This window comes from Cryptotermes secundus, unplaced genomic scaffold, assembly GCF_002891405.2.
Source record: "Cryptotermes secundus unplaced genomic scaffold, Csec_1.0 scaffold169, whole genome shotgun sequence".
NCBI classification, from domain to species: domain Eukaryota; kingdom Metazoa; phylum Arthropoda; class Insecta; order Blattodea; family Kalotermitidae; genus Cryptotermes; species Cryptotermes secundus.
This window is the reverse complement of record NW_019734311.1, coordinates 540603-600172: the sequence shown is the minus strand read 5'-3', so window position 1 is coordinate 600172 and position 59570 is coordinate 540603. Positions and strand designations below refer to the sequence as shown.

The following is a 59570-nucleotide window of genomic DNA, read 5'->3' as shown; positions in this document are numbered from 1 at the left end:
TAGGGAGGGTGGAGGTAGTGGCTTCACTATCTCAAGGTTGCACAGCTGCTGCGCAATGCGGCTTGTTTACAAAAAAATCAGTCCCGGTATATGACGGGCGTTCTGTGTCACTGAATCAAGGTATGTCGTCCTACCCGATATACCAATGCTGTAGACTATGTAGGCAATGTAGTTGCACCTCTCCGCCACGGCTCCAGACACGATCGTGGCAGCCGTAGCGGCGAATCCAAACTGGAAAAACCAGTGGGCCAGCTTCTCAGACGGCAGTTCTCTTCCAGCAAAGTAGGTGTACCCCAGCAGTGTATCGCCTCGTCCATAAGCCAGCGCGTAGCCGACAAGCCAGTAGCTGACACAACTGAAGCCTGGAACAAGTGGAATCGCATGTTATTCTGAGTCTATAACATTTTATATGTTGCATAACACCTGAATAAGCCCCATGTGTTGAACAAGAGTGCCGATATGGTGAATCTGGCCTTCATTTTACGTTGAACTGGAACCAAGTAACTTTCTAATCTTGACATGATCTGCGTATATGTATATGATGACTTATTCTCATAACTGTTTTAGGCACAGAATATACGCTGGTCCCAAAGGAGATAACTTGAGAACTCTCTGATGATAAAAAGCGATTGGATGAATTTTCTTAAAATTTAGTTATAATTTCGATCATTTATGAACTTGCGTGTTTATTTACTTGTGTATTGCTTCAGGGAATCTTCTGACTCTCATAGCAATTGTAATTAAGTAGCACGCCATGACAACGTATGGAGAAGTGGTGGTACAGATTCTCATATTCTTAATCTCAGCACTAGTTGAAATGAATGGGTAGAGCCACGTTCTGACAGATTTACTTCCACTGCCTACTGGATAGGAAGCTGTGTGGTTTCCGTACCAATGTTGGTTTAGTGTAGAGGAGAGAAATCTCAATCATTGCACATGCCACTTATTGAACCCCTGTCATCATCTACTAGCAACTCATAATGATTAAGGTATCCTACTTCCGCACCCCCCCCAAATAAATAGCTTCAAAACTTTAGTAATTAAAGTATTTCAACAAAGTTGGTTCTTTATTTACCCTCCGTTTCCTTGAAAACCCGTAATACAACATGCGAGGTCTTGTTTTATGATTGATTTTCGAGAAACTGTGGGTCACATGGTCTGGTGACTCAGCCATACTGTCGTTATATACGTGCATTGAGCTCAGTAGTGGCATTGTATATTGTGATTATCTCTTAACAGTAAATTTGTGTCTGCAATAAATTAACGCAGGGGGAAGTAAAACACAAGTTCGTAAATAATGCACTCAGAACGCGCCAATACTCATATGAAACGCCTCTAAACTTTGTTTTCGTATTCTCAGAAGAAGGAAACATGAGTGTGGTCTATATAAATTTATTAAATTAACTTAAACAACTCTGTGACTTATTTTCTCTTCTATTACAAGACGTGAAAATATGCCTCGAAGGAGTCGTGGCCCTTTTTCAAATGCAATGCCAATTTTCTCTCAAGTTGCTGAGAACCCTACTCTGAGACGAACGTCATGTTTGATGTGCAAACTTTCAGCATACGTACACCATTTGCTTAGTACTCACAGATGTCCATGAGGTTCTTCATCATAATGTTGGTAGTGTTCTTGGACCGCACTGCCCCAGCCTCCAGGCACGCGAATCCAATCTGCATCACTGTGTTGTAAACATATATCGTCCTTTGTAAAATTAAATAAATAATTTGTTTTAAAACATACACACCTGAAAAGTAGCATAGTTTAATTGAAAGTGAGCATAGACGTTCATAATAGTCTACAGATTGTTAGTGAGGTTAGAGGTTCCCAAGACAATGACTGCAAAAATTACTGTCTTCTTGGATATGTAGTTTGGTATATATTTCGGAAGAAGTTAGCGCTTGGATCTTCAGGCTAGAAGGGTCCTGTTAAAAGGGAAGCAGTACATTCTTTCTAAACATCTGTCAGACTACCCGGAACCAAATTCTAGAAGACACGTAACCTTCATATCGTCGCGGAAGCTGACTGCTGTGAGATCACGTCACCTGGCCTGCGCCCGCCTCTTGTACTGCCTGGAATGTTCTAGAAACCGATCGAATAACGAGGAAGACCGAGGTTGCCTAAAACACTCAGAAGTTTTCGCTAAGGATGTTTTTTATTGTTCTTCTTAGTGGGGTGAGACTGAATCCGTTTGGTACTACGGCCACTGCTGGTCTCTTGTACCAGCCCCAAATGATAGATAATGGTGACTGGGGAGCAATTGGTTTAGTGAAGATTGACAGGGGAAACCGAAGTACTCGGAGAAAACCTGCCCCAGCGCCACTTTGTCTACCACAAATCGCACATGAAGTGACCAGGGCTAGAGCCGGACCGCCGCGGCGGGAAGCCAGCGACTAACCGCCTGAGCTATGGCACGGCCACCGCTACGGACAACTTGCCTATAAAGGAATTCAGCGACTAGCTGTTTGGTTAGTGCAAGAGTCAGTTGGTCAATTGTCAGTTTTTCAGCTCTTAGTTCTCCGCAGTGCAGTGCACTTCAGCGGAGCGAGGTGAGCGCGCTCAGATTTGTGAACAGTGGTGTTTGCTGTAGAGTAACGGCTTAAAAACAAAATGATCTCAAGATCATAAGTGGTTACGGGTTATGGGACAGTAATTGCAACAGCATTGTCGCGCGTTTGCTAGGCAACGCGACAAGAAATTATGTGGGTTCTCAGATTTGAACAAATACCTTCATTGGACTGTCACTTTTACACTCACTATTCTCCACTTATAACGTCCTTTAGACGTTTCTTCTCCGATGTTACAATACTTCTGTTCTAGTCGGATAAGGAATCTTCTGCTAAAGTCGAATACAAACTCTGCTGGTCTCAAGTCAAAGTCACATTGCGACTGACAGTCAGTCATTAAGTCGTGGTGTCGAGCCACATCTGGTGCTCATGACAAGATATTAATTATTACGGTTTGACGGTTACGGTCTTGTTTCTGTGGGTCTCCCTCTCTGAGGAGAGGGCGGGTCTGTCTTTTGTATATGCTGCTGGCCCTTGCCAGCGCAGTCTTGCTCGGGTCCGATTCCCTTGGGACTCTCGACCATATTTTACTGTCTCAGGTTTTTGACTCCCCTTTTCGTCGCCTCCTACGACTCGCAGGGTCACGGTGGAGGTGTTCGACCCCGCCTCCACACGGAGTAATGTCAGTCAAAGTCACTGGCTCCTTAGTTATTCGAGTTTCTCTTATAAACCCTCAATCGAACCGGCCTCTGTTGTTGGTCTCTGGCCGACGTTTGACTCTTATAACTTGCACTCGGAGTGGATAGGGAAAACCTTGTTGAAGGGTTAATTCCGCTTGCTGTTATGCAACGAACGCGGGAATACGTGTGTAACGGTGGAAACTCCACTGTTAGATTGCTAGCCGTTGTATAGCAATGGATGCGTTATGATTCCTAGCCGTTGTAGCGGGAACGTCGCTCGTTGCCTAGTAAATTAACACTGATTTCCTTAACCATTCCGGCTTTCTGGCGGCACGCCACAGTATCGATAATCGTTACAGTATACGTATATTGCTTGAATTCGAAATGAAACCGGATAGGACGAAAGAAATTGTTTACTGCAACACGCATTTCTTCGCGATATGTTATTGCATATATTTGACCTGCACTTTTTTCTGTTGTGGCATATTTACTTACTAATACGAGTGTACACTTAAGAACAAATATTTGGCCGATATACACAAGCCTGCAATAGAACGCCGATCATACGAATTATATAGTGGCATATGTGGTTGAAATAATCGAAAATTCGGATAATTGAATTATGTTCTTATCCACAAAAACACTATTATAACACTACTATAATGTACTATACTATTATAATAATAAACACTGAAAAATCTTTTAAGGCAGGTGAAACATGGAAAGTTATAAATGTAGTTATGAATTAACATTTTCGAATACTTTATTTGAAGAAGTCCAACAATGATATTTGTTTAGCAGCAGCGAGTGGAGACCATATTCATTGGTTAAGGTGATTCGACTGATTTACAATTCAGAAAATCGGCATTCTACTGTACTGAACATATATAAATTAATGTATATATGTGCACGTGCAAAATGAGAATGATAGGCCTACTTACGGATGAGAATAATTCCATTCGTCAACTGAAAAAGGTCGTTTATGTCGTTATTCAGTGCCTCCATGTCCGTCACATTGGATGCCATGTTCGTACGTGCTATTTCTTCACCGGAAGTGCTCCTGAAAGGGAGGACATTATGCTCCAGACCAAGTTACATACTCGTCAGTTACTCATGTATCCTGTTACGAATTTGTAGTCATGACCAACAATAACGGGTTGTGGATTGGATAACTGGATTTATTAACACCTTCTTTTACAGTCTCTCTTAATGACATTCAATCATAGCGCTATCGCTAATCTATCCACTTCACAAATCACTATGGCACGCTAAGTCTTCCCATTTTCCACTAGTCGTATCCTGGCAACGGATTTATAACAGTCTCACTGTAACTATAGCACACATCAAGATTTCTTTTCGCAGGCTAACTCCGTTGTACGCCTTTCTACTCATTCTCGTTCTTCCACGACTTCCAGTTTCGGAACTCGACTCGACTCAAATTTGCACGGACCCCACGGATAATATCGTCTCTCAAAAATCCGTAGGCGTGTTTACCGCTCCCTTGCCCAGAAATGGACGTCCCATTGTTCCACGGTACGTTTTGCGGGAACATGTTTAGCGACCCGTTGCATAGCAATAGGCATTGTGTGGACCACATAGAAACAATTCTTGCAATACCTTTTCTATTGTTGCGTGAGCGTATTTAGGGCGTTGCCTGGAAACTGGTCTACATGTCGCAATACAAAGTGTGACAGTTTAATTCCCGGAATGGCCGCAGCGTGTAGCTGGGGTGTTGAGTCAGGCAAACTCAATTATCCAAGCTTGTTTGGACATGCTGCAATTTGGGTTTACATGAGCCACAGACCAAATGAGTGGTTCGTTCCCAAGCAGAAGAGGAACTAGTACGTGTCCGTGGTATGCTGTTGTAGAAAAGTGAGTGACAAGAATCTGGAACAGCGGATGAACTTCAAGTTTTGTGTGAAGGTTGATAAAAGTGCTAGTGAAACGCTAGCCCTATTAACAGTGGCTTATGGTGTATATGTTATGAAGAAATCGAGCGTCTTTGAATGACATAGGCAGTCCAAGGAAGAGCGAGAAGATGTGCAAGACGACCCAAGAAGTGGGCAGCCAAAAACGCAAAGGACAATTGCAAATGTGGACAGAGTACGAATCTTGGTGCGCTCAGATCGAAGATTAGGCGTGAGAATAATAGCAGAAGAATCGAATATGAATGACATCTTTAGTAGAATAACAGATGGAAACTCTTTCTTTTCATTCCTCTTGTTTTGTTTTCTTATTCTTTTGTACTTTGAAGTCTAAGCATGAGTTATAATTCAAAATATCACGCAAATGCTTTGTTGCCGAAACCACAGTGACAGGACACTTCCATTGTCAACTCCCAAGTTTAGCATCAATTTTTGCATGCCAGATGCGTGGTATTTGAGTTATGATAAAGAGATTAACACCTTTTAAGACATTAGAGTTTCATTAGGCGTTGTTATACAATTCAAGGCCATAATCATAGCTCAGGCCATTAGTCATCGGCTTCCAACCCCGAAAGTCCGGGTTTAGTTTCAGGGCAGTCCGTGTGTGATTTTTGGCGGACAGAATGCCACTGGGACAGCTTTCTTTCCAAGTACTTTCGCTTTCTTCTTTCTCGTATCATTCCACCAATGCTGTATTCTCTCGTCCAACATCTAGGCCAGCTGGTGTTTCTCAAACTTATATCACCTGCGTACCATTACATGGGCGGTCGGCTCACGCGATGACCAGTCGGTTGTCGTAACACTCCCCGTAGTCGCAAAGAGCATGGAATTGCGTTTTTTCTGTTAATAGGAGGAAACATATACTCGAAGTCGCCATAACAACTTTCTTCTATCCACCAATTTAATTTTTTTTCTTTAAACAAAGACTCGTTACAAATTCTTTTATTTAAATTATTTTATGTGTTACATGTCATCTATGATTTTGCCTGTGGTTCTGTATGGGTGTGAAACTTGGTCTCTGACATTAATTGAGGAACATAGACTGAGGGTGTTTGAGGAGAATATTTGGACCGAAGAGAGTTGAAGTGACAGGAGGTTGGGGAAACTGCATAATGGGGAGCTTCATAACTTGTACTCTTCTCCAAGTATAATTAATTAGAATGATCAAGTCAAGGAGGATTAGGTGGGCAGGTCATGTAGCACGAATGGGGGAGACGATGAATGCGTATAGGATATTGGTGAGAAAGCCAGAAGGAAAGAGGCCACAGGGAAGACCAAGGCGTAGGTGGGTGAACAATATTAGAATGGTTCTTAGAGAGATAGGATGGGATGGTATGGATTGGATAGATCTGGCTTAGGACAGGGAACAGTGGAGGGCTCTTGTGAACACGTTAATGAACCTTCGGGTTCCATAAAATGCTGGGAAATTCTTGAGTAGCTGCAGAATTGGCGGCTCCTCCAGAAGGGCTCAGCTCCATGAGTAAGTAAGTAAGTACTTGTCACATAACACTGTATGGAATATATAATATTACAAACCACCTGGCGAACCTCCACGGACCATCAGCGGTCCATAGATCACTGTTTGAAAAGCACTTATTTCGTCTGTGTGCAATGTGCCTGCCGGTGGCTCAAGTGCCAAGGTACTCAGTCTCACTCCACCTCAAGAATATATAAAAAATAAATATTTCATGAGGTAAATATAGACGATTCTGGTGACTACAGGTATATACCAGTAGTTACCAAAGCCGTCCATTCTTTTCTTTACACAAGTAGTTGGCAACCAATCTAAGTCTGTTTTGAATAAAAATTATAGCATAGGTAACATATTGGTCTGTACTCTTTCGTAGATTCGATCTGTCATAGTTAAAATCATGAATACAGTTATTGATATGACACAAATTGTATTCAAACGTTATTTAGGAATGATGTTGTATAGACGTCATTTAGTGTAAGTATTATGCGTTGCCCTTCTAGGTTGTTTAACAACGCTCTACTAACAGACCAACTTCAGGCATGCGTTCATTACCTTCGCAGTTTTATCACAGAGCGGCTTAATGTCCTTCGGAACACTCTTTACGAATATATACAGGGTGTAAATAAATATGTTACAACGATCTGTGGTAGTTAGATGGGATTTATTTACACCTGTATATATATTTATATACAGGATGTTTCACGACTTCAGGGCATAACTGCAGGAGGTGATTTCCTAGGTCTTTGTGATCAAGAAAGTTCATATAAACATGTGTTCGATTTAGGACGGTTACGGAGTTATGACCGTTTTCTCATTCCCGTACACGCCCTCGTGTGAACCTCGTCCGTCAGCTGGCGGGCCGCTATTTTTAGCCAGCTACAGACAGAGTATTCTCGTTATCTCAGCACTTGAGAGGTATCTAAGGTGTGATGGGTTGATATGTCCGGCGCGGTTCACAACCGAGCGGCAGCCTGTTTTGCGGCCGGCGGTAGCATTTTCGAAAATCAGCTTTAAACACCAATCAATTCAAATTAAAGGTAATCTCACGAAGTTAACTTTACATTCATACTTTAAATGTATCATGTATTATGCTGGTTTATTATTTTATTCCGTTTATTGTCAGTAATCGTTACCTTCTATTCTGAGTTTAAAACGGCCATAACTCCGTAACCGTCCAAAATAGGATACATGTTTATATGAACTTTTTTGATCACAAAGACCTAGGAAATCACGTCCTGCAGTTATGCCCTAAAGTCGTGAAACATCCTGTATGTGTGTGTGTGTGTGTGTATGCAGATACGCACACTAACGTCATGTTGGGATGCTGTGACACATTTTATTGTGAGGAGTTTCCGAATTTATAGTAATTTTATAATATTCAGAAGGACATTAGAACCCAGGAGATAGACGGCAAGAGGAGGCCGCATAAAACTGCATAATTAGGAGCATTGTACGGTTCACCACATGGTCGATAATATAAGGAGAATGTATTTTAAACCTTTACGGTTAATACATTTTATGGAATATAGTGCTGTACGTGAGACTTTAATTAGTCGGCACTAAATAGCATTTAGGAATGTGACATTTCTTCTGTTCTTACATTAATCAGAATGATATTTCGGTCCCAGTACTGACCATCCCAGTGTGAAATGTTTAGTGACAACCAACATCTTTTCCTAAAAACACATTGCCAATATCCTGACGCCCGGTTTTTAGGCTCAAAGACGAAACACATAATGTACCGGCAGATGCTCGACAAGGTTACCGGTACGCATCAGTTGTTGGCCGGTTTGAGTACGGGCACATGCCTATTCACAGCATGTAACCCTGCACAACTCCGTACATGCATTAGCGTCGATTGTATAACATGGACACTTTGCCTCTGAACGTCTCGTTTTGAGAATCGCACAGTGCGTTTGTACAGTTTCACATTCCCAGATGCAAATATATATAGATACATCTGCTGAATTAGGCTTACACGGTGGTTCATTGTTTATGTTAATTCCGCTGTTGTGTGTTTGCTCCATGTGGATATGGGCAGTGTTTCTGACTTTTCGAAAGCAGATGCCGTTCTCATATTTAGAGCTGAAGTGAGTAGAGCGAGTGGATGTTTATGTACACAGAGTTCTCTTTTCAATAGACCCACGGGGTGGAAGGTCGTGATAATTGTGTAGGATGGAATGAAATTGTAAATTATACTGCCGTATTGTTATTTTATGGTGTATAAGAGAACAATCTCAAGAAATTTCACAGGTTAGGAACTTCATACTAAATGGCACCGGGTTTTTTCTCACCTCTTATATTCACTTTGAAAAGCCTTGATGTGCATTTATGGAATATGGCGCCACAGCAGTATGAACATCCTCTGTGTTTTGATTATAGTAAATTTATGTGAACATTACTAAAGCTGGTAAGCACAACTAACTGATCGCTCTATATTATATAGGCTACACGAAAACCGGCATTCGTTTTCGGATCTCGAGACAAGTGCAGTGTTGAAAGTAGTTGACCGTAGATGATTTTGTACTGATTTATGGTTAACACTCTTTGGGTATATATATCTTGTATACATATTGTAACAGATTTAATCAACGCGTTGCCGTGAAACGGTTCTGTAAACATGGTGAAACAAGCAACAATAGTTGAGGCTGTTTTCTGTGTCGTCCGCGCCGAGCAGCGGTGGAACAGCGGGGATATGCAACCTTTTTATAAGCAACGACTCTGTAAACACACTTCCACGTAAGCAGTGACGTTAGCACTGTTCAAGCAACATTCGATCACCTGCACAAATCATCAAGCTACTGCTTATTAAAATTAATTCTTTTAGAAAATGTATTTTTAATCTTTCTGAAACGAAGCTTGATACGAGTGTTATCTTCTTACCTGTCGAGTGCTTGTTGCTTGCCGTCAGTGCGACTAACCGTCGGAGTGACCACGATTGCCACCACAACTACCTTGAGGAGGGGCCCCTCTTGCTATACAGACCTACATCAATACAAACCTATCCCCTCGCTTCCTCGTGCTCAGGATCCTCCTACATGCGTTGTAGTGCCGTATTCTCGCAAGAAAAATATTCTTCTCAGACCCTGAGATCTCGGCATCCGGGCCACCAGTCCCCCAAATGGCACAGCCAAACAATTTGCTTACACACTTGTAGTTAAGCCGTATAAGACTACTTTTATTAATTTATAAAAAGAGTTTGTGATTTTAATATTTTGCATATTTCGTCCTTGTCTTCAATTTTGACTTTTTCAAAAATCCAAAACTCTAGACTCCTAAATTTTAATGGATGCATCCTGTTGTGATATAAATTTCTTTATTAAAATCCGTCACAACACAACAACAAAACAGTTGATGTTTAACAGTATTTGCACTGAATTATATTGTATGCGATTCAATAGCTTGAGAACATGTTAATTGTGTATTCGCCTGATGATGGCTTTTTAAAAAGCCGAAACATGTAGCAAAATACTGTTTTCTTGTTGTGTTATGACGGATTTTAATAAAGAAATTTGTAGATTCCTAGTTTGCCCTCTCTGTCGGCAACCAGGAATCTTAATTCATCGACCAACTATCTGATTCTATGACAAAATTTTCTTTTTTAAAAGCTGATAGTCGCTCTGGTGGTCAAGAAATTCCATCGAATCGGAGGACTTATTACCTCTTCAAAAATAACCCACCTTAAGCCTAACGTGAATCACTAATTGATTGTAATATTATCATCCGGGATATGCCTGACCTAGATCTCCGAAGTAGTGATTTATAATATGTTTTGCGACTAAATTTTATGTAGATGCTTCACATCTTCAAGCTACATATCCTGCCGGCCTCGCCATCGCTCAAGCGGTTAGTCGCTGGCTTCCCACCGCGGCGGCCCGGTTTCGATCCCGGGTCTGGTGAAGTAGTATTTTTGGTGGACAAAGTGGCACTGAGGCAAGTTTTCTCCGAGTACTTCGGTTTCCCCTGCCAATCTTCATTCCACCAAATTCTCCATCATCATAATCACCCGGGGCATATACAATAGGCCAATCAGTGGCCGCCGTGCCGAGTGGACCAAGTCACACTCCACCCCCCACTAAGCGAATTAAAAAAAAGAACCAGCAAAAGCATTGGCAGAAAACAAATTTTTTCTTTCTCCGAAAAGACGGTAAATTCCCACCAACATTCCAGAAGGTAGTAGTCTTCACTGTCACCTCTTTCAGAAACTCACATCCAACTTAAATAATTTTATTGGTTTATTTTGTAGACATACTAACCGCCTCTTAACTGGTACATGGTGTGCAGGAATGCAGTGTAATGCGAAATATAGGTGTTAAACTTATTAGCTAAAAATAGGCCATTTCTGAAATTAAAATGCATGGACTCTTACTTTATGATAAATTTGTGTGCTATGAGTGTTCTTGAATACATATAACGTATATTGCAACAAAGCAACATTTATTTCAGTGATCAATTTTTAAAAATACAATAGACGTCTCCTATTATAATCGTCGATAGCATTATCATTCGCGTAATGTTATCACTTGTATGAAGTCCCTTTCAGACATATACTAATATATAGAAAAAAAATACGGTTATTGTGGTCAGTGTCTCGGTTTTGCTATCGCTTTATTTTTTTTTTTAAGTTTTTGCCTTATTGCTGCCTTGACAAATGTTCAGCGGAAGCTATGCGTAACATTCCGTTTTTTTTTTCTTGAGCACTCATATGAAAATGAACGTTCTGTTAACAACCTTCTCAGAAAAGACAATAGACAGTCAACTTTAAAAATTGTTCTTCATTCTCGATTTTAATATATTTATATCTTTTTAATGATGCATTTGGATTTCCAGAAATATTTCTATAGTTTCATTCTTATTGATGACTTCCTGGGAGAAATAATGGACAGTCAGCTTAAAGCATTTCATGTCGCTTGATTTTAAAATTTTCTTTCTGCCCACTTCCACCTTTTGAAGTAAACATTTACGTTCTGAATCAATAAACAACAGTAAACAGTTTCATTCTTATTTCATCGGGTATTGTTATCATTCGCTTGTTTTCAATTAAGTTGTGTGATAACAATAAGCTGCGCCCACTATATATTTATATTCAGTAAGTACCGAATGGTCAGAACTTTAAATACAGAAACATGTCTTTCGAAAGCATAGTTTGTTTCGTAAAATCCTGATGCCGATTTCTGTGGTAAGTATGCTTTCAAAATTACTTACCTTCGCTTCTTACAGCCCATGATATCTATTGTCTAAGGAAGTATTCAAAATGCCTATTGTGGTTCTACATACGGGAGTAAAGCTGGACTCTGTTCCACATGCCGTAGTACAGTATTAACGAAAACTAGTGTTGACCAAGGCCACATTTAGGTCTACTGTGGGCTTCGTCCTAGAGAAAAATGTTTGGAACAAACATTGTAGAGAGAAATGAAGCGCAAATTTTATGTCTGTTAAAACTTTTTCTTAATTCTTGCAATTTTTGAGATAAATAAACAAAATAATATTACGGGCACGTTATTGAAATTCCCCATTCAACTGTCAGCACAGCCTCCATAACAAAATGGCGGGTAGAAAGGGAAAACGAATAACGTCTGTACTGAGTTCAGATCCGACCTGTTTTACTGTTCTAATGCGATGCTGTATTACAATGTACAACTTCCAAACAAAGGCCCCTATATGAAACAATTCATATATATTTAACTTTTAATAAGAGTAAAAGTTAAATCCTTTATGCAGAATGTTTTTATTTTAATTCATTATGCTTATATAACTTTGATTTCTGGTGAATTTGACTACCACAGTCTAACAGCAAATAGTTTCACTCTAATTTGATATATGTCTGTTATACTGGATAATTTCATACTAGTAATAAGTATTTCATTTATAATTGCTTCTACAAAATGGGTGTGTTATATACACCCTGTATACTCGTACTTAGCAATCTTGTTTGGATACCAACAGGAGTTTACACTGTAAGTTTTTTATAACTAAACAATTAGTAAATTAGGTTAGAGGACGTCACAGTCTAAATTCCTGATGGTGCTTGAAAACGTGAAACGTGCTGGGTGGCAAACAATCGCATTAAGAATTTAGAAGATAAACATATAGAACCTATTTTTAGTTGAATTTGACGGCGAATATATATATATATTGTACACACACACACATACACATACATAGTGTCCCACGAGGAAAGGTCAATATTCTGGGAGGTCATAGTATCTGTAATTCTAAGCAAAAATATGATTATATACATGTGTCCTGTTCCGAACGGTTTTCGAGATAGAGCTATTTCACTGTACAGTACCAACTTTGTAGGTAAGAGAGATACAATATTTCGTACTATATCTAATACCTGTATTTGTTGTTCAAGTGACAAAGTTGGTACAGTTTACCTATTATAGTGAAGGTAAAGTTGTCCCTGCCGGTTACGGTAGCCGAGCGGTCTAAGGCATGTACTGTCTTCGCTCGCTTGGAAACCTGGATCGTGGGTTCGAATCCCACTCAGGGCATGGATGTTTAGTTTGTGTGTGTTCGTTTTTCTGTGTTTGTGTACAGATAGAGGTCTTGCGACGAGCTGATCACCCGCCCAAGGAGTCCTACCGAATGTGTAAGATCTAGAAAAACCGAAATGAACGGAGAAGTTCATGGAGGTAGGCCTAGGCCCACTGGGGCTGTTGTGCCAAGGAAAAAGAAAAGTTGTCCCTGTGTTTAGCTAATTAAGCACTACGCCATTAAGGCGTATGGGAAATGGACGTATAGATCCACATTTTCTTGACCTCGGCACTAGCTGGAGGTGAGTGGTTAGCTTCACGCCCCGGTCGCTCTGCCCCCGGTACCCATTGTGTACGAGGTAGGGTAGACCTCAGAGCCGGTCTGGATGATGTGGAGAAGAGAAAGTTCTTTACTTTACGGGGACTCGAACTCCGACCTCTCCGTGGTCCAGTCCGTAGCCAATCGCTATACCGACTGCGCTATCCCGGCTTCCTAATATAATACATTTTCTAAAATTCAACTGTCAACATCAATGTACTTTACAACTCGTTTGAAAACAATATACAGCATATCAGCATAATCGGCATTTGTGAAGATGTGTGGCGTTTTTCACAACACTCGTACAATGTTACGATCAGCAGTCACACCGGCCAACTGACGTTTCACACCAATTCACATTTGGGATGGAAGGAGAATATTGGGCGCCAAATCCTAACTACTATACAGTGAAATCATTCTATCTCGGAAACATTTCGTAAAAAGATACATGTACATATTCACTTTTTTCTTTGCTTAGAATGACCGATACTATGACCTCCTTTTCCTCCTGGGACACCCTATTTATCAGTTAATATGGAGTTTGATTCCATTCAGAGCGAACACAATGATAAGTAACATGAGAATGTAATTTGTTGTTATCTACGCTTGACTGACTGTACACGAAAACTAAGTTAATTTCCAATTTAAATTAACTTACGTACACTGAGAACTGTGGTTATAAATATAACATATCTAAAGGCGATACCCGTATATGGAAAGCACGAGAGGCGACCCATTATACCATATTACAAAAAACAAGTAAAAGTCACTAATAGCTTAAACATCCGCATATCACAAAGACGGTATCACACGGTGTGTTACGTGCTGCAGGGCAACATATGTATTGTAGTATGCAGAGATGTTGCTATGCAACAACCGCGAGATGGCTGACGTGCCGGGGCCGTTTCTGGGCAACTCCTCGGTAAACACGTTTCCGCAACACTAGAAGAGCTGTATTTTCTGTGTGACCCCTGCAGAGATGTTATAAGCAAGGGAAGTCTGTGAAAAGAGGATTGGAGCCGGGAGGCGAAGGAATAGACAGTGTTGGAACCGTTACCAGGAAACCTCTAATAACAGACTGAGATCACTAAACTCCGTGGTCTACTGAAATGTAAAATGTAGAAATAGTGATAATGTTGATAATTTCTTGTAGTTGCGACTTGTGAGTGGTCAATGAATCTATTCAACCGAAACCCCGTCTATAGTCACACATCCTACGTGACGGTATATACAGAGTGGCCCAAAAGTCACTTGATCTAAAATATTTCCTCGTACGAATGTAAAATTTAACTTTAAACGTGTCAGTAAATTTATAGAACGGTAACACAATTTTGTGAATTGTGCACTTAAAATGGATCTCATTTCGAGGTGTTTTTTCTTTCGAATTCAGTAAGTAAAAGAGAAATTTCCAATATATTTCAGTTTAGTACATTTTACTAAACTGTTAACTGACTTTTGAGCAACCCTATATATATATAAATACTTTTTCATGTGTCAGCTAAGCACCGCACGACGAAGTGTGGCGGAGAGCAGAAAAGGCCCAGCCCAGTCTTGTCACTAAAGGTGAGGGGTGAGCTGTACGTTCCAAAATACTTTTGTCCCAACTCAGCCCTAAGAGCTCAGGCCCTCGGTGTCTCTGCCAATCCTTTATGACACTGAAGTGTGCCAGCAGTAGAAAATATTGTTGCATGTTGAATCTTGTCCAAATTCAGCCTGAAGTGCTCAGGCCCTCGGTTCTGTTGCTAGTCCTTCGCGACACTGCGCCGTCTTCATTGAGAAGGCATATTCTCCACAGATCGGCGAACAACTACATTTTGCTCGACTCTTGCACTGGATGGCCGCCATTTTCTGTGTCTACGAAGGCTTCGTTCATGCAGTCCGATATGTGGCGTGTATGTGCGTTATCTGTGAACATGGAAATGAGCTAAATTCACTGTATAATAACAAATTTCACTGTTAAAGCTCTACGAACGATAAAATTTGACCAAATTATATGGATCTGAACGCACGTCGATGTTTTCCTCCTCTGTGAGTAACGTCAATAGTTGGAAACACAGAGACGTGCAATGGAGGCTGCCAGAGTGTCACAGGAGGATAGTTGTTCCAACCTAACGGATGATAACCTGGTTCATTGTGCATGGCCAGATCCAGACCTGAAACAGGAGGAAAACGGAAATGTGCGTAGGAGCTAGAAATGTTGAAACGTGTGCTCAGAACACCCTGTCCGTCAAGAAATTCGTTTCCGGGTTCTTTGCAGAAAATTTCGAATGGAAAAGTCTCCTTTCACATTTTATCTTGAATGTTAAGGCATGAAATACATAGGGAGACCCGGCGTAGCTCAGTCGTTAGAACGATGTGCTATAGGCTCTACGGCCCGGCTTCGATTCTCGGCAGTGCAAGATTTTTTTCTTCTCCACAGTGTCCACACCTAATCTGGGGCTCACCCAGCTTCCTATCCAATTGGTACGGGGGGCTCTATCCCCGGGGGTAAAGCGACATGAGCGTGAAACTAACCATTCACCTCCATCTATTGCCGAGGTCAAGAAAGGTGGAACTACGCCTCCATTCCCCCCTGTGTCTTCATGGCATAGTATTTAAGTAATTAAGTACAGTCAGAGACTGATTCAGAGTTACTTTCCGACTGGCAGTTTACCGCTAATCAGTTTGTCTTGGCAAGAAGCCCCTTGAGACCCACGACAAGTATTTTTTCAACTGAACACTTGGGGTCATAGTCCTTATGTAACATCCTCTCTGCTGCTGGTCCTCGCCAGCGCAGTCATTCTCAGGTCCGAGTCCCGCTGGACTCATAATCACATTTTACTGTCTCAGATTCGAGACTTCCCCAAAACTGGAGAGTCAGTTCCTCTAAATTTATATTACCCGGTAACAGGGTGGCCCACTTATACCCCCAGGCACTGGGTTCCCTTTTCGTCGCCTTCTGTGACTTGCAGGCTACGGTGGAGGTATTCGACTCGGCATCCATAGAGACAACTTTGCCTTGATTAATATGTGGGAACATTTCACATGTAAGACGGCGTAAAGCGTAACAAATGCAGTTTGGAACATTTCTGACTTTGCAGTATTGGTATTACACGCGATAAAGCGTATGAATTATTGTATCGGCATATCAATTTAATCTGTATGTAATTGTCTGTCATTTGAGTAATCCTTTACCTTTCCTCTCCTCCTCTTCGCTAACCCGAAGTTTTCCTAGGTACTTGAGAGTTCCGAACATGACGCAGGACGCAAGTCCTCCCCAGACGATAATGGCCGCTGCTCCAACCATTCTGTACGCTAAAATCTGAAACACATTTCTATGTTGTAAAATTGGTAGTTATGGAAGAAATAATTACAAAATTATGAACTGCAAAAATATGAGAACGTTGTATGGGCTATACGGTCTTACTTTTATAAGGTTTATCAGGGCTGTCCAACTTCAAACCACTAAGGGGACACGCGTCCTGCAGCATTATAAAAAATATATATTTGTTTCCAGTGCACAAGTAAAAACACTCGCCACGCAGTGAATGTATCTATGAAGCACAAATTAAATAATTAGACTTATAAGACCAAGAAACATTTACTTACGTTTTACATCTTTTAATTTTACACGACAGAATTGGAAAAACTCCATTAATTTTCTTATAGCAAAAGAAAGAAATAACACGTGCTCAAAATTTAGAGCGAGATTATCACCAAAAGGTTTCGGAATTTCGATGACAGTGTTTAACAATAACTCAGTGCATTCTTTCTTTGGTTTTGTTGGTTTAAGTGTCACTATGTATGATGCTCCAAGGTTTGATGTTTGCAGTATACGTAATTTCCCGCGATGTGCACAATACCAACCTGCCAGCCTCATGCCCCCTGTATTCTGCGAGTTTGATACCACTAACACAGATAATATGTATGATCTTTCGTAAATGCTCGCTTATTATGTCATCTCGAAAATCGCTTGTTAATTTTTCCTTGCCTGTCCAAATTTCAGCAAGCAACAGCGGTCAAATTAAGGGATCAGTTTTAAATAAACTCAGTGTGCTAGCAAATATGAAAACAGAGTTGTCCCTATGCTTAATTAATTAAACGTCATGGCATGAAGTCATGGAGGAGTGAAGGTATCACTCCACCTTTCTTTAGCTCGGCACTAGATGGAAATGAATAGTCAGCTTTACACCCCGGCCGCTTTACCTCCCAGGGGAATCTCAGAGCATTAGTCCTATACTAAACTTTGTCTACCAAGTATGATGTGGTTTACGTTAGGAACCACTAAAGACTTAACAGATTTTTTATGAATATGTTTTGAATACTTTGGCAGATGCTGATGAAACTCAATGCAGCACCCTTTAATACAGCTGTAAGGTAAAAATAAAGTTGTCCCTGTGCTTAATTAATAAAAGACCACACTATTAAGACATATGAGGGAGCGAAGGTATAGCTCTACTATTCTTGACCTTGGCACTGGATGGGGGTGAGTTGTCACCTTCACGCCCCAGCCGCTTTACCCACGGGAAAGAGCACCCGCTACCCATTGGATAGGGGGCTGATGCTATGGAGTAGCGGAAATGTAACCCGGCCATTATCACAGGAGACTTTAACTCATTGTAATTGGTTTTAAGGTCGACATTATTTGAGTCTTAAATACAGTAAACATATTTCCGGACGGTGCTATGCAAGCGGTGACGTCATCAACAATACGGACTATGTTTTCGTTTGGGTCTGTGCGGAATGCTTATAAGATGAGTGAAGTCAGAAGCTAGGAGCAGTTGAGAGCGCAAGGACGAGAATGGAGCATGTCCTTAGTGAACTGTGAAGATTAGTTAAGTACAGATTAAGACAGAGAAGTGCAAAATGATTGAAGACAAGAAGACTTCATAGTGATTTGAAGTACTAGTTTCTGTGTTGAGATCCATTGCTAGCAGATGACTATGGAAACAGAATCCTAGTGCGTATGCAACGGTGAACTGTAAATTGTGTAAATAAGCGATAGCGCTCTATTAATTGTAAATAAGAGAGATTGGAATCGAAGTACCAATAAATCCAGGCATCCGAACTAGAACCCATTATTTTCGTCACGCGTACACCCATACACATGCCAATAGTAAACTGCTTAATGTTGTGCTGCAGTGAAGCGAAAATAAGCGAACTGCAGGCTGTCCTGAAAGACCACAGATACGAGATCCATAATGAATTTTTATTTCATTATGCTAGATGAAGGTAGTCTCTCCTTCATTCAGTATTAATGCTGAAACAATGGGTCCCTTAGGTAAGAGCGCAAGCGTAGAGGGACTATCTACTTGCTGTACCTTAGAGAGAGAACAGTACAAGACCCTAATCCTGACAGTTGTGAAGACTGTAAGAAGATGGTGCCTTTAAAGGTGTGGTAGAGGTGTGTATCAGCGACTACTACCTGAGTCAAAACACAGTTGCTCTAATTGTGTTCAGTTGTGCACTACACAAGTACACTAGTGACCAATACTGATGCTGCACAGAGAAGGTAGGTTTATTTCCGATCTGTCTCCCTTGACGATCCCTTCATCACCCCACAAGTGCCAAGCCTCCATCATTACGTGCCATACAGGGACTACGTACCATTGCAGATTCATAGGCGGCGCCAAACACAAATCCATTGTTATCAAATATTGAAGCTGCAATCAGGCCCCAGAATCCGCCACCGAAGTGAACAGCCACGGCATCCAGCGGATCATCAACTGCAACAAAACGTATGACATGCTATCATTCCAGGAGACGAGAAATTATATGTATATATATATATTAATTCTGAATGGATTTCTCAGTTCCTGCCTGAAATTGGTAGAAGGCAAAGGAAGTCTACAATAATACGCAGGCTTTCGTAAATAACAAAGTTAAGATATTCGGTTACTCATCTGATTCCTCGTTTCTTTAATTTTTTTTCCCCTTGGCACTACAGCCCCAGTGGGCCTAGGCCTACCTTCATGAACTTCTCCGTTCACTTCGGTTTTTCTAGATCTTACACATTCGGTAGGACTCCTTGGGCGGGTGATCAGCTTGTCGCAAGGCCTCTACCTGTACACAAACACAGAAAAACGCACACACAAACTAAACATCCATGCCCTGAGTGGGATTCGAACCCACGATCCCGGTTTCCAAGCGAGCGAAGACAGTACATGCCTTAGACCGCTTGGCTACCGTTACCGGACGTTTCTTTAATTAGGGTTGGTACATTTGTTTCTGTGCTTAAATAAGCACCACGGCATGAAGACCTGTGATGGATGAAAGTATAACTCCTTGCATTTTACGAGGGAAATGGAAGTAGAACAGCTGTAGTGGACGTAATAGGGTTTCTGTGTGTATAACTAGGTAGCAGCACAGTCGAGCCTCATGACACACTACGTAGCAGACGCGCATGCACATGTTCAGAAGCTAGTTTCAGTAGTCAATATGGCGACTGTACTTGAGGAGTACCGAAGAGCAGCGTTCTGTTGTGCTTTTTTGTGGGCGAAAGGACTCGATGGAAAAGATATTAATTAAGAAATAATGAGGCATCTCTATATTTGCAAAATAATTTTAATACTTTTGGTTATAATTTCAAATATACACGTAAGCAATCTGTATTTAATACAGGAGCCTCTGAAGATGCTCCTATGGGACCGAAACTTGTAGGGCGATTTTGTTGACTCAACTTTAGTAAGAGTTTTTGTCCTTGATTATTGTGTTGTTGTTTAACAATTAGCTCCTTGCATTCTTTATCTCAGCACCATATGGAGATAAATTCAACCCAAACAAAAGTGAATTAAAATATTCTTTCATTTTTAGCAAAAGTTATGGTCATGGTGTCATCTTGTCTGCATGTCTGTTTGTCGTCCAATTAATTTCTGAACTCTCCGAAGGATTTCATGAAACTTATTTCGGACTTTATGACATTTCTGTCGCCACTGTGTTCAAGCATACCCTTGGGTCCACACGGCCTGTTGTCTGTTTGGTATATGGAGCTCTTTTGCAGGTCCAGAGCAAGATGCGCCGCCCTCAGGTGAAAACAGATAACTTCTTGAAAACTTCGTCACAAATATTAACACGAAATTTCTAGATACCGCCACGTAATCATAATTGGTGATTTAATTGTTGCAATAGAGTTTTGCATTCCTACATAACATGTCTAGATTACTGCCAGTTAATAGTCGCGTTGTGAACAAATACACAGCGTAATTTTCTCTCTTAACAAAATAACCATAGAATGTGTAAAATGTGCAGCCCCGGGGAGGGCGGACACTTGGTTGGTCCGTGTTGTCGCACTGGCCTGGTTGCTATGCGATTAATGCATCTTCCATAAACGCGCAGCTGTTTGGGCGTTAGTTTTATGCACGAAGTAAAATTCTATTNCAGGCCGTGAAGGCCAATAGGGTTGTAAGATATTGAGGGTCAAACATTTTCTCTAGACAATCGTCTCAAAGATGGCGGTAAGGTTGTCAGCCTTATGCGCCGGCCGCGGTTTACTCCCCAGGAAAATTATTTAATTAATTCCTGGTACTCATTTCTGTTAGAGACTGAGTCAACACCAGAGCCATAGTGGGACTGGAAGGATTAGGTCAATTGAAAAACCAATGACTTCATCGGGAATCGAACCCTCGACCTTCCGGCGTGTGTTGTGACTCAACCAACTACGCTACCGCATGCCCCCAAAATTTTATTATACACCATCAAATTTTGTACGAAATATTTTTATGGCATATAAATTACGAATATGACAACAGCGTGAGTCTTTGAAATTGGGTCTAACGACGGCAATGAGTTGTATATTTATTAATCCCGTCATTTAAATGGGAATTATTTGAAGGAAGCAAGTGTCATAATTCTGTTTTTGCACGGATTCCTGTCTCATATCGATTTCCACTTTCAGACAATCATTGTGAGCATTTAGGTCCCTCTAAGTTCTTCGGGGCTCATCCTGCGGATCCCTCGATAGAGTTAAGGCTTATATAATGTTATGCATGATGCGCTCAGGATATTTGTCGCAGTTGACAGAGCCTACAGTTAATTATATAACAGAGAGACGAAACCAATGGCAGTGACACATTTCTTATGGCTGCCAGATGAGAAATCTCTACACCGCGGTCAGATAATGCAGTCTGTTCTTACGGCCTTAGGTTGGTGCTCTTCTTATGAGGACAATGCATACATATTGTTTAACACCGTGCATCTAAATGTCTTAGAAAGCTTAAAAAATTTGCCTAGTGCATACCTCGTTTGCAAGTGCTTAATAATTGAACTCACTTAAACAGTGTTAACCGTAGTAAACAGTTGCAGATGAAATGAACTATTAATTATCTAAAGCGAGAGTGGTATACCTTCACCACGGACGTCATTGTGTGAGTGCATCAGTTCGCTGCAGGACAAGGCCAAACCAGTGGATGGAGTAATGTTAAAATATGATTATAAAGCATTTCAAGCATTTTCAGTCATCCAAAGATTTTCAAACAAGAACTCTACAAGAAGTATTAAGATCGCTGACATGACTGTCACCCAGCTGAAATAATGATATTTAATAATTCGTAAATTGTGTTCATAGTGTTCCACACATTTTGTTTCGGAGTTCCGTTGCAGTACATCGTAGAGAACATTTCGGTTCCTCGCACAAGCTTTTCTTAAAATAAAATATACTGAAGTAATGAAATTGCTAATTTATTACGATTTATTTACTTACTTACTCATGGAGCTGAGCCCTTCTTGAGGATCTGTCAATTCTGCAGCTACTCAAGAATTTCCCAGCATTTTATGGTACCCGAAGGTTCATTACCGTGTTCACAAGAGCCGTCCAATGGTCCCTATCCTGAGCCAGATCAATCCAAACCACACCATCCCACGTTTATTACCACAGCATTGTTAATGTATATTAATAAAAGGATGCTACCGAAACCTCGTGTATACATCGTCATCTAAGTTTTGACGTACTATATCCAACAACATCAATTTTTCGAAAAAGACTGGGTTTTAACTTAGAGAAACAGCTGCGGTTTATATATGGCTTAGAACAAATGGCATTTTAAAATCTCACACTTGCAAATAAGGTAAAACTATGGCAGTACACAATACGGAGAATCAGAAAAGTGCATTACCTCATTTTCGCCCAAAAGTGGAGATAGAACACTCATCTACTCTGGCAACTATGTAGTCAACAGAAAACAAAACAAACTCTGTGGCCTGTAGTCCGCAAGAGAACTATACCGACCAAGCAACCGCCGCTTGTCGGCGAAGTTAGTGCCAACTTTTTGCGGATAGAGGGTGCCACGTGTTCAGCGCAACGAATCCCCACGGCCGTTAATCTCGGTTTTCTAGACTGGACAACTATGTATTCCCATTGTCAGGTTTTCTGTTATTTACTGGTATGATTCTGAGTGGTCGCTTTATACATCTGATGGCTGCCCAGCAGCTGGCTGCGATGTTTCTGCCAGAATGATCTGTGCATGCAGTATTTTAATGAAATCCTGGAAATATAAGGAATTAAAAAAATACATACGCGCTGCTTACAAATAAAGTAGGGTAACATGCCGGTCACGGTAGCCGAGCGGTCTAAGGCATGCACCGTCTTCGCTCGCTCGGAAGCCGGGATCGTGGGTTCGATTCCCACTCAGGGTATGGATGTTTGTGTGCGTTTTTCTCTGTTTATGTACAGGTAGAGGCCTTGCAACGAGCTGATCACCCGCCCAAGGAGTCCTACCGAATTTCTAAGATCTAGTAAAACCGAAGTGAACGGAGAAGTTCATGGAGGTAGGCCTAGGCCCAAACGAGGGCCGTAGCGCCAATGGGAAAAAAATATATGTAACATGAATGCCTGACTTATGATTTGGATCATAAATTCATGAAGCATGTACTGTGCAATGTTAAGTAGATATCATAAATATATCGTTGTCTGAAACGGAAGTTCTAGGGATCTTTAGGATTCCGTTATAACTAGATTTTACTGGGTAGTTTATGAAGGAAACTAATGTCATGTAAACATTCTAGGTAAGACGAATCAGTTTTAAGGGAATGGGTTTTTGTAGGCAGCCATGCGTAAGTGCTGTGGTCTTACCAACATAACATAAGTGACAGAGTCCACGTTAGTCATTCGCTGTTTATAAATCCTGTAGGCAGCGACTACTCGCTTGACATTACACCTTTATTCTTGCTAGCTTTAAAGAGGCTGCTTGAAGCAATACACTGATAGAGTCGTAGTGAGACTGACAGGAAATTGTGGTCATAATTCTCGTGGATCTCGGAACGAAGAATCAATGTGCTGGCGAGGACCAGCAACAATTTAAGAGTCAGTCAGACTGACCAAGCGATACCAGAGAGAACGACCCCTCTTTTCATCGAAGAAGAGGTCCCACTTCTGAAACATGTAAATCTCTATGAGAGAACACAAATGTTGTTTGTAGATCTCGACGAGACCTGAAGCCAAGAGTGACTGTGCTGGTGAGCGCCAGCAGCAATTTAATCGATCGACCGACCGAAATGCACTAATTTTGTCAGTTGCAGAAGTAACACTTGTTGACCACATCAGTGAAACTTGCCGTAGGAGGAGTGAAAATTTTATAAAATACACCGAGGAACCTACAGCTCATTGTTACCGTAACTATAAAGCCCATATCAATACTATACAGTGCCACAACCATTCTTCTCCATTTATTCCGAGGTCAAGAATGGTGGAACTAAAACTCCACTCCCCCATGCGTCTTTATACCGTGGTTCTTGATTCATTAAACGCAGGGACAACTTTGCCTGCAATGTCGAGTTGCTACAATCACCACAAAGTTATGGGTCTAAATCCGCGAGATCAGGATTCGAAATAGAAGTTACTGGTTGGCATGAAGTTGATGTGACACTGCCAGTATTTCAGAAAGTAGTAGTTTAACGGCTTTAGGCCTGATTCGTCTGATATTAATGAAAAGGATATAAAGACGTGGCCTGGATTTACATGGCTCAGGATATGGACTAGTGGCGGGTTCTAACACGCTAATGGACTTCGTGGAGTACATATCATAAAAGTCGAAGAATTTCTTTATCAGATACCTGACTATCGGATTCTCAAGGACACTGTTGTATATGCTATAGATAATGCCCTGCATATCGGCGGCGTAAAGGGAAAACATCCCATTTTGGTATATTTGTGAATTATTATTATTATTATTATTATTATTATTATGGCTCTACAGCCCTCTGTTGGGGCCTTAACCTCTTTCTCAGCGACCTCCGTAGTCTAGGGTTAACGTTCCCACTTCATGACTCAAGGTACGCGGGTTCAAACCCGGCGGAGGTCGTGGAATTTTTAAGGGCGGAAAATTCAGGGAACAAGTCCTCCTGGAGGGACTTTAAGCCGTAAAAGATCCTCATGTCTCATGTCCTCTGAGCAAAATTAGGCAAAGTTTCCCGCCCAAGTAGTTTCCAATTCCTCCGGTAGATGGGCAGAACGGGGCTGATAGCGAGCACCAGTACTCGAAGGTCATGGCGACTAGTTAGAATAATTAAAGGGGGATGGACAATAGATCAACAAACGGTCGCAGTGCATGGGGAAACCCACACCCTCCGAATAATATAATAATACCTCTTTTTCAGTTTCTTGATCCTATACATAGTCGATGGGATGGGGGATCAGCACACATAACACACATTATAAACGCACACAGATATCCATGCATTGAGTGGGATTCGAACCCATAACCCCAGTGTTCGAGCGAGCGAAGACAGTTCATGCCTTAGACCCGCGCGGCCACTGTGATCGACTATAAAAATCATATAGGCACACAAAACTTTCATGGTCGGCACCATACAAAGAGAAATAATTACAGATAATTGCAGTTTATGGCATAGCAGTCTTCACTTATGCCCCTAAAGTTTGCTTACCTTTACACCAAATCATGATGTAACGAATGAGAATGTATATAGGCGCAGCTGTGATCCCGCACGCGAAACTTGCCCACATGGTCATATTGTTGACGCCTGCGCACACGGACACCTGTAACGTCACACAGCTTGGAAAGTCAGACAGTCGTGTAGGTTCCGTATACTGCAGTTGGCTTCGAGAAGTAGATAATTTCCGTGTGCTGTGTAAATAAAACCTGTTAAGTTGAATCTCAGAGTTTCACAGCGGTCACTGTGGGATGTAACGCCCTGTAGTTCGGAGAGAGGCCGATGTTTAGGAGGAATACATCGACTCAATCTTCAAAATCGAAGAGTAATACAAAGAATAACTTAGCAGAAGCTGGCGGAAAGGGATACGGGACGTTCCTCCAAAACGTCGGTGAATTTATACCAGAAGATGTATGCCTCCGAAACGTCGGACTCTCTCCAAACAATCTGGCATTATTACCCAGAAGACAGTACTCTTCAGATATTTTAAGATGATAGCGGGTAGCGTTGTACAGTTTTATATAGGGGAAGACCCCCTAATAATGGAAAGGAAATACGCAAAAGATGATTCGGTAAATGCACAGACGAACAAATGATTTTTACAGTGGAATTTCTGACGCAACCCTGGTTACAACACTAATGGTTATGTTACACGTACCAAGGTGACGAAAATTCACTCGTTTTGTCTAAATTTATGGATTTCTTCATTAAGGGGAATGAAAGTTACCTTTATATTTGATGAGTGTAAGTCGGTAGAGCGACTGGGTACTGCCTGGACGGCCCGGTTTTGGCTCCCGGCAGGAGTAAGATTTTTTCTTCTCCACACCGACCAGACCGGCTGTGGAGCCCACACAGCCTCCTGTTCAATAGGTGCAGGGGGCGATTTTCCTTGGGGTGTTAGGTTGACCACTGACCTCCATGTAGTGCTGAGGTCGAGAATGGCGCAGCTCCTCCTCCCCATAAGTCATTGCGGCGTAGGGCTCAGTTAGTTAAGCACAGGGACAACTTTAACTTTTACCTTCTACTAATGCACATACGCGGTGGCGTACTTGGTTCAGGCACTATGCTCCAAGCCGGAGGGACTCGGGTTCAAGTCCCGATGAGGTCATTGGATTTTTTTCAATTGACCTAATACTTCCAGCCGCACTATGGCCCTGGGTGCGACAGAAATGAGTGCCAGGAATATTCTTGGAATATTCTTGAGGTAAAGGGCTGCCGGAGCGTAGGGCTGACAACCTTGCCGCCATCTATGAGCCGATTGTCTAGAAAATGTGGGAACCTCAACGTGTCACAACCCTATGGACCTCCATAGCCTGTCACAGGGATACCTTTACTTACTTTTTTACTATTGCAGATGTGACTACGGCTGCATAAAGAGTCCTTTTTGAAAAACCGCTCATCTAGTCAAGAAACGCCTTGTCATTTATGCAACCCGCGCAATCATAACCGTGTTCGCGAGAGCGGACTGCTGGACCCTATCCTATGCTAAACGAATCTATGCCATATTCTCAAACCATATTTATTTAAGCTTCGTTTTAATATTATCCCCATGTCTGCATCTGGATCTCCTGTCTTCAGACTTTCAGATTTTTGTGCATTTTTTTTTCTTCCAGGCGTGCTGCTTACCCCTCTCGATGTTTTTGTCATTCTAATAACATGTGGTACTACCATTACTACTACTACTACTACTACTACTACTGATAGTACGTGTATTTGTAAAAGTGGCTTGCTAAATTTTGCCACTGTATGTCCGTTGGATTTTAATAGGTTTTATTCCATTTATTCGGGGGCACGCGGTANCGCCTACACGAGCGCACAAAATGCGTCCGTTGTAACGAACGTACTTTGCTGAGGACACCACACAGTTGCAGAATGCGGTACGTAGTTTTCTGTCTGCAATGGAGCCAGAAGAAAGTGTAGCATTCTCCTCTCTTGTTTATTTCTACAACAGACGTCACGACGTTCGTTACAACGGACGCATTTTGTGCGCTCATGTAGACGCTGCCGAAGTTGGCTATCTGAGGACGCTCACAGTATCGATCGAACAAAACATAGTTTGCAATTCTCCGGGAGGGACTTTAAGCCGTGGGTCCCGTGTCGTAGATTTACGGCACGCAAAAGATCCTCATGTCTCTAGGAGACCTCTGCGCAAAATTAGGCAACAATTTCCCGCCCAAGTAGTTTCCAATGCCCCTGGTAGATGGGGGAAATATCAGTTACCGACTGCCGACCTCGTTGGCTGAACGGGGCTGATAGCACGCACCAGTACCGGTAGGGTATGGCGACAGTAGAAATTAAAGGGGGACGCACAATGGACCTGATCAGTGTCCTGATTGCCATGCAGCTGGTCGAGACCACTCACCATGCCTATGAGGGTTGCATTCACTGTGAAGCTGAAGTTCCAGAAGGGCGCCCCCAACAGGCCCAACTTGGTGGCGCAGAGAGTTGCGATTCCGCCGCCAGTGCCGCCCAACACCGTGTTCGTAATCACCCGGGCGATGATCTCGCCGTCTCCTGGGTTCGTCATGGAGCCCAGAGAGCCGCCGTTGAAGGACAGGAACCCCGTTATAAGAATCATTGCTCCGATCCCCACCAGCTGCACATGTTTTAGAAAGCGTAAATACTGTATTTGAAGACATGCATTTGTACTTTCGCAATTATAAGAAACTGTGTGATTTATAAAGGTCAAATAGTGCTTCTTGTACCCGGCTGGGATGGGATGAGCATGTAGCTAGAATGCAAAGAGGTTGTTTTGAGTGGTTGAGACCCTCCAGGAAATTTTCTTTGTAGGCAGTCCCATATGGGAGAATAAATTAATGTCACGTGTATGGTGGTGCGCGTGATGAAATGACGGTTTCTGGTTCGGATGATTGGATTTATTGGCACTTTGGTTATAACCTCTCTGAATCACGCTTAAATACAAGAAATACAACGCTATCGCTGATTCACAAACTTTCCAGTTCTTGAAGAAAGCAGTCTTCTGGGATATGGCACCGTGTATATGTGGTGTTAACCGACGTTCCGGAGGAACGTATCGCCTCCATCTTCAGGGTAGTAGGAAATATATAAGAAATCCGCAAGCGAAGAGACCGTGTGTATATTTCCAACATCAGTCTGCTTTTACCGGTTCTCACGGTCTCTTCGCTTGCGGATTTCTTATATATTTCCTACTACCCTGAAGATGGAGGCGATACGTTCCTCATATACCACATATACACGGTGCCAAATCCCAGAAGACTGCTGTCTTCATAGTCACCGCCGTGAAAACCTCAAATCTTACATCTTCCAGTTCATCGTTGCACAAGCACTAGGATGCCCACTCTTCACTAGCCGTGTTCTGGCAACATAACAGTCTCACTGTGCTAGGCAGGACAAAATAGATTTGGCCTGGACAGAATTTCTCACGAGATGAATGAGTCTGGATCCAGATTAAGTTCTTTTAAAACAATACAAGCGCCTGAGTTTAAATTATCACAGAAGAACGGATTCACCCAATGCTTTTTTCCTAATATTGTATTTAAGCACCTGTTGGATTAATATATCATTTATTTCTCATATTTCCGTCTTAAATGTAACTTATTATTATACAGTTACCCTTCTTCCATACTACATGTTTCGGCCGTGTGCTGCCATCTTTAGGTGTCTTCTATCTTGCTAAAATTGTTGCGCTGTATGTCAAAATTTGATATCGCGTGTGAACGCGATATTTCCTGATTAAAACAAATTGATCTTAATTAAAATAAATTAACATTTCAAAGTTCAGTGTGCCCTGCTAATCTGGAAATCAGTTTCCAGTTTCTTTGGTGTGCCCTCGCCCTAAGAGAGCTGGGCAAGGAGACAGGAAACACCTCCTAACAGATGTACAGGTTCGGAACCGAAGAAAACAATTCGTATGTCCCTCCGAATCGTCCCTGACCTACCAGATTACACAGCCTCTCACCCCATGAGGCAGTATGCTTCATAGCAACGAATGCGCAATAATGGGGAGTCCATTGCTAGGCAATTGATGGGTAGACACGCCTGACAACAATACATGATATCCGTTGATAAGCAGCCATGTGTTTTCTGTGGAGGGTCCGTGCCGAGGCTATATAGGGAGCAGTGAACACTGTTCGAGGGATTAGACAGGAAGGCGTCGTTCAAAGCAGCTCAGCAGTTGAGTTGATATGAGTTCAAGGCAATTGAGAGAGTAGTGACTTCTACGCGGTTCAAGATAATATTATAAGAGTGGCGAAGATAACGGACTGACGGACGTAATCCAACAGCAATGTCCCGGAGGCTACAAACGAAGATTATAATTGAAGTGTGAAGAATTTATGTGTTATTGTTCCAGTAATAATTTGGAGACTTATAATTCTTTGTGGTTACAACTTATGCAATAAAACAGCTTCGTCAAATCCGTAATCCGTTAATTATTTGTCAAGGATACCAGGACTCGTGACAATATATTAGATATTTGAAAGGAAACTTCGGCATATAGCCATGCTGTAAGCGACATTCTCTTCGGGTATCGCAGTATTTGAATGGCCCAAGATGACGTCACCATTGTCGGAGACAGTTCCTTTACTCAAGTGAGAATTTTTAAACTTTTATGCAGAAGCACAGATGTTTCCCGCGGCTACATGAGTTTACTGCGTCATACAGCTAATTTCCAGTTAGGTTTTGAGTGCTTTGTACGTACTGGAATAGAGTGTCCCACGATTTCTTCCTTCTCCGACTCGTCATACTTGTTTCCAAACCGTCCAAGTCGTGGGCCGAGGAACACGGCGCCGACAAAGGAACAGACACCACCCAGCAGATGGACAGGGCCGCAACCAGAGAAATCCACGTATCCGAGCCTGTTGAGCCAGCCGACTTCGGTCCAAACCCAATGAGATATCGGGGGATACACAATTCCTGAAACAGATGTCAGAGCCTGTGTTTCACAAATTATCCGGCGCCATCTAAAATAGCACTACTTTTTAATTTTATTTTCTGATGCTTTCAGTATCTCAGACTATGCAGGATGAATCTTTTCTTTTCACTGGCTCTACAGCCCCCTTGGGCCCTGGACTCTGATTTTTCAGTTTCATGACCATTTTTCAGACGGTAGGACTCCTTGGACGAGTGATCAGCTCGTCGCAAGGCCCCTACCTATACACAGAACAACACAAACACAGAATAAACACATGCACATACCAAACATCCATGCCTTATATGGGATTCGAACCCACGATCCCGACTTCCGAGCGAGCGAAGACAGTGCATACCTTAGACCGCTCGGCTAGTGTGACCGGCTGAATCTTAATTACATACCTAAAATATAAGCATAATGTTCCACATTTTACAGACAGGCAGAAATGATCATGTAAATATCTGTTCTCAAACACTTCGTTAGCGAGACAGGGCAACAGGAAGCATGAGGAAAGGAAAACAGACAAAATCTATGGAGCAAAGAAACGCGTATAAGAATTGGGCCCATAGGTAAGGTGCCTAATTAATTAAGCGCTATGCCATGAAGACATGTGGGGAATGGAGGTGTAGCTCCACCTTTCTTGACCTCGGTACTATCTAGAATTGGATCCATAAGGTTAAAAAACAGCAATTTAAGTTTGAAGTTCTGTAATGTCAGTTGCGCATTTTATGTTGTTCTTTTGACGAGATTCACTGCATTTTTCAAAGAGAAGGTACACGTATTTTGTGTAACGAAAGAATAATCTCGCGGGGCGCATAAAACCAATTTTCTAGCCGCAAGTGAGACAGCTGCCTTGATATTGTGGCTTGCCGCCGAAAGTCGGGGGATAAGACGTCGTTGCTCGACGATTTTCTTTTTTCTTCTGCCCTGAAGATTGAGGCGATACATTCCTCCGAAACGTCGGTTAACACAATATCTAAACGGCGCCACATCCCAGAAGACGACTTTCTTGATATTCATATGATTTACACAAGGAATTCATCTTGTTAGATCTGAAGTTTTGACGGTGGCTGTAGTTAATAAGATATTCTCGGGCTCTCAGTCATGTTAGTAGGCTAAAAGTCCCTAAAGTTTCAGGGATCATGTTTGCCTCCATTCTCAGAGTCTGCTGACGGTACAGGTATGGTCCCTGAAACGTCAGTCATTTTTGAACAAACAGCACGGCTGATAGCCCGAGAATTCTTCTTATTTCTTGCCTGCTAGTTTTGTGAAGTCACAAGTAAAAATAGTGCCAGCTTGTATAGCAGTTATTTCCTTTTCCATGGAGTTCTGCGGCAGTTTTCTGCCTGTCCTTCACTCACCCGATATGCCGATGCTGTAGACAATATAAGCAGCAAAGTTGCATCTCTCCGCCACGGCTCCAGACACTATGGTGGCAGCCGTAGCAGCAAAAATGAACTGAAAGAACCAGTGGGACATCTTTTCTGCTGGCAGTCCAACTCCGGCCCAGTACGTGTAACCCAGCACTGAGTTGCCCTCCCCGTAGGCCAGCGCGTAGCCCACCAGCCAGTAACTGAGGCAGCTGAGGACTGAAACAAAATTGGTGACAATCTGCCTCTGGTTGGACATTGTTACTTAAAACACACCCAAATCTTATGTCTTCTTTTAATATGAGACATCTTTTCCGTTACGCTTCTATTGACCTTAGTATGACAAACCATCCGGTGTAAAGACGTTTAATATTGTGGCGTGCGGCCTAAAAGCCGGACTATATGACGTCCATCGCCGCGCAACGGCTGCAATGGGAACGCATACTTCAGCGGTAGCGAATACATGAAAAGACAAGTACCTAAGAAACTGCCTAGAAAAGCAGAGACAAAATTGTTGAGTTCCCACGGCAACGAATATATCCGCTAACGAGTATTCTAGCTAACATGAGAAACAGAACCCTTTGAAAAGGTGTCCTCTCAGCGGTACGCGAAGAGCTACTTAAGAGGGTAGAAGATAAGAAACCAAAGGAGTTCAGATCCGAGGAAAGATAAGAGAAGAACCAAGGGCAAAGACACCACGGAGAATAGCGGTGCAAGAGTACGTGTATGACCGTTGAAGAGGAAACGCGAAAGACGACGAACTAATCAAGTCGCTTCGTCTAACAGGGCGTTATTTGAGAATTGTAATTGTGGGTGTAGACGAGTAGGTGTCCAATAAACAGCTTCGTCTCATCCGGAACCCATAATTTCTTGTCGCGTTACCTGGATACGTAACAGTGTCAGTAATCCAATTATTTTTGTATGACCTAACATACTTCGGCACTTCGGGTCTTGGTACGATTAATTGCGATGTTTGTCAAGTAGTTCCCAAAGTGAAGGCACGTTAGGTGTTTTATGAGTGGTACTGCAAGCTGACTCTTAATTATGCAAGCCATTTTCTTCTAAGCAGTTCTTAAAATCCGTTTAATTGTTATAGCCGGTATTGTGATCGAGTGCGTTGTTGTCTTGTCGCGTTTAGTATGGAGTCGGTAAAGAGGCAAAGGATGTGTTTAAAATTCCGTTTCAAAATAATGGAAGTCTTCAGTCAAACGACGATCTACGAATGTTTCAGACGTTTAAATAATCGAAGAACGTCAAAGGTTGAAGTTGAGCGATGTAGCCGACTTTCAACTTCATCACCCGAAAATCTGATTGCCCAGGTGAAAAATATTATCCGTGGTAATCGTAGACTGGCTGGCTTGGAAGTTGCAGAAGATATTGGAATATACACCGGTTCATGCCACTCAATTTTAATGGAAGCGTTAGGAATACGTCTGGTACCAGAAATATTGTGTCAAAACTCTTCAAGGATAATCAGAAACTGCAACGATTTTCCAACTGACAAAATGTCCTTCAAAGAGCTAATGATGGCAAAAATCTTTTTAAAAATGCCATTACCGGTGACGAGACGTGGGTTTACGGTTATGACGTAGAAACCAGACTGGAAACCAGAAACCCACTGGAAGAGTCCTGCTTCCTCTCACCGCAAGAAAGCACAGCAGGTACGCACTCGGCCTAAAAAAATGGAAATGAGAAGTAGTGTATTCGTGATGTGGGCTGTTGTCACGTCAGTGCAAGCGAAAACGAGAATAATCCGTTCGATTGCAGGAGACTTTTTCTTCCAGCTGGGTCCACTCGGCACGTCGGCCACTGTTTGGTCTGTTCTAGTACCTGCCACAGGTGATTATGATGATGGAGAATTTGGTTGAATGATGATTGGCAGGGAAAACCGAATTTCTTGGAGAAAAACTGCTCCAGCGCCATTTTGTCCACCACAAATCCCACTTGACCAGACCCGGGCTCGAACTGGGGCCGCCGAGGTGGGAAGCCAGCGACTAACCGCTTGAGCTATGGCGCGGCCTTGCAGGAGACCTTGATAAAGCAACATAGTTAGAAACAGGTCAAAGACTTTCTAGTCCTTCTGACAAAGTGCGTTGGTCCCTCATCTCATTCTCAAGCCCACGCACGGAGTGAAGCAAAAACTCTCTTGTGGCCTTAGCCTTAATTTCGCTTCTTGCCTGCAGTTATATAACGTCCGCGAGCCTCGTTTGATGGTTCAGGTCGCAAACGCAACTCATTACATATTCATTCTATTGTTATGATGAGCAGAAGGCAATTCTGATAGAACAGAATGAATAGAATTCTGAATGAATAGAACAATTTGTTTTCAGGTCAGCATACCGTGACATTATTCCGTGCGTGACTGAAGCTTATTGCTGCAATAAATAGTGACGTCACCACGAAGCGATGCTAACCGGAAGCCACGCTGGTCACTGCGCGGGAGGTATTAAACCAAAGTATTTCATAAAAGAAGAACTATCCCTGTAACAGGCCATGAAGGCTCATAAAAATGTGAGACGTCAAAGCTCCCACATTTTCTAGACAATCGGCTCACAGATGGCGGTGAGGTTGTCGTTCTTTACCCCCAGGAAGATTCCTGGTATTCATTTCTGTTAGAGGCTGAGTCGACCCCAGGAGCAATAGTGCTGCTGGAAGTATTAGGCAATTGAAAAAATGCAGTGACCTCATCGGGAATCGAACGCCCGGCCTCCCGGCTTGTATCAAATCTCAGAGACAAAGCCCAAAGAATACGCCGGTGCCTTGTCATGCAGAAGATACCAGGACCCATTTTCCTGAAACTCAGGCCTAACACAGTGGACTCGAGTGACCAATCTTTTAATCATATCTTCATTAAATTTAGGGGTTTTTTTCCCCTTGGCACTACAGCCCCAATGGGCCTAGGCCTACCTCCATGAACTTCTCCGTTCACAAATTTACGGTTTACCGTCTGGTTTTTTCGGCACAAATTCGTGATGAATGATATCGTTAGCATAAAAAATGCAGTCAACCTTGTTTTCACCCGCGATATTTGCATTCTCTCTTTCTGATCTTCTTCGAAACTTGTATGTCATTCAAACACAATTGTTCTCGATAAACGCTCTTCATCGTAAACACTTCTAAACATGTAAAACGTTTCTGTAATTATAGCTGACAAGTGAAGATAACACCACTCGCTGCTAGAGGGAACAACGCACAGGGAAGGGGCACAATTACACACTGCAGACGTAACACAACAACGGGCTTACAATTAGAAAAACAGGCTGCTGCAATAAAACATCTGAAGAAAAGGAAACAGGTCAAAACAAGTGGACGACGCCCCTTGTGAGGTGTAATAAGAATTTAAAGGAAAACAAATGTTAATAGAAAACTTTAATAGATTTTACTGACTTAAATTAAGTGACCTACAGCCTGTACTATTTTAGCGTATACCAATAGACTACGAGTATGACGTTTTAAACCATGAAGCGTGCAGTCGCATATGTGGCGAATGGACAATATTAGTGCAGTGTCGCAGTTTTATCATAGTGAGAAACCTGAAGATGGCCATTTAGGGCCGAAATATATTGTGTCGAAAGTGAAAGTGTAAGGAAGAAGGAACAATTTGCTGCATTGTTGACTGACTGTGTAGTACAATAAACAGTTTTAGTCACACAAAACTTAATTTCAGCTCTCGCTTCCATTTTGAAACCTTCGACACGACTAAAAGACTAACTTCACCAAAACAACTGTAATCCTCATATGCATTAATCAAACAAGTTGAGATCTACTCATTATATAAATAAAAGTTCTCTCTAACTATTCCCGTTCATCCCTGACAGATGGAGTCAGTAGTATTACTGTAATAGCGTCAGGCCTGGAACTTCATTTATTTCGTTATAATCAACCTCAAAATTTCGTCATTATTTCTTTCTTGGGGTGGGGGCGATGGCATGTGATAGCCAATTAAGACACTGAGTAGCCGAGTGTTAATTCCCGTCAGGAACACTGGCATTTCTCTCACCACCACAACTGAGACTGTGGAGCCGGTCTCATCCAGCGAGTGCCGGAAGCCCTTCCCCCTGGAGTAGGCTGCCACAGTATACCCGGGCTGTGTCTGTGTGTCGCCTCGAGTTGATGAAGTTCGAACTAAGGTCAGGATACGTGCAGTTTTCTTCGTTACACGCATATCTGTTCCTCCAGTCGGGAGGAGAAATTCAGCGAACGCTGTATGTATGTCCATGCCAGATTCATTGAGACTGTAATGTACTCTTAGGCCTAGAGCACACATGAAATTTTCAGTTGGCCGGTAGTTGTGCACGATCGTGGTGGCCCAACGACTGTCGAGGGGTGTGTGCACACAATTTCGAGCTGTCCACAACTACGCCAATGAGCAGTGGGTCAGTCACAGCATGGATGTGTACGGTACAGCAGCAGTGTGTGCATTATTGTTAAGATTAAGGGAAAAAGGAAGCGGAAATATTGGGTTCATCCTATATATAGCGAACGTCTGTTAAAAGGAAAATTTTACACATTGTACCATGAACTGAGACAATACCCATCAAAATTTTGTAATTATTTCAAATGAGTTTTTATAATTTTAATGAATTTTTGCGTCTTCTGAAACCTCATATCTTTTACAAGACTACAAAATGGAGATTGGCTGTACTACCTGAGGAAAGAAATTGTAACACAAAGATAAGAGAATAAAAAAACTCCGAGACCTGTAGTCCGCAAGCGAACTATACCGACCGAGCGACCGCCAGCTGTCGGCGAAGTTAGTGCCACCTTTAGTGGATAGCGGTCCACCAACTGAACCAACCTCGTGAAATAATCTAAGCAGTTATGATTGGAAGTACACCGTTAATTTGTCTGCTTATTGACTGGGCGCCATGAGTTAGTGCGGAGAGGCACTACAGGTATGTGCAGGAGCGCTGTGCCCAGACACCAACTTAGTCTCACAGACGTGGACCCACTTCAAGTGGGTGTGCATGTAACTAGTAACTTCTCTTTTATGAATGGTGTTCTGTTTATTGCTAAGTCATTGTAATGCCAGCACAAAGGACGCTTGGACTATCAGTTCGGAGCAAAGGAGTGAAACATAACTGCAAATGTAATAAAATGTTGTGACGAGGAAGCTGAACAGAAATATCTTTGTGTTCCCGTTGCAAAATACTGCAATATATTGCCATGAAAAATATAAATCATAAGTTATGGGAAGTTGTCGATACGAGGAAAACGCGGCGACATCCGAATTTCCCAAAAGCAGAAGATGACGACTTGGACCGACGGCTAATAACAACGTCACTGAAGACTTTTCTTACGACGAAACATAGCACCGATCTGCAAGAAGCTTTTCCCTGTTTTGAAAGGAATGACCAGCTTCTACGTGTATTGGAAAGACTGAAATTGAAGGCGAATATTAAAATAAATGGGCTTGGAGTCTTAAGAAAAATATTAATTGAAAGGGAGAAGACTGTGAAATGGAAGGTTGCATAAGCACATAAGGAAATGCAAGGAGACGGATAAGCCAGTTTGGCACTTTTATGAGACTTCGGTGGAACAAGGAAGTTGTGGGCATTAAAGTTTATTTAAATGCGTCTAAAAGGCTCATGGTTGTCCATCTGGGTGGATTTCGTGGCTTTGTTGATGGCTGTGAGTTGGTGTACAGGGTGGCTGAAACACAGGATATTACCGCGGACAAATGAACTTCGATAACTATGAAAAAGGACGAATGTGGAAATTATTCCAAATTTGGCAATCCCGTCTGCTATCTTCATGAACAATGCAAGAAGACATATTTGAATATGCGCGACGTTACGGAATGCGCATGCGCGGAAGGTATGAAGACATCTACATTTTTGTCTCGTTAGTTGATAAGATTCGGCCAAGTAGAAAGAGATAACGTGTTTGCAGGACATAACCATACAGTAATTGGGCTGCTACGTTGCATGTGTGACTGGAATACCATCGAGTTTTAAGTTCAGGACTATGCAGAATCCCGGAGTACTGGTTCAGACATACCACTAACACGTCCGAGAAGGAAGCAATACGATTGGGCCGGTTATTGTCGCTACGTAACAAATGTTGAAATTTTCTACTAAAGGTGAGGGGGGGGGAAACAATTATGGACGTTTTAGGTAACTTCACAATGAATTTAGTCGACAATGATAGCAGTGTCGGTGACAGTGATACCCTCTCCGCTGATCCATCACTGGCGTCTCGTTATGGCGCGCCCAGAACAGTACAAAGGGAAACCCCCACTGTTTTACTTATTAGACTCCCAAATGATAGGTTGTAATAGAGGTTAAGATGTGCCACTTTTCTTGTTCATTGATGGATTGTAACAGAGGAGAAAACCTAGTACACTGCTTTTTAATTGGTGAATTGTAATGTAAGGAAACGATCTACTATATTTTAATCAATCATATGTGGGTTGTAATGGAGAGGAAATCTCGTCAATTCGCTTATTCTCTGCTGCAATGGAAACCTCTTCCATGACGCAATTCACTGTCTCATTTCCTAGTAATGCAGAATGGGTCGGGTTTTCTTTAAATAAAATGGAAGTAAAACGAAGCTCACAGAAGGATGGCTCGACTCCAACGTTGAAATTATTTTCATATATAGCGCTGCTGTCACCATACTGGCAACCAAGTCCAAGTCACATTGCGACTGACGGTCCGTCAGTCTGGCTGCCTTGGTGTCGAGCCCCGGCTGGGGCTCATGAGCAGATTTTTTTTCTTCTATGAAGGTTACTGTCCTGTTCATTTGGTGCGCCCTCTCTGACGAGAGGTCGGGTCTGTCATCTGTCAGTCATAGTCCGTATTAGTAAGTCCATTGTCAGTATTTACATATATTTACAAATTTAATCTTAATTCCTATTTCTATGTACAATATATACAAGGCCTCTGTCAATCCAGGCTCAATACAGCGGATTATGCCGTATTTCTAGTAGTATTCGCTACCACGGCAGTCTAGTCACTTGAACGGTCGTATGCCTGATCGCCACCAAGTTTAAGCCTCTTATACTTTCTGTGTCGGGCTTCGCCTTGTCCGATGTTGCGAACATTCTCATTTTCATGATTACTGGCAACGATTTGTTCATAAGTCATTCCTTAACGATAATTCAGTTGTAGAATTTTCTTCTTCTTTCTCGCTCCCACTTTGGAGCTTAGGGCTGATTTGTCTGTTTCATTGATCATTTTTGCAGACGGTAGGACTCCTTGGACGGGTGATTAACCCATCGCAAGGCCTCTACCGAAACACAGAACAACATAAACCGAATAAACGCACACACATCAAACATCCATACCTTGTGTGGGATTCGAACACGCGATCCCGGTTTCCGAGCGAGCGAAGACAGTACATGCCTTAGACAGCTCGACTACCGTGACCGGCTTGTGACATTACTTAGTGTCTAATTATTCGGAAGTACTAACACAATTGTAGAAGGTTTTACTCTATGGCGAATATAGAGCATTTTTAATACTGCTATTTACTTTAGACCAGGCCGTGCCATAGCTTACGCGGTTAGTCGCCGGCTTCCCACCGCGGCGGCCCGGGTAAAGTCGTGTGTGCTTTATGGTGGACAAAGTGGCATTAGGGCAAGTTTTCTCCGAGTACTTCAGTTTCCCCTGCCAATTATCATTCCACCGACTGTTCCATATACATCGTCTATCATCCTGGACTGGTACCAAAAGTTAATTAGTGGCCGACATACCAAGTGGACTCAGTCTCAACCCACCCCAAGAGACTAAAAAACTAACTAAACTACTTTAGACTGAACGTGGAACATGTTAGTCGCAAGGAAATAATTGTGAAATAAAGTATGCGATTTTAAAAGTTTGGCATATCACGTGTGTCCACAGGAAAAATAGCCGATTAAATGAATAAGATTGTTAGTAGTCGTAATTTGGAGGCCACCAACTGCAAATTTTTTTAAACTTTTTTTTCACAGGAGAAATGTGCTGACTTTCTACCACAACTGTAAGTGACCCGGAAGTAGGAACTTGAGGGCACCTCTAACAGCCCACATTGCAGTCGCCAAGGTAATTACATTCAGTCGCAGTAGCACATACACGCAACTATTCGTAGTTCTGTCTAAGATAACATCATTACCATCTTCCCAAAGGCTTTTTTTCCTCAGACAAGCTGCTCTTGGTGTGACGTAGGTGCACGCAGATGAGAAATTATCCCCTCCTGTTCCAGCAATCGCAACGGAAATGACGTCACTTGCTAAGTCATGCAGCAAGCGAACTATACCGACCCAGAGACCGCCGTCAACTTTTGCGGATATAAGTTGTCACGTGGTCAGCGAAACGGATCCCCAAGGCCGTTAATCTCGGTTTTTTAGACCGGAGCCGCTATTCCCTTGAAATAGCCCATCAGTTATCCTCACGAGGCTGAGTGGACCCCGTTCCAGACCCACTACTTCTTAGAAAATCTGGTAGCGCCGGGAATCGAACCCGGTACCTCTGAATATATATATATATATAGGCAGGAACTTTGACCACTAGACCACAGAGGCGGCCAGGAAGATTTATATCAATGACCCTTAATATGTAAACTTCCAAATTCTCAATGTAAACAACTGAAATTATTTGAGATATTGTACGCAATGCCTTCGTGTACTCACAGATGTCCATAATGTTCTTCATCATGATGTTGGTAGTGTTTTTGGACCGCACTGCCCCAGCCTCCAGGCACGCAAACCCGCACTGCATCACTGCACAATACAAACAAAAATATTGCACATGAAACCAGCCATTCTTTCAACTGTCTTAGAATTCGCTGTGAGAAAGGGCGAAAAGACCATGAGCGACTGGAAATGAATGGAACACATCACGTTCTGATCTATACCGATGTTAAATTATTGGATGTAAGTATAAAAGTTACGAATAAAATCATATAAATTCTATTAGCTACTGCTATGATTGGTCTCGAAGTTAACGTGGGGAACACTGTATGTTCATGTCTTTGTCATCAGAATGTAGGGGGGAAAAACATGAAAATAAGTAATAAATCCTTCTAAAACATGACGAAATTCATGTGCCCATATTTGAGGACATCATAACAAATCAAATTATTATTATTATGGAGAAATCAGTGCAACATTAATTTCAGGCATTGTTTATTACCATTCAGCTTAGAATTATTTGTCTTACCAACTGCTGTGTATAACTGTAAAGATTAAAATACTCAAAACTACAGTCTGACATCAGATTCTCAGAATAAAGAAATAACGTAGCTTAAGACCGTTTGAGAGCATGGCATTGATGTGAATATTTGAGCCTAAATGAAGAGATTTTCTGAGGGCTGGAGAAAATTGCATAATGAGGAGGTTAGTATATTGGAATTTTCATCGAATATTGTTAGGGCGATGAAACTGAAAGATAATGAGCTGGGCGGGTCTTGTAGCATGTATGTGAAATGGAGAAGCGCATAGAACATGAGAAGGTAATATCAAAATGGTTACTGAAAAAGTTATGTGTGAAATGTGGACTGGATAGAACATGCTCAGGATAAGGTCCAGTGGCAGAATACAGTGAAATTATCAGTGAACTTTCTGGGCTCATAAAAAGTAGGTGATTTCTTGAATATCTGCTCCGTGGACTGAACTAGAGGATAGCTGCAATTATATGTAAAGCGAAGCTTATTGCACACGTGTTTAAGGAACCGGTTCTGTACCTGGTTAAGTAACCCAAAGGTGTGACTCACACTTCCAGCATTGCCATATCTGAGTCTCCATGCTTCTCTGATGAAGGTTCAAGCAAATGACAGATTTTCATCAAACACTGTATTGATGTCATGGATGCTGCCCCCAAAACTAACCCTTCACACACTAAGGACTCGTGCACATTAAGCGGACCTCTCTTGGCTCTTCGCATGTAGCATTGTGCTTGGCGTGGTGACGTCATTAACCAACTTTCTTTCAGTCCTACTATTCATACCAGAAATGCTATTCCATGCGAAGTGCCTATTAACGAGGAGTGTTGGTTTTCATCTTGCTTGTTCTTCGCTTGTTATGCTTTAAATGGAGGAGCAATTTTGTCAGTTCGGTGTTTAAAAGAGAGGAGATATGGAATGCAAAGAATCCCTCGCATAAAAATGTAGATGTCCTTCACGACTATTTAATTATGTGTACATGTACACATGTAGTTCATGACGCTGCTTTGTAATAGGCCTACATTTATTTACACATTATTACTAAAGAACATGAAGTACAATTTACTGACTGAATCTCAGTTACTTAAGAAAGCTAATTTCTGTCCTTAGAACTTTATAACAATATACTAAATTATAATTTTGCCTGTGGTTCTGTATGGGTGTGAAAATTGGTCTCTGACATTAAGGGAGGGGCACGCTATAGCGTAGTTGGTTGAGGCACTATGCTACAAGCCGGAAGGTCGCGGGATCGAATCCCGATGAGGTGAATTTTTCAATTTACCTAATCCTTCCAGCCGCATTATGGCCCTGGGGTCGACTCAACCTCTAACAGAAATGAGAACCAGGAATCTTCGTGCGTAAAGGGCGGCCGCCGCGTAAGGCTGACAACCTCACCGTCATCTGTGTGCCGATTTTCTAGAAAATATGGGAGCATCGACGTCTCACAGCTCTATGGGCCTCCACGGCCTGTTACAAGGATAACTTTACCTTTACATTGAGATTCTTATTGGAGAACGGGATTGTGGAGTATATATATTGATTTAACGATATCAGTCTCATTATAAACATTTGTTTCTATACTTTTTAATAATTATTAAAAAGTATAGAAACAAATGTTTATAATGAGACTGAGCGTGCTTTTGAGATTATGTGCAGCAATTGGTGTATATTATAATATACACCAATTGCTGCACATAATCTCAAAACTTCTTCGTTCTCTGAACAAACGTCAATTGAAAACGCGTCTTTGATTATCCAGAATTCGTTTAAGATACGGTCTCTTTACAGTAGTAATTGTTAGGCTGTAACAAATGGAATGTCCAGTGCTGTTCCGGGTAGTGTTGTGTCTGATGGGAAGTGATGCTCGCATCTTTCTAATAAACGAAATGATGAAGACTTGGGATCGAACCCGGGCCGCCGCGGTGGGACCAGTTTATAGTAACTCACAATACATTTTGAGCTCAATTCTAAACTGATCGATTCCGGTCTCATCAACGACTGACTCGAAAAGCGACTGCATTATACTCTGGACTGTCTCCTACTGTCGTCTCCTGGCTTCTGTCTTCTGCTCTGACTGACTTTGTTCAGAGTTGCTTTACGGATGAGTCAGTTCTTGGTTATCCTTTCTATTGCGACTCCTGTTGATTTACTAGATGTCAGATTTTTTACTCATTTTTCATCCGTAATGAAAACGGTTTCATTCTATATTACTTCTTATATTCAAAACAATCCTCAATCCAATCTGGACCTATGGATTACAACTTTGGGGTACAGCTTCCAACTCAAACAGCAATTCTAGAACGATTTCAAGCTAATGTCTTGCGTATGATAGTGGACGCACCTTGGTACGTACCGAACATAATCATCCGAACAGATTTCCAAATACCAACAGTTAGAGAAAAACTTCTCCGATACAGCTCCCTATACAATACGCGACTCAAAGCACACCCAAACAACCCAGCCGCCCGCCTTACGGAGCCACCGGACTTCAGGCGACTGCGAAGACATCTGCCAAATGATCTGCCCACTAGATTTCTATTGTAATAGCATCCTAGTAATTCTAGTTTAAAGATCTAGATAGTAAGCACTCCCCCAAGATCCACACGAGGCTTCACGCCTACTCACTAAAGAAGAGTGCAAATGAGCTCTCCTCTTCAAGTCAAAGTACACCATTACAGAAGAAAGCAGTCTTCTGGGATTTGGCACCGTGTATATGTGGTGTTAAGCGACGTTTCGGAGGAACGTATCGCCTCCATCTTCAGGGTAGAAGAAAAAACATAAGAAATCTGCAAGCGAAGAGACCGTGAGAACCGGTAAAAGCAGACGGAAGAAAAAATATAAGAAATCTGCAAGCGAAGAGACCGTGAGAACCGGTAAAAGCAGACCTAATCCCAGAAGACTGCTTTCTTCATAGTCACCGCCGTGAAAGCCTCAAATCTTACATACACCATTACAGTTTGCTGAATGTACTAGTACAGATTGCAAATAAAATGGGACTATAAAAATATCTATATTGGCCGAAGTTTGTGGGTAAGATTATGCATAAATAAGCTCTCGGATGTCTTGTTGGGCATTTCTCGTGATGCATGTTCTGCAGAGTGAGAGTTTGAAGTTTTACCGTCATAATATTTTTCTTGATAGATTTTGCTCAGTGCCAACGTATCCTGTTTTATAATTTGAGAATGCGCATGTTTCGTTCTGTTAAGTCGTGTATTGTTTGTGCTTTGAGCAGAGTCGATGAACGTCAGAATAAATTATCACATTATCACTTTATCAGTTATGAAGGGAAACTAACCTATTGTTAACTGCGAGATATTTCCCGTGGCCCTCTACAAGCTGATGAGCTGACGTGGGTTTCATTTGTCAGGTCAAGGGAAGAAACGAAGATAAGACAGTAGAATCATGCTGTGGCTTTAGAATGGCAATGGATTAATGAATTCGAATGTATCATACATAATTGTAGAACTGGAATACACATGTTTCTTGGTTACTATTTTAAATTTAATGTTTAATCCATTTGTATCCCCATGTATTTCCGCGTCAAATCTTGCATTTCATGTTTCGGTACTAATGCTATTTCTGTTGTTATGATTTTGTTTAGGTGGGATCAGTTGAGTCACCCACACTCTTTATTTAGAATCGTTGGCCGCGCCATAGCTCAAGCGGTTAGTCGCTGGCTTCCCATCGCGGCTGCCCGGGTTCGATCACGGGTCTGGTCAAGTGGGATTTGTGGTGGACAAAGTGGCGCTGGGGCACGTTTTCTCCGAGTACTTCGGTTTCCCCTGCCAATCTTCATTCCACCAATTGCTCCACAATCACCCTCACCTATCTCTGGGGCTGGTACAATAGGCCAGAAGTTGCCGCAGTACAAGGGACTTAGTCCCACACCACTAGCAATAAAAAGTATTTAGAATCGAATTATCTAGCTTTCGGTAGGTTCGTCTGTTAATGCAGATAAACTCTTGTTTGTGGGGTCTGAATGGCCATCTAAGGGGTACTTTCCTATGAGAGGACAAGGAAAAATTCATGAGAGCGTTAACATTTTGTCAGACAGCCTTTTTAACAGATCTGTGAGATCGTTTAAATCGGAGTTCTCATTTTTTGAGCGATAAGGACCATCTATGGATTGTTTTGAGGACATGAGAATGGAGCCGATTCGATTCTTAATCACATCATCAAAACAGTAATTCTGAAAAATATAACTAGGAAAAAATATATTACAAGAAATAAATGCATTGACCCACACACACACACACACACACACACACACTTTTGTACTGCCCTTACGTCTCCGAACTATAATAAGTGCTTTAATGGGACTTACAGCACACGATGATCGCATTTGTCATAATAAATACATGGTCCACGTTTTTCTTCAGTTCATCCAGGTCCGAACTGTTGGTTGCCATTGCTCCAAGTACAGTTGTTTCCCACACCGTCCGTTCCTGAAAAAGTTGACAGAGCTTGAAATTAGTTACTCACATAGTTGGTTACTTATTTTGTTCGTAGCAGTAATAATAAGACCGCCTCTGTGGTCTAGTTGTCAGAGTTACGGGCTACAGATGCAGAGGTCCCGGGTTCGATTCCCGCCGCTACCAAATTTTCTGAGGTATAGTGGGTTCGGAACGGGGTCCACTCAGCCTCATGAAGATAATTGCTGAGCTATTTCAAGGAAATAGCAGCTTCGGTCTAGAAAACCGAAATTAACGGCCGTGGTGATTCATTGCGCTGACAACGTGACACCCTCTATCCGCTAAAGTTGGCACTAACTTCGCCGACAAGCGGCGGTCGCTCGGTTGGTATATTTCGCTTGCGAACTAAAAGCCACGTTTTTTTTAGCAGTAATAATAATATGGATTCACGAAGTTCGACATACGTGTCAGTTAATGACCTCGGGCATACAGAAATGTGAACTCCTCTGTTCTCGGCAATTTGAAACTTTGGTGAACGTGTCATTGCTTGAGGAATTCGCTTACAAAAAGAAACGAGATAATTAGGAACACAACTTATTACAGCAGCATTTGCGTGTTGAGTCTCATATGTTAACGATGAATGTCTTCCGCAAGCAAAGTGGAGTTCTATTCATGGCCGGATGAATATTTCAGCACGGTGTTCAACTGGATTGGTTGTCCCTTCTGCAGGACTTAGTGCTTCGGTACTGTTCTGTTGAAGAGCGTAAAATATATGCATTTACATATTTTTTCAGAGCTTGGGGCTCTGCTTCTTAGACTCAAAATCCAATCATAAACTCTAATACTGAAAAATTTGTTTTAAAAATTTCAATTTATTCTTCTTTTTATTTTTTAATAAAATTGATATGAGGTAAATAATTTTCTGAGGCACTTGAAGAAACTACGAGAATTCCATTCACCCTCTATCGTCGCACTGAACTGAAACTACTTTATATTTTAATCTTTTTTTTTGTAAACGGTTTTACTATTTCTTATTAGTAAAAGTAATTCGGCCGGTCACGGTAGCCGAGCGGTCTAAGGCAGGTACTGTCTTCGCTCCCTCGGAAGCCGGGATCGTGGGTTCGAATCCCACGCAAGGCATGGATGTTGGGTATGTGTGTTTGTTCTGTGTTTGTGTTGTCCTGTGTTTAGGTAGAGGTCTTGCGACGGGCTGATACTCGTCCAAGGAGTCCTACCATCTGTAAAAATGATCATGAAACTGAAAATCAGAGGCCAAGACCCAATGGGGTTGTGGAACCAGTTAAAAAATAAGCAAGTCTAGTGGTTCTATGATTCATGAAGCGTGATGCCACGAAGAAGTGTGAGGCGTGGACATATAGTTCTATGCAATTTCAACCACGGCGCTAGACCCGCTTTATGCCCTGGCTGCTTTACCACTGAGTACCCACTAGATAGGAGGCTGAATGGTCCCTCGAGCCAGCCTGGAAGCTGTAGGGAAGACGACGCCGGGAATCGAGCGTCTATTCTTTGACATTTCAGCCTGTAGCCTGTTCGCTATACCGACTAAGCAATCCCAGCTGAAATAACCTCTGGACCGAGCTAAAGCCAGACATGTCAACGTTGTCATTAAGCAAAATATGTAAATGTATTACATCCGCTGCTTTCTCCAAACGGATCGAAACTAAATGTTACGGTATTTCAGCGTGTAGCCTGTTGACGTGCCGATCACAGTGGCCGCGGGGTCTAAGGCATGAACCGTCTTCGCCTGTTCAAACACTGGGAACGTGGGCTCGAATCCCATCACTCGAGGAATGAATGAAAGTCTGTGCAAGTTTATTCTGTGTGTAGGCAGCGGCCTTGCGAAGGGGCTGATGCCCCGTCCAAGGAGTCCTACCGACTCTGTATAGATTAAAAAACTGGAAAAGCGGCCAAGGTCCACAAGGGCTGTAGAGCCATAGACAGAAGACAGCGTGTTGACGTCACAAATAAGCGACTCCTACTTTTGTCCATGGTTTATGCTGACCGTCTTACAGTGTATACACTTTTTCACCTTATTCTTCACTTCCACACTACATGTTTCAGCACTAATGTGCCATTTTCAGGTGTCTTTATGCACGTTAAACTATTGTACTGCATGCCATAATGTCTTCATTCTAAAATGACTAAAATCTGTATTCGTCTTATAGGACGATGAACTCTAAATAATAAAACTTTTCAGGATTCTTCCTACGTCGCACTCAAACACGCGAATTACGCCAATGCTCTTTTATGTGAGCATTCTTCCTACATACATTTGTGTATCGTGTTCTGTGTTGTGTATTACTCCTGTTACTGCATGCGTTGTACTGCTTCTACTTTACTCAGAATTCAATTTAATGAAATCGCGCGTTAATGAAGTCGTTTGCGTTTGAAATGTCGAGATGAATTATGAGCTAATTTTGTTGGGCGCAAATTAAGAAGAGTTTTCCCTGGAAACTTCCGGTAATATAACAGGTATATTGCAAGCACAGGTAATGGCAAATATTGCTAATAGTGGTTATGCCTACCTAATGGTTGTTCTTTGCCGTTTGTAGGTAATCATGAGTCTTTCAGTTCCTCAGTCCTTCGATCTCGTTAAATGAAAGCTGGAAATTAGGTCACAAGCTATGTAGCGTTTTCTGAACACATGAGATTGGGCCTGCACTTGAATTTCAAAGGTTTTACTTCTTTTCTAGGATCTGGCATGGAGTGTAGCAAACAGGATAAAGCTACGGACAGATTACGCGCTGTGTTATTATTTAAAACAGACCTGAGGATATTTGTATTTACTGAAATAATTAACTTGATTCTTTGATTCATAACCGAACACTGTGATCCAAATCTAACGCTCCATGGGTTTATTTCTGGAAGTGTTGGGTTATAATCTCGGCTAGATCACAGCCATCGTGACTGAAGTTCCTCGTGGCCTTCCCCGGGATCTCCAAGAAAATTCCAGAATATTGTCTCGATCAGGGCACAGTCGCTTCCTCGTGATCGCTTTGCAGTTCATCTCTACTCTCAGCACCCGACCCTGTGCAGTCTCCATGCTGAAGAAATGCCCTTAAGACACTCACGAGGAAATAATTCCTGTTTGTAGACACGTTACGTAATTCGTTACGTAAGCTCAATATTGTGTTTCATGAAGGATATTATTTTGTTATGCGAGACAGAGAATTACAAGCATGGGATTGGACGTAGGACTATTGCATTTCACCGTCAGAACCCGTAAAATATTTTTGCATTGGGCATTTTTTACAAAGCAAAAAAAGAATATGTTTGGCAGAAGCCACGTGTGTCCATCTGTCTGGGATGTAGTGTCAGTGCTGAGATCGCTGAAGCCTTGTTTACATAAAGTCACAAATGGGCAGGTCCGTGTATCCAACCAAGCGTTTAGAAGAAAAGTCTAGTTTTTTAGATTTGATATGGAAGATTTCTTCCAGAAGTTATTCGGAAATTCCAGTCTTCAGTCATATTAAGCTATAATAAAACCTAGTGAACTAAGTCCATACATTCACTTTCCATAAATCCCACACAGTGTAGGGATATTGGCTCGAATCCGAAGTCGCGAGCCCCGCGGGAACCAGAACCAAGAATCACTGCGTTGACGCAAGTGAGCAGAAATTTACCCGAAGCCGAAGCACACCACGTGTTATTCACGTGCTCGCAATCCATTTTAAACAAACACGATCAGAAATGTTCTCAACTAGCGGTACGCGAACAGCTGCCTGTCCGTAAATTGTTATGTGCCTGAAGAAAACTTATATTCTGCGATATGGCACCGTACAATCTGTTAGAAATTTACCTGTGTTTCGGAGGAACATAATGGTTCCATATTCAGAATGCAAGAGTAAGAGGGTAAAGCAAGTAGGAAACAGACTTCTAGTCGTTAATTGAGCATTGATCCTTCAGTGTCAGGCAATACGTTCTTCTGAAAGAACAGTAAACTACCAGACTACATGGCGTCACATCCCACAGTTTGGTATTTTTCACAATTACCGCCGCGAGAGCCCCTCTCCTAATATGTTAGAGGCTTACTTTATATTTGTGTAATATTTTATACCGGTCTAGAAAACCCGAAATTAACTGCCGTGGGTATTCTTTGCGCTGACCACGTAACACCCTCTACCTGCTTAAGTTGGCACTAACTTCGTCGACAAGCGACGGTCGCTCGGTCGGTATAGTTCTCTTTCGGACTCAAGCCACGGAGTATTTTTTTTGAACATTTTGTATCAGCTTTGGAAGAACTTCCGTTTTACATTTAGCGTCTGTTTTTTATTGTAATGACTAAATTGTTCGTGTTCAGCGTTACTTTCGCTGTCCTCTGCCCCTTTTATGGCTTTTAATGGTCATCGGTCGAATGACGAAGAAGAGAATACTGTGTTCTGCTGTCAGTCGATGCGTCCTTCGGAAATGCGCGGTATGGGCCCTGTGAGACAACAGCACATGTACTTGCGAGCGCATGCGTCATATACTCTGAAGTATTTCATATCCTGGGCTGCGTAATTTGAAATTTCTGAAATTCATTGTGAATAATTATGATGCATTTCCTATCTTAATGGAAAATCAAAATAAAGGAGACAAAATCAATGAAAGTTACATTCCCCACGAAAAGCATAACTTTCCTGCAGGTTACCATCAGTAATAGGCAAATACCGGTTCAAACCGAAATAAAATACTTAGGATTATACCTCGACCAAAAACTGACATGGCAGAAACACGTCAAAACAAAGCGTTAGAAATTAAATTTAAAACTACGAGAAATGTCCTGGCGTTTGGGCCGTAAATCCAAGCAATCCATAGAAAACAAACTTCTACTTATATAAGTGCATAATAAAACCCATATGGATATATGGTATACAACTATGGGACTGTACAAAACCATCAAACACAAAAATAATTCAAAGATTTCAATCCAAATTCTTGCGCTCAGTAACTAAAGCACCTTCATATGTCTCCAACTTTACTATTCACAATGATCTGCAAATCCCATTTGTCATAGAGGAAATACAGAGATTGTCAACACGCTACCACCAAAGCATACTCGGACACAATAACAGACTAGTTGTAGAAATTAGCAAACCCACCAAATATAAGAAGACTAGGAGACAGTGGCCGTCTGACCTACCTTCAGTCCTGTTAAGCACACAGTATTGCCAATTTTGTTTTCTTCAGTAATTTTTGCGGAAAATGTAACTAATTAATTTGGGTCCTCTTCCGAAGGGATCACTCCGCATACCTCACTTTACCATAAATTCAAAATGTTGTTGGGTGATATCATGAGTGTAACCTCGCTGGTTGCCGGTGGTACTATATCTGACAGTAGGTGGATCTGCCAATAGCAGTCTGTCAGCATCTGTAGTAACTTTCAGAAAAATATATATGTAAAAAGCTCTTTCAAACGTGTACTTTATATTTCTTCAATATCGGATGTTGATTGAATTGTGAGTACATGGAGCGAAATCATTAATTATGAATCACGAATTCGGGCAGGCTGCTAATAACTAGAATTCTAGATTGATTGTTCTAAAAAGTGAAAAACAAACAGGACATCAGCGCTCGGAAAACCACCGCTGTTTAACTGCTCCGCGAATTTAAGAAGGTTGTGGAACAATATGTCATTGGGAGTGCATTTCGAATATTGGTTTCGGTGCTTCTTTAAGTGACTGACAGGCTTGCCAAATATTTCTATTGTTATTGCTTTGCTTAATATTGAAACAGTCGACTTGCACACTTCGCCTCAATAGCGTTCAGTGAATTAAGAGTCTGGTTAAGTTCTCTTATAAATTACATGCGCATCTTTACAGATATTTTATATTCATGACAGGGAATACCAACACATTAATATATTACTTCAGAATTAACCGCGGACTTGTTGAACATAGTCATATGTGAGTTTATCACATGGCCGCAACATTATCTGTCGTGTTATCTGTTGAAAAACTGAAAAGTGCATATGCATATTGATAACAAGTCCAGACAACATTTTCCTTTTAACGTTCTTAACATATGCACCTACAATTTTGTCTCTCGGGGCTACGTATGCAATAGATAAATATTCAAATGATAACAAATATTTATAGTCTTTTCACCAAGTAACTAACACTCGACCGATCACAGTGGCCGGCCGCGTGGTCTAGGGCATGAACCGTCTTCGCCCGCTTGGACACTGGGGTCGTGGGTTTGAACCCCATACGGGGCATGAATATCTGTGTGCGTTTATTCTGTGTTTGTGTTGTTCAGTGTGTAGGTAGCGGCCTTACGACTGGGTAATCCCCCATCCAAGGAGTCCTACCGACTGTGTATAGATTAAGAAACTGAAAAAGCGGCCAAGGTCCCCAAGGGCTGTAGTCAGATAGATAAGCAGGCAGGCAGGCAGGTAGGTAAGTAGGTAGGTAGGTAGGTAGGTAGGTAGGTGGATAGAACTAACACCTTAATCTTAGAGCTCGAAGGTCTAAATTTCCTAAAACTAAGGCTATATAATTCATCTACTCTATGACGTAGGATACGTCACACGTTGTGTAGGTAAACTACAGAAAAAGAATCCTGTAGAAGTACCCGGATGTCTGAATTTTCCACTGGCGTAAGAATCCGGAAGTATATGGAAAATAGAAGCTAGTAACTTTATAATGATGACGTAACGGTCTACGTCACTGTCTGACGATGACGTACCCTCGTCCCTAGAGTAGATGGAGTATATATATATGTACTGTCTTACTTACTCATGGAGCTGAGCCATTCTGGATGAGCCGCCAATTCTGCAGCTACTGAAGAATTTCCCAGCATTTTATGGAACCCGAAGGTTCATCAGCGTGTTCACAAGAGCCCTTCACTGGTCCCTATCCTGAGCCAGATCTATCGAATCCATACCATCCCATCCTATCTCTCTAAGATCCATTCTAATATTGTCCACCCACCTACGCCTTGGTCTTCCAAGTTTTCCAAAGCCGCACACCTATTTGAGATTTCAACACGATACTGCTCTTTACCCTCTATCATTTAATTTCTTGAGAATGAACCTCTCTATATGAATTCTGTGTGTTGTTTGTTTGCTCACTGTCAGTCTTTCCCTAACCTTTGCCACCACCAGGTAGTGGTCAGTATCACAATCTGCTGCCCTGAATGATCGGACATCAAGGATACTTGAGTGCCGTCTCCTCTCTATCAAAATATGGTCTATTTGATTGGGTATCTTCCCATCAGGAGATGTTCAAATAAATTTATGGATGTTACGATGTGGGAACATTGTACTTTTAACAGTAAAATTTTTTTTGATGTGTCAACGTTTACTACTCTAACTCCATTATCATTACTAATTTCATGCAAACTCTCATTCCCAATTGTTGGTTTGAAAATGTCTTCCCCCCCTACTTTGTCATTGAAATCTCCTAACAAAATTTCATAGGGTACTTCGGGAATTTATCAAATACGTGTTCTAGTTCTTCATAGAATCTATCCTTTATGTCATCAATGTTATCTTTTGTTGGGGCGTGAACATTCATAACGATATCACACCAGCGACCTTTTAGTATTATATATGATATCCTATCACTAATGTATTCTACCATCTTAACTGCTGATACGATTCTCTTATGTACGAAAAAAACCTGTACCTAATTCATGATTTTCATTCCCCTTTCCACAGAATAATGTATAGTCTCCTGCTGCTGTGATGCCACCTCCGTCCCATCTGACCTCCTGCACGCCCGCTAAATCTAATATTTTAAGATTTATTCTGCCACTGCCCTGAGCGAACCTGCCCTATACAAACTTCGTACATTCCAAGTGCCAAATCTCATATCCATTTTCATTAGCTTAGGTCGTTTATCCGAGGAATCCGTCCAGGTCCGAGGCTTTGTGTTCATTTTCGTAACAATGATTTTTTGCTGTGAGTTGTTAGCCCCACGCCCAAACCCCAAGCTGGAGGCCTACCCCTTTTCGGCTGTCCGCAACTGCTTATTCAATATATTCACAGCTTTCCTCCATCTTAGTTCGCTTTAATCCGGTCTGTGTTAACAAAATCCATTAAAATTCGATCCTCCTATCCCCGTGTTCCAAGCGGTCACTTTCATTTATGCATTTTATGCTTCTCATGTCTGCACCACCTGTCCTATCAGCAACAACTCGTTTCTATTGATCATCCTGTCACGCTGACATAACTCATAGTACCTAGTGTCACAATCTACAGACTCCAGGTCCTACAAATCTTTGTTTTTAATGTATTATTTATTTGTGGTCTATTTAAGGGCGCGCGGTAGCGTAGTTGATTGAGGCACTATGCTACAAGCCGGAAGGTCGCTAGTTCGGGTTCCGATGAGGTGGATTTTTTTTCCCCCCAATTTACTGTAACTGTCCAGTTTATGGGAAGGTCAATTGATGTTTGTGTATGGTTAGGGTTTTGTGAAATTCCCCACTTTCGCCTCACAATTTGGAATCTTCCCCCTGAGACAAGCAGCAAGTGGCTTGGGTCAAGCTTGAAGCCTGCTGCCCTTTCGAAATCAGTTAATTTAATGCGTAACCAGGCCGAGTTCTTTAGAAATTCTAAACTTGACAGGGGAAGTCATAAATTTAGCAGCGTCGTTTCCTGCTAACCCAAAATCTCAGTTTGACAGCCACGCAGCAGGTGGCAAAGTTCACCCCTAAACTGTACACTAGTGGATATTCGCTTTCCTAATTGGAGGAGAATGATAAGCCACCTCCCAGTCTGCCCGGTCCAGCCAATCATCGTCTGAAGGGACGGGGGTCCTTTGCCCGAATTGTGAGTAACCAGGGCAAGTACTTACCAGTCAGAGGGTGCTTGGCAAAGAGACTTGGAAAGTTACGTTCACCGGGGGTACAGGTGTGCTGATCCCCGTAAAGACGCCGGTGGTAACTATTAAGTGTGCGTCCCCAGAACAGTAAGCCTACGTCCACGAATTTGTGAAGGGTACCAATACGGGCTGTTTCTATCCAATTAGTGTAAATTAAATAAAGACCCCATACAGTTAATCGGTGTTGAGGTTACTTCCCTACACCTAAGCCCCACTAATCACCCAAGTCGTGGCCTGTCAACACGCCCTGAGAGGAGTCGGATTGCTCTACCGAGACTAGCAGAACCGAAGAAGGACGGTTACATTACCTAATCCTTCCAGCCGTACTATGGCCCTGGGGTCGACTCAGCCTCTAACAGAAATGAGTAGCAAGAATCTTACGGGGGGGGGTGAAGGCTAACGGCGCGTAAGGCTGACAACCTTACAGCCATCTGTGAGCCGATTGCCTAGAGAAAACGTGGGAGCCTCAACGTTTCATAGCCCTATGGGCCTACACGGCCTGTTACAGTATAGCTTTTACCTTCTTTTTCCTGGTACAAGTGTCACTCACTGGATGTCACGTTAAAAGTAATAAATTGTGAATCACTGCTATCAGTAATAAAAAAATGGCGGACTCACGAACGTGTAGAACGACACTAGCGTCCCTTAATGTAAGGCCCTGAAGTTATGTATGCTAATAGATCTTCAATTTGTATTAATGCAGTTTTGTAGAATATCAAAATATGACGACCATAGGCATTTTCATGCAAATCTCAGTGATTATAGCCCTAACTAATGGATCGTTAGAGTTAAAATGTGCAGTTTTATAAGGTCGGTTATTAACATTCCAATGGATTATGAGCGAAATATAGTTCGTAAAGAAAAATAGCAAGCTTAATGACGAGGCGAAATTTTGAGATTTTACACATTCAGTTTAGGAGCCGGGATAGCGCAGCGGTATAGCGACTGGCTACAGGCTGGAAGACAGAGAGGTGGAAATCTGAGTTCCGGTAGGGTCAAAAATTGTCTCTTTCCTGTGCATCCACTTCCCCATAGCCTTCATGGCGTAGAGCTTAAATTAATTAAGCACAAGGGGAACATTACCATTAACCCTTTAGATACATAACAGGGTTTTTCAGAAAAATATGAAAATAGTAACAAAAAACTAAAAAAAGTTGCATTGTTTTAGTCCGCAAGCGAAATATACCGACCGAGCAACCGCCGCTTGTCGGCGAAGTTAATGCCAACTTTAGCGGATAGAGGGTGTCGCGTGGTCAGCGGAACAAATTCCCACGGCCGTTAATCTCGATTTTCTAGACCGGAGCGTCTATTTCCTTGAAATGGCTCCTCAATTATCCTCACGAGGCTGAGGGGACCCCGTTCCAGACCCACTACTACTCAGAAAATCTGTTAGCGTCGGGAATCGAACCCGGACCTCTGGTTCTGTAGCTAGGAACTCTGACCACTACACCACAGAAGAGGTCTCGAAAATAGTAATAATTATGATAAGTAACAACAACATGCTGAAACATGTTTCAAGCAGCAGAGAAATTATAATCCGTGTAAGCTTCGATTTTCTGATCATCTACGCTCTAATCCAGCACCTCAAATTACGAGATAAATTATATATTTCATGTTCAGTTATAAACTTCCGTTACACAAATTAACAGATAATATTAATAACTTAACATCACAGAATGAAGAACACTATATTCACAGGCCTGCATATGTATGAAACAGGGAAATCGGCTTTATGAGTTCTGTCTTTCAAATACCACGTCTCGTCTGCTCGAAAAAGGGAGGTAGAAGTGATGTTGCCCCTTTGGCCAAAGCCCCATAGCAAGATACACTACACGCATTTTCAACTATAACTATCATACTGAAAGTAACACAACAGATGATTTAAATTTGTTCAATAAAACCGTTTCCGTCAGCTGCCTGAGAGATTCACACATGTTGCTAAGATAGTTGCTAAGAGTGGCATGTCCTACCTGTCAGATGTGCTGCCAGTGTAGCGCGCGGTCCCTGCTGAAGTGACAGTGGCGGTGTTCCCCTCGATGATCTCTCAGTTACCTTGACTACAGGCTAGCGTGTTCTTGGAACTTCGTTTCGTTAGTAATCGGGGCTGGAAATGAAGGTTGAATAGGTTGAACATAACCCATAACTGACATGCACCATTTATGCTGTTGTACTCAGTAGAGGAAAATACCGCCAGAGATAAGACCTAAAAGTTTGGGACGATGCGTTAGCACAAATATTATGTTTCCGGATATCCATCGTTCTGTTTTTATCTAGTACACCGTCCTGTTTATTTTTCAAAACACGCTTCGGAGACAGAATGGAGCCTCCGATACGTTGTGTTCTGAAATATAAACAGGACGGTGTGCTAGATAAAAACAGGGCGATTCAGGCTCCGAAACGTTATGTTTTGGAAACTAAACAGGACGATGGATAATGACCAGAAACATAATATTTATATCGTCATAGATGCTACGGTGCTTGCAATTTATGACATGCCGGCTATTAAAAATATCATGATTATCTTAAGCGAAAGATAAGTAAAATGTTAACAAATTAACATGAAACGGTATGGTAATATTATGTAATACTTTGACGTAAATTATTTTTTGTACTTCATTGGTCAGTATGTTCATTTATTGAAGATATGATCTATTACTGTAGAGAGAAACTCACCGTTATGAGATTAAGCACACCACAGGATATCACATGCACAGAAAATTGGACCTGTTTATTTGCCGCAAATACTGGTGTTGCAAACACGAAATATTTTAAGGAGGTTTTGAGCAGTGTCAGCATAAGCTTCCGAAAATTAAGACGTTTCTGAAAGATGTGCAGTAACACTTTAAAAGAATGTAATTATTATGGGAACAATCTAATTTTGTGGGCAATTTAACAACTCTTTTCAGTAGCTAGATTATTTAACGTGAGGTGGATGGATAGAGGATGAATAACGAAATGGAAATAATTTGGAGGGAAACAGTCATGGGCTAATCGAGGCACTATCTCGGTGTTGCCTTGAGAGGCTCTGGAAAACCACGGAAAATATCAGTCAGGATATCAGGTGTCCCGGCTGAACCGCCATGACCTAATTCGTGTCTAAAGTTTTACTGGTAAGTTAACCTGCTCAGTAGAACTGTTCGCTTACATGTCGCTCCTATCTGAAAAATATATTTCCGAAAACAGGTTTCAGATAAGTAGAATGCAAGAAGACCAACACGCCTCAATACCGAAAAGAATTCTCTGTCTTGTCTTTGCAAGTGAAAATACTGTAAGATTAATCAAAAGAAAGAATTCTTTAATGTAAATCACATGACTTAATTTCCAAGCACGCTGCTTGAATTTATATGTCATCTGTTAGTTGTGAGACAAATGCAATGGCGATACTTAAAACCCTATTACTTAAAGTTTAGAAAATCTGAAAAATATTAGATAGAATTAAGATGTCTGAACGCCGTTCTCATACTTGCTGTTGTATATGTAACCGTTAACTTGCGAAAGAAAACGCAGGTACGATATTTAAAATCATTTCACACCTACTTAAAACAGCAAGATTGTTAAATGTTCTTTAGAATTAAGATGACTCAATGCCGTTCTAGAATGTCATGGGAAAGGAAGTTTAGAAAGCCTAGCTTTTGGTAAAGCAGAACACGTATATCTTATAAGCTGTCATTACAGTTTCGTTTTCTTTGGCGCTACAGCCCGAATTTGGCCCTTGTCTACCTCCATGAAACTCCTTTTCACTTCCCTTTACTAGATCTTAGACATTTGGTAGAACTCCTTTGGCGGGCGATCAGCTCGTCGCAAGGTCTCTACCTGCACACAAACACAGAATAACGGACACAGACATACACAGACACTAAACATCCATGCCATGAGTGGGATTCCAACCCACGATCCCGGCTTCCGAGCGAGCGAAAGCAGTGCATACGTTAAAACGCTCGGCTACCGTGACCGGTCATTACTGGGTTAATCTGTGTAATTAAACAGAATATTTACCAACTTCAGAAGTTGAAATTCACTTTTTATATTTGTATTTTTATGTTTCTTGATTGTATCCGAATGAAATAAGAAATTTCATCTTCAGAAAGAATCAAACCCAGCATTGTCAGCGTTCGCTGCAATAATTACGAGGAGCGTTCCGTATATAATGCCTCCTATTTTTTAAATTGAAACTACAACAGATACAGAAAGCATAACAACACAGTTAAATAGAGCAAGATTTCAGCTACTTACAGTTATTTTTCCATATAATCACCACCATTCGTTATGCACTTTTGCCAGCGATGAACAAGAGCCTGTATGCCGCGCCTGTAAAAGTCTGCGCCAGCAGAAGCTAGCCACTTTCTTACAACAGCAATGACAGCATCGTTGTTTGGAAAATGTTGCCCACGTATTCTGTCCTGGAAGTCTGAAGGTGCTAAATCTTGGCTATAAGGTGGATGTGGTAGGACAGTGCAGCCACACTTTGCAATTTGCGCGGTGATCGCCAAACTGGTATGGGGTCTACCGTTATCGTGTTGCAAGCAAAAGGTTATCTGCTTCTCTGGCCTGACTCGGGAAATGCGGGCTTTCAGCTTAGTCAACGTCGTCTTGTAGCGTTCGAAATTGACAGTCTCACCAGGCTCCAGGAAATCCAACAAAATCACACCTCGCCTATCCCAAAAGACCGTGCACATCACTTTCCCTGCCGATGGCTGTGTCTTGAATTTCTTTTTTCTTGGGGAATCCGGATGTCGCCACTCCATGGGCTGTCTTTTGAATTCCAGCTCGTGGTGGTGACACCACGTCTCATCTCCGGTGACGATGCTGTCCAGAAACTTGTCACCTTCAGCCTCAAACTGGTGCAACAGGTCCCGACAGACTTCCAATCGATGAGTTTTCTGGTCGTGAGTAAGCATCCGCGGGACCCACCTGGAACAAACCTTGCGATAATCCAGCTTCCCCAACATCGTTTCCAATGCATTACTGCCGATATTAAGCCGTGCACACAGTTCCCTGGTCGTTATCCGCGTATCTGTGCGGATGAGCTGATCGAGGCGCTGTTCATAGTGAGGAGTGGCAGCTGAGCAGGGACGCCCTAGGCGTGGCTTGCCGTGCACTTCACTTTCGCCACTGTTGAAACGGACTACCCACCGCCTCACTGTGCTGACATCCACTGTATCGTCTCCATACACCCTTAGCAAGTGTCGATGGACGTCAATGGGTGCAATTTGTTCGGCAGTGAGAAATTCAATAACACATCTCTGTTTCGTACGCACTTCTATGTGACGCCATTTTGGTAGACTGCTCTGCTGTCGCTATCTGTCGCACGACAACCAAACTAACAATACATTGGCAGGAAGGTTCAACCTTTACTACAACACAACAAACATTCAATACTTTATTTATTAACTTTGACATATAACAGACGAAAGGCCGTTTACAAAATTAACACGAGTAAAAGAAACAAGAAGCATGAGGAAATTAAGAGGAGATTGAACTCGGGTAGTGTTTGCTACCATTCAGTCCAGAACCTTTTGTCTTCCCATCTGCTGTATAAAAACAAAATTATAATATACAAAGCTATAATTTTGCCTGTGGTTCTGTATGGGTCTGAAAATTGGTCTCTGACATTAAGGGAGGAACATAAACTGAGTGTGTTTCAGAACAGGGTGTTGAGAATATTTGGACCGAAGAGAGGT

At 42.0% G+C, this 59570-nt stretch overlaps 2 protein-coding genes across 6 annotated transcripts in view; both read right to left on the bottom strand.

Moving 5' to 3' along the window:
- LOC111868473 (putative ammonium transporter 1) overlaps positions 1–9541 on the bottom strand; it is a 26093-nt gene extending 16552 nt beyond the window's left edge. For 2 of the 5 annotated variants that reach the window (XM_023859133.2, XM_023859135.2), the window contains exons 1-4: positions 9471–9541; positions 4130–4248; positions 1593–1682; positions 135–362 (exon numbers count right to left, since the gene is read on the bottom strand). In XM_023859133.2, coding sequence (XP_023714901.1) covers positions 135–362; positions 1593–1682; positions 4130–4214 — 403 coding nt within the window. In that variant the 5' untranslated portion in view covers positions 4215–4248; positions 9471–9541. Of the gene's footprint in view, positions 1–134; positions 952–1592; positions 1683–4129; positions 4249–9470 lie in introns of those variants that run through there. The other 3 variants (XM_033753063.1, XM_023859136.2, XM_023859134.2) reach the window with 3 other exon arrangements.
- Positions 9542–14469: 4928 nt separating this feature from the next.
- LOC111868472 (putative ammonium transporter 1) lies at positions 14470–56024 on the bottom strand. Its single transcript, XM_023859132.2, has 11 exons — positions 55860–56024; positions 44977–45097; positions 40123–40212; positions 31503–31730; positions 29929–30143; positions 27610–27843; positions 25242–25353; positions 18972–19090; positions 16560–16686; positions 15395–15538; positions 14470–15290 (listed from the first exon to the last, which is right to left on the bottom strand). Exons 2-11 carry the CDS (start codon positions 45059–45061, stop codon positions 15193–15195), a joined length of 1452 nt encoding a protein of 483 aa, XP_023714900.1. The 5' UTR covers positions 45062–45097; positions 55860–56024; the 3' UTR covers positions 14470–15192.
- Positions 56025–59570: the final 3546 nt, after the last annotated feature.

Coding starts and splice junctions, on each gene's coding strand:
- LOC111868472 (XM_023859132.2), bottom strand. CDS start 45,061: ATGGCAACCAACAGTTCGGACCTGGATGAACTGAAGAAAAACGTGGAC. Junction 31,731..40,122: donor GAAGAACATTATGGACATCT/GTGAGTACACGA, acceptor ATTTTGTTTCAG/TCCTCAGCTGCCTCAGTTAC. Junction 30,144..31,502: donor CTACAGCATCGGCATATCGG/GTGAGTGAAGGA, acceptor CATCTGTTTCAG/GAATTGTGTATCCCCCGATA.